The sequence below is a fragment of the Myodes glareolus genome, chromosome 17 (assembly GCF_982192425.1).
Source record: "Myodes glareolus chromosome 17, mMyoGla1.1, whole genome shotgun sequence".
NCBI classification, from domain to species: Eukaryota; Metazoa; Chordata; class Mammalia; order Rodentia; family Cricetidae; genus Myodes; species Myodes glareolus.
This window is the reverse complement of record NC_142042.1, coordinates 30,083,328-30,151,840: the sequence shown is the minus strand read 5'-3', so window position 1 is coordinate 30,151,840 and position 68,513 is coordinate 30,083,328. Positions and strand designations below refer to the sequence as shown.

At 42.3% G+C, this 68,513-nt stretch overlaps 1 protein-coding gene and 1 pseudogene across 1 annotated transcript; one reads left to right on the top strand and one right to left on the bottom strand.

The window, feature by feature from the left end:
• Nucleotides 1–7,884: 7,884 nt before the first annotated feature.
• Nucleotides 7,885–37,462, bottom strand: Fam241a (family with sequence similarity 241 member A). The gene is made up of 2 exons (XM_085677728.2): nucleotides 37,174–37,462; nucleotides 7,885–9,780 (listed from the first exon to the last, which is right to left on the bottom strand). Exons 1-2 carry the CDS (start codon nucleotides 37,315–37,317, stop codon nucleotides 9,535–9,537), a joined length of 390 nt encoding a protein of 129 aa, XP_085533854.2. The 5' UTR covers nucleotides 37,318–37,462; the 3' UTR covers nucleotides 7,885–9,534.
• On the top strand, nucleotides 15,656–16,651 carry LOC125414596 (mortality factor 4-like protein 2; annotated as a pseudogene).
• Nucleotides 37,463–68,513: the final 31,051 nt, after the last annotated feature.

Below are 68,513 nucleotides of genomic sequence, written 5' to 3'. Positions count from 1 at the left end.
GAGAGTGGTTTCAGCAGTTCTTTGTCTTACTTGATTGACAGAGACCATAGAGCACCACCCGGCGTCAGGAAAGGGTGGTAGGAAAGCCCCTGTAATCATAACCAAGACTTAAAGTCCAGGTCTTCGTTTCCTTCTAGGTATTTCTGTCATTTAAAAAATGCCCTCTGAAGGAGGAGGAGTTGATGGCAGGAGGGAACAGAGGGAGTGTGGAGGGGGGGGATTGGAAGTGGGGGGGAGGGAAACTGTGGCTGGGATGGAAAATAAATCTCTCCTGATACCCTAAAGACATCTGCAAACCAGGTTGGTGGGAGAAAGCCTATGTTACAGACCTGGATGTCAGCAATGTGGTGTGCAGGAAAAACACAGGGTTTCCACAGCAGAGGCGATTGTGATCAGCTGGTCCCGCACAGAGCGTCCAAGAAACGTCCCTTACGGCTGGCGAATGAAATGCCGGAGGAGTTCTCTCCCGGGCCAAGCCCACCTCTATCTGAACATCTCATAAATGTCCCTGCGAGCACAACCTGACAGTGCAGAAAATGTGGGAGAACCAGTTTTGGAGCTCTGTGAGATGGAAAGAAAGATTGGCCATGGGTGTTCATAAAAGTTCATATCCATGAACATCTACGGCAAGGAACCACTCACTGCTCAGGCCTGGAGAATTGTGTGTAGAGGAAGGAAGCGTGAAGGGTGAGCCAGATTGAAAATACTAGTGGGTGGGTCAAGATAGAACACTTCTAATGGCAGAGTTGGCTTGATCAAAACAAAGTCAAAGAAATATCACATTATATATGCAACATACTTCCACAGACCAGCAAAGATAAGATGTATGAAAATAATATTACCCATTTATCACATTGCTTTGGCTTCTATCTTATTGTGCACAGACTGCATCCATGGGTGTTGGCACGGGTTGGATTTTGTTTTTTGTGTGAGAATACTACTTTGGGTGGGGATTACACCTAGTGCAATCGTGTTTAATTGGTGAAGTATCTCAATCAGTGCATTAAAAATATAATATATACTAGTGCATTGGACTTTTTCAACCTTTCTTTCTTTCTTTCTTTCTTTCTTTCTTTCTTTCTTTCTTTCTTTTTTTCTTTTTAACAGGATTTCTCTGTAGCTTTGGAGTCTGTCCTGGAACTAGTTCTTGTAGACCAGGCTGACCTCAAACTCACAGAGATCCACCTGCCTCTGCCTTCCAAGTGCAGGAATTGAAGGTGTGCCACCACCGCACAGCTAGGTTTTTAACTTTTACCGTGGTGACAAAGTGTTAATATGTTCTCTCTGGTCCTGTAAACATACCATAATACTCTGGGCTTATGTCACACAGAAGTTAGAAGTGTTTTCAGGATTGTTTTTATGCTGTAAATGTTCAAATTCACAACAGAACTGCGGGTCTTCTGTTGAGTGTGGTTTCCCACGTGACTGCGAAGGAAAGGGGGCAGCAGAAACTGTGTGGGTCTGTGGTTAAGTGTTTCAGGCAAACAAAGTCAAAGGTGATGTGGTTACACAGGACCCTGTATCCTGCTCATCAACTCTGGGGTCCTCAAGAAGCAACAACAGTTCACAAGGACTTAAGTTAGGGAGACTTGAAAGCAAATTTTCTTTTCTAGAATTATATTTTCTTTTCTTGCACCAACAACGGAATAAGCTTTAATGACTCTCAATGCATGAAATTTACATTTATATTTAATAATGGTAAGATTGACTGAAAGTTTTCTATACGCAAATCACTTCATTTAGTTATATTAATTTCACCATTTCACAGGTAGGTAGTTGAACTTTAAAAGATGTAGAAAAGATTTTTTTACAAATCCTACAGTTAGTAAACAGCAGAGCCAACTCTCAAATTCAAATTTGACATAAAGAGATCTTTTGATCTGAAAGTTTGTTTGAACATAGTTCTAATGTTTTCCTATCAGCAAAAGGGAAAATTATGGCTAAGCACTGTTATAGTTTTGGTATATAACTAGCTTTGGGTCATTGTCTTACTTGGTCTTGGTATATGACTAAGATTCTAGGGATAAAAATAGAAGCTAGAAGGACTTGTAAGGGCTCTACAATATTCGGGACTAAGACTGGAGAAAGCTTTTTTTGTGTGTGCCCGCTGAACTACCAAATCTGGATGCAAAGATCGTTTGTGCTAAAAATAAGCAGGAAAATCATGATTAAAGCCAAGTCATAAATAGGTTGCAACTGCATGCTGGGGTGGGGGTGGGGGACACAGGACCTGGTTTCTGGATAAATGAGTTCTTCTCCGACATTGAATATCTTATTTCAAAGATGTTCTGAAAGTCTTTTTTTTTTCTTATTTATTCAAACTGCTTTGAGAACTGGAACAGAGCCAGAAAGTTGAAACCAGAGTTTTGGAAACACCTATATCTAGCCTTAAACCCTCCAGCTGAAAGACAAGTTTTGACAATGACTTGCCCCACCTGAGGGGTTGGGTGAGAGTAATCTAAGTAGTTTATGTGAACAAAATGGATGTCCTGCGACTTTCAATGGTGGCATTTAATGTACTTTTTCGCCACTTCCTAATACTCTCGGGAGGGCTTTGCTGGACACACTGTTAATAGTCCACAAGAACTTTACTGCGATCCATTATTTGCCTTGTGAGAAACGAGGCGACACAACTCAGCCTTCCTCTGACCACTGTGACAAACCCATTTACAGTGTAGTCATTTACATAGCACTCCAGAGAGCAGGTGGCCTCCAACTGGGAGATCTGCCTGCCTTTGCCCCCGAGTGCTGGGGCTGACAGGCACACACTGCTACACCCAGCTAAGAACAGGGCTTCTGGAAGGACTCAGGCACTATGGAAAGGGGAGGGAAGAAAAGAATGGAGTATGGAGTAGATGCTGTTACTGTAGATGTAGATATTGATCTTCCTCTGAGTCTGATCTCTGCTAGCTTGCCAACTCCATCCCGCAGACATATTTGAAGATTGTTTTTGGCCAAGGAGCACTGCCTTCTGCTAGTATGTGAGTGCAGAAGGGCACTCCACGGTGCCACCTAGGCGTGTTCTGACTATGCATTAGACCTTCTCAGCCAGTGTCTTTTCAGGTGCTGGTCCCAGAGCCTCCCTGATGTTCCCTGCCTGCTAATTTGTTCTGAGCCAGCTTCCCAGGGAACTTGACCTAGAGTCAGTATCACAGCAGCCTTGCTCTTCTGCTTTAGTTGCAAAGATTATCCTCCATGAACATGGCTTGATTGACTAGCTTTTAGCTTTATAACGGTGTGGAAACAACACCATTCAGTTTAGACTGTACTTCACAATTTGGTTTTGATCAGCTCCCAGGTTACAGATATGCAGGAAGGCAGTCTTGCGTGGTACAGCAATGAGCCATAGCTCTCAAATCATTCATAGGATCAGGGGTGTAAATAATTAACACTCTCCATGCCAATCTGCTAAACTATGATATTCTTTTGGGTTCAGGTTAAATGTGTTGCTGACCCATGAAAGATATTTTTAACTCATTTTGGAATTATCAGAACACAACCACAGTTTTATAAGCCTCTGTGTATGGAATACTCACGTAGGATTGACGTGAAAGCAAATCAAACTGATCTCACACTTAAATACTTTACCTAGTAAGGAAAATTATCATGGTTTTATATGCAAGACAAATTTATTGTAAATACTTTACCTAGTAAGGAAAATTATCATGGTTTTATATGTAAGACTAATTTATTGTTCACCTTTGTGGTGGTTTGAAAGACTATGACCCCCTAAAGGGAGCGGCACTATTAGGAGGTGAGGCCTCGTTGGAGAAGGTGTGGTTTTGTTGGAGGAAGTGTGTCACCATGGAGGCGGGCTTTGAAGTCTCATATATGTTCAAGCCACAGCCAGTGAGACAGACCACTTCTATTGCCCGTGAGTCAATATGTAAGAACTCTCATATCCTTCTCCAGAACCATATCTGCCTGCATGCCACCATGCTTCCTGCCATGATGATAACTGACTAAACCTCTGAGCTATGAGTGAGCCCCAGTTAAATGTTTTTCTTTATATGAGTTGCCATGGTCATAGTGTCTCTTCGGAACAATAGGAATCCTAACTAAAACAATCTTCCAAACTAACATCAAGGGAGAATGGTTCCTTTTTTCATCTTAGGCTTTGTTTTCATGTTGTACTTATACGTGCATGCTTATGCCTCAGAACAGAACAGAAAATGCATTAGCTAATGGAATGCATCATGATTATTTTTAATGCCACATACCTAGAACCAAGAAAGCTCAGTAACAAAGCGACTGCAACAAACCGGAGAACGGCTCAGTACATGACATATATTTTCAAGCCAGGGTAGTGTTTTTACATATTAAGCTAAAGAAGAATAATTAAATTTTTTTCTAAAGTCAACTTGTGGCATTAATAATACTTGTCTGTAGATTTTTAATTTCTTCATCAAAAAAGGTGTTTTAAATTGCATGATCATACCGTGGAGGTAAAGATTCATCCTCCTGATAATTCACTTTACTTTCTAATGTTCTGGGAAATTTAAATTAAGATGGAAATTGTTGCAAATTAGCTCACATTTTCTAAGCATATGAATGCCTGTTCTGAACTTCACCGGGCCTCTAAAATTCTTCCAGAATTCTAAGTTATACAACAGTCAAATCAACAGAAGGAATACACACAACATGGAGGTAGAAGGTGATCTTGACCTCAGTAGAAGTTTTCCTACTTCTCTACTAGGTTAAGGGACACACACACACACACACACACACACACACACTCACTCACATACACGGCGGGCTCTGCCTTTTTGCTCCAACTGAAGCAATGAGTAGGTACATTTTACTGTGCCTCAGGTGTGCTGTTACTCTGGCAATTTCCAAACCTGATGTGGCAGCAATTACCCGAGGAGTCAGTCGCACAGGGTGCAGGGAGACAGAGGAGATGCTGAGAACGCAGGCTTGGAAAAGAGCATTGTTTACCAGGCAGGTTTAGCAAAGTGCTTCAGACGCTTGCTTTTGAAATAGAACATTTGGGCTGCTGGGCGAAGTGGAATAGTGAACTTATTCTGGAGCCTAAAATATTTAGATCAGATATTTGAAAATTTTTGCTTGAATAAAATGTAAATTTAGCAGATAAAACTTGACTGAAAAATATTGATAGAATGAAATTTTAGTGCCATCAGTAGGCATATCTATTGGCATCAACCATGCATTTCCCCTAAAAGTGTGAATGTATGGTAGCAATGCTGTATGTACACAAACGGCTACAGGACTCAATGAGTAAATGTCATTATATATGCACGCCCAACCATTCTCTTTATGAACAATTACTACTTTTGGAGCCAAAGAATTCTGATATACAACCAACTCTAGGCCTTCTTCCTTCTCAACACTGGGAAAGGAATCCAGGGCTTTAAGCATGTAAGGCAAGCATACTACCATAGAGTCACAAGTCACTATCCCTGGGCTTCTCTATTAATAGACAACAGGGAGAATGTGAATAAATGAGGTGGATGTTCTCATTGAGAACCTGTTCCATGTAGGTGTCCTGGTAGGCACTGGCAGTGTAACTACAGACACAACAGACACGCTCTCTGCCCATGAGAAGTCCACTATCTAGTGGAAGGAACTGACAAATAGGCATGAGTGTGTTGATCAATTTCTACATAAAAAGGGACATATGAGGTGCCCAAACTGGACTTAAGGGGGAAGTTAAAGGATGCCTCAGTTGAGTACTCCGTGTAGTTGTTGGCCAGGTGAGGTAGGGGTTGGGGCTAAAGAGAGTCAAGCACATATGAAGTTCTGGAGGAAAGTGTGTCTCTTTCAGGGAACTGATAAAAGCATTTAGTGTGGTTGAGTCTTGGAGAGGGTAGTGGCGTGGAAAGATGAAGGGGGAAGAATAGTTCATGAAAGGTGACATAGCTATTAGAGAGTTTAGGCTTTGCCATAGCAGCAACAAGAAGCATTAACAACATTGAAATCAAGGAGATCAAAGTCATATTTTAGAAGTATTACTGAATTCCAGAGTGGGCAACGAAGGTGGAGATACTGATTAGGATTCTCAGAGGCGAGAATTCTCCCAGGTGAGAAGACGGGCTGGATGGGCTGTGAGTGATGCTCCGAGTGAAGAGAAGCACAAAGAGAAAAGAAGTTACTAGAAACAAAACAGGTAGGACTTAGTAACTGGTTATATGTGGGCGGTGAGGGAGAGACAGGAGCTGGAGATTGGATTTACAGTTCCTCCACAGTAGCTGGCGAGAGAATTGTGCCAATGCTGAAGGGGAGGGGCATGCAAAGAAAAGACTTTGGGGAAAAATGCTGAGGTCTTTATTATTATTATTATTATTATTATTATTATTATTATTATTGTGCTGAATTTGAGGAATTTTGTAAGCAAGCAAGCAAGCCCTTAAACTGGGGATCCTCTAGTCTGCCCAGTGCTCTGACCTGGAGCGGCAGACGGAGGAGCCCTTAGCAGACGAAGAGCAGCAAGCAGGAGCTGTGTGATGGAATGAGAGAGCAGGCGCTGGTCTGACCTCCAAGGACCTAACTTAAAGTCTCCGGCAGAGAAATAGTAGTTACAAAAGAGGAAATCCACCAACAACGCCAAAGCCTTGTCCTGTGTATTCTTCTTTAATTTGCACGCTTTCCCAGAGTTTTAACAGGTCTGCAAGTATGATCTGACTGTTTTCTTTGGTTCACTTCGTAAGGCGAAAGCAGTTTCAATAATTTATAACCAACAAACATCTGTAAAACGACTTAACTATATGCTATAAGCCAAAGATCTCTGGGCCTCTCACTGCCTGGATCGAACTGTTTCTAAGGTTTGAAATTACAGCTGGCCTTTACTTTAGCCCCTTAAGTCTTGTCTTTCTTCTCCTCATCTCCTGCCTCATTCTTTCTGGGTCTGCAGCTCACTGACAGCCCAGAGAGATTTTTCTCTCATCAAAATGCTCAATCAGACACATACTTCAAAGACAACTGTGGTCCGACCTCCAGGTGGAGAAGATGCCGCAGTGGCTCTGGGTATCTCAGTATGTGGGGACATACCACATGTGCTTTGCTTGTTTCATAACACATGCTGTCTTTCCTTTGAAGACCGTGGTGGCCACGGGAATGTGGCCTCCAGGGTGGCTGATTGGGAATATGCTGAGGTTTTTTTGTTTGTTTTTTTTTTTTTTTTTTTTTACAGCTGGCTCTCCAGCAAAAAAAAAAAAAATGTCCTTCTTTGTAGTTTTGCCAAATTTTATGATGTAAATATTTTCACCGTAGCCAGTTTAATCTGCTAAGTAGCTATCACCGCAGGCAGGAAAACATACAGTAGAGGCTCTTGTTAGCCGGTGCGAGCGGCTCCTGTGTACAGATGCACCTTGTTCTGACACAAGAAAGTGAGTCGTACAAAATACTGCTCAGTTCAAAGAGAAGGGGTCTGCTGATGTGTGGTCGGCTGGGGTTAGCTCCTGACTTTTCCTTTGAATACAGGCTAACAGTAAGGATGCCACGCACACCAGCAGTTCAATGACCTTAGCACTTAACTGTTATGTCTTGGTTTATAAGTAACTTCGATAATTTACATTTAAAACTGAGATAACTGTGAATCATTTTGAATCTACTTTTTTTTTTTTACACTGTGAACCAAAGAAATGATGTTTCACTGAAGGATAACAGTACAATCAATATTCTAACGTGTTGAAGGAGAGAAAATACTTTATGTAAAGGTTTTTTTCAATACTAAGCAAAAACTTTGATGGCATACTACATTAATCCATAATGTATGTGAAGGTGAGAGCAGCAAGTGCACCCTATTTTTCATAAAATACACCCGTTAACACAAGTGTGCACATGCATAGCATCAAGGGGTGTTATATGTAAACACTAGGGCTTCCTTTAAAGCATTCTTAAGAGAAGCACCGGTAGGACCAGAGCTGCTGTTGTGTCCACTGTGTCTTTTATTTTGCATTCTGAAAGGAAATCAGCCTTCCTGGTAGCGCCAGGGAAGAAAGCGCTCATTAGCATTTTGTGCACAGATGCAAAGTCTCCCGGCCTCTGTTAGAACCTTGCAATCCTACTGGATGCAAAGGGACCTTTTTCCAAACACCCTGCCCTGACACTCAACTCTGGAAAGGTGATTTACAAAAATATCACAAACACAATAAAGACACGAGACAGCACAAACTTTTTTTGTTTTCCAAAAGCCAAATTTTAGAGGCCCGTGTTTATATACAACACACAGATGCACAGTACATTTAAGTCCTCCTGTTTTCATAATTTTCTGTTTTGAAATTTCTTACAGAATAATGTTCAAAATGGCATAAGTAAGAGCTTTACAAAGTGGCCTAGTAAGCACCCTATTGCTTTAGTTAACGCCCTGCCAAGCAAAAACACTTCGTCGCCCCATTTTTGTATTTAAGTTTCATTGTTCAATTAGATGACTCTTTGATGAAAGTGTAAAAATTTTAGGTTCTTTAACAAAACCAAATATATCAGTCATTTTTAATTTTCAAAGTATATTTAAAGAAATGCTTATTTCAATATAAAACCACATAGTACACATTAAAAATATGGCTAGTCAATCGACTTTAATCCTAGAATATTATAAGTGGCTACTGAGTGAGTTCTCAATTTAAGCATGTAAATTTATTTTGTACTTTTGTATTCTTCAATACAGATATCAAAGAAAAATGATGTGATTTTTTTCTTTTATAAGATAGAAGTCATTCTTTTTTTGAAAAACTCCATACCATGACAGAAAAAGGCATTGTTTTAAACCTTTTTGAATAATTGTTACAAAAGAACTATAAAATTATAAACTTTGGAAACAAATGCACTGAGAATGTCTCTAGGAAAAACATGCAACTGGCTAGGTACAAATTACAGGCACTGCCAGGCATGCAGCCTTAAAAACTCACAGGAAGGAATGAGCACCAGAATCATCTCTAACGTTACAGCGTAATGAAGGCCCAGGTATAACACATTAAAAACTTACATTTAGTCCCCAAGCTTCACCACCAATAATAAATATGGCATTTTCAGTCTTAGGAAACAGCTGGCATTGTTCATTTTCATAGCTCCACGGTGGCGTGTGGCAGTTATCACTTACTTTGTTTTGGACTACGCAGAGAAGACAGAAAGACAAATCTCTCCCTCAAATGGGATTTTTCAGTGGAGGTGGGGGTGGAACAGTTTTCCAATTAAAACTTATTCTTATTTCCTCTTTCTTTCCAAATGTTTCACTGGAACTTTACAAGATCTGCATTGCTCCACTGCTTCTCCATGCCATGCTATTTGCCCCATCACTGGTGGGTGATGTTCAGATTTGGCATGGGGAAGCAGGTGTCGAAAGGTAGGTACAGATCACAGGAGTGAAAAAGAGTTTGCATAAGCTAATATATAGTCAAAAATATATATATTCATCCTTGTACTTACAAAAAGTTGCGTTTTAAAGAAATTCATTTATAACTTTAATTACAAAACAGTCAGTACACAATATGAAATATGTCAAACTCTTTTGGCTTTCAAAAAGCCCAAGTCTGTAGCTCTATCAATTACATACATGGCCACCAAATGTCCAGTGTTTTACTGCTGTACATAAATAATGACAAGGCAAAGAACAGCAACTAGTCCAAGGGCTTGTAGGCCAAGGAACCATAGCATGAGCCAAAAGAAAATGACCACTACTGGTTCTACAATTCGTTCTCCAAAATACATCCTTGTGAAGCCCATGTTGAGGAGGGTTTTGTTCAGTTCACCAAAAAGTGTTCCCATCTTTCTGTAGTCATCGCCAATGGGTTCGCCAGGGTGGTTTTGTGACTCTTCAACATCCTTAAAAAAGACAAACCAAGAGATGGACATAAGAAACATGTAAATACTTTTAATAATAATGCTCTCCTTACATCTTCTCCAAATAACTGGGCGTATACTTGTGGTAATCATTTCGTAAATACTTATTATGAAGATGCCCACAACTCATGAGTATGTAACTTCACACAGCAGAGGTAGTCTCCAGGTGCAAGCAAGACCCTGATGCTGAGAAGGAGGCCATCCTAAACTCCCCTGTAGACTGATCTAACCACAAGAACCTTCATAGTAGGGAGTCAGAACGAAGCATAATAAGATGCTGTGTTCCTTGTTGGTAGATGGAGGAGGAGCCATGTGTGGTGAATGTAGGCAGTCTGTGAGGCTGGAGGAGAAAAAGGACAGATCTTTGAGTACCTCTGAAAATTTCAGAGCACATTCTTGCTGATCTAGACTCCTTATCTCTAAGAATATAAGATAATAAATTTGTGTGGTAGAGTAAAATACTTGTTCAGACAATGAGACTGTTCCTTAGGATTGACATACTGTCTATCCTACCTTTCTAGAACCAAGAAAGCACTTAATGATTTTTGTAGACTTAGCACTGCTAAATTCCCAACTAGACCATTGATTTGTAAGATGAGGGTACAGGTCACTCGTCCCACTCACGCTCTAGTGGTTGGAATTGCACCAAGGTGCCTATGTAGATGAAGAATGATGCTTTTATTTCTCTTCTCTGAGAGCCTGTTTGCAGAGCCACCTTTCTGCACATCTCCTGTTTCATGAAGCAGGGCTCCTGGCCTTTTTCTCTTGGTGAAGACATTCCAGCAAACTGAGACTTTAACCGTTCAAGCTCAGCTGTCCGGAGGATGCCCACCTACTGCTGGAGTAGCCTCAGCCAGTGCTGTTGTGATCTTTCATTGCAAGGCTCAGCCAGCTACCCAGGCTTACATGGGGCCCTTGCACAGCTTCCTGTCAAAACACTACTGAGACTGTAAATGCTTCCTGTTAATCTCAACAGGGGAAACAAAGTTTTGAAATAGGATTACTTTTACACAAGGCAGAAAACCGACTGAGAAGTCAGTGCCCGGGAAATCTCCATGTACACCCACAATATCTTCAAAAAGTACGATTTTTTTGTTATTGCCCAATCTTACAACAATTCAGAACATCATGCTAGTTCTTAATGTTTCCAGCCCACTTCTGGGGTTCTGATATTTGTTTCCTCAAAGGTTTATGTGTTGAGGTCTTGGTCTTTAGTACGAGGATAGGAGGTGAAAGCTTCATTAAGTGCGGCTTCGTGGGCAGTTATGCCAAACGGGGGTTCTAAAAAACGATTATCAATTCTTTCAAGGGAATTGTGAGGAAAGGCTTAAATCTTATTTCAGCCAGTGTTTGGATTCCCGTCCTACCATGTAGTCATTGCTCTTGAGATTGCAGTCTACCCTGAGGTGAGGCAGCCAAGGTAGATTTTTAGAATCCCAAACCATTAGCTAAATAAAATAGGTTTTCTGTACAAATTCACCTCTCTTTGGTATTTCATGACAGAAACAAAAAAATGACCAATAAAAACAGTCCTTTAGAATTTTGCAAACATTTCTGGTTCCTGTTAGGCTCTGCCAACAGAAGGACTAAAAGGACACTACACAGGTGAAAAGAGGAAGTAATTTGCTTCAATTAATTTTAAATTTATTAGTTTCTCTTACTTTTTTGTTTTTTTAAGGTAGGGTTTCTCTGTAGCTTTGGAGCCTGTCCTGGCACTAGCGCCTGTAGACCAGGCTGGCTTTGAACTCACAGAGGTCCGCCTGCCTCTGCCTCCCGAGTGCCGCGATTAAAGGCGTGCGCCACCACCACCCAGCTAGTTTCTCATACTTTTATGTGCTACATGATAACTATACTGCGTTAATGCAGATTTGTCTTTGTCTGATATTAAGCTATTTCCCTCCACAGCAGCATTTGAAGAATCTTTGATTTAGTTTGCAATTGTTCTGGGTCCATATCTTGATTTCTCTAGTGTTTAATAATGTTGATAGCGGTTTTGGTTTCTTTTTAAAGTGCTTAAAAAACCCTTCTTTGTAATCAGTTGTTATCTATGTACTCATTGTACTTCCAGGTTTTGTACTTAGAAACTTGAAGGTTTCTAAGATTTTACTTTTAGTATTTTTGTGGTTTTAATATGAACAAAGTATCCAGACCAAACATAAAATGTGTTTACTATCTTTGTAAGATGAATTAAGTCTATGAATGTACCTGACTTTTTTCAGGATAAGAGGTAGGTGTTGTAATACTTAACTCCTGCAGGGAATTAGCTAACTCTGCAGGCCAGGTGCAGTAACAGCGAGGCTCCTTCAGGAGTTGGTGGACTGAGATGGCGAGGTAGGAATGCATGTAATACATCCTTCAAATATATATAAATTAGAGAAAATAAGTACAATTGACCACTACATACCTATCAGCCAAATTTAATGATTACTAAATTTTGCCCCCTCACTGCTCAATGTGGCCAACTAAGAAAGGTTACTAGGGAAATGCTCCCCAAATGTATTTTCATAAGCGCAGTTATGTGAAAACATCAGATTCCTACAGTGAACCGAATAGGGGTTCTAATAACCCAAAGATGATACCGCAAACACGGAGAGGAAATGGGCAGTGTTGGTAAGTTAGCAAGGTCTCGTGGACCTCAGTGCTGTGCTTTCTGTACCCACAGAGAACTTTTGGGGTCCTTATATGCTTCTCAGAGGTTTGTTACTTCCCGGGTAACTGTAATCTCAGTAGCGTTATTAACAATCTAGTAGGAGTGCCGACACTGAGCACCTATTGTGTTTACTGATTTCCCCAGCAATGTTTATCTATAGTTGACTTACACTCAGCAGTGGTCAGGTCTGTGAGCGTCCACACCCTCATCCCCATACACTGCTAGTGTCTAGGAAGTGGTGACTACCTCAGTTTTCAGAAACAGTTTGTACATTTCACCTCTGGAAAAAGATGGCCATGGTAACATTTTGTTTAACCCATTAGCAGAGCACACTGAGTGTCAGGGTGATTCTTGCTTTACATCCTTTTTAACAGTTTCAAAGTAAGTTTATCAAACAGGAAAACTGCTCGGACTTCTATTTTCATCTCGTGTAAGAATTTAAATGAGGTAATGCTATTTGTAGACTAGCACATTTTCATAGCTTATAAAGCAGTGACTGGAATTCACACTAAAGTGTCAAAAAAGGACGGCGAGAATGAAGAAATACACCTAGCATAGCTGCAGTAGGAAAATCTACTTCACACGCACAGTAAACCGAAGCAGAGACGCAGATGGAGCTTTCCCTGCTGTGACATTAATCATCTGTGTTTCTGCCAGACTTTCTTCTTTGTGTGAGGCTCCAGCGAAGAAAGTTTGTCAAAGGGACGACTCCTTTTAGGGTTACACAGGACGACCGGAGAGTGTTCTCAGCGAGGCCCTGACAGCCCTTGTTTGTCCATGATTGAAGACACACACACAAATACAAGAGTGACCCAACCTATTCAAAATTCCTTTAAAAGTTTTCTGTTATTTCTGACTATTGATGCATGCAAGTGTGTGTGTGTGTGTGTGTGTGTGTGTGTGTGTGTGCGCATGCACAAGCGTGTGATGTTTGGGTGGGTATACACGGCACACACGAGGTGACCAGAAGATGATTTTGTGTAGATGGTCCTCTCCTTCCACATTTTCATGGGTTCTGGGAACTGAACGCATGTTGCCGGGCTTGTGCAGCAAACAGGTTTACCAGCTGAGCCTTTTTTGCTAGCGCTCAAAATCCTTCTCAATCATAACAAATTAAAGGTAAGACTTTAAATAGAAGTTTTGAGAAGAATCTTTAAAATAATTACATCAGTCTCATATTTTAGAAACCAAGCATAAAGAGGTCAGGTTCCATAAGCCTACTAACAAAAAACAAGGTGGTTTAAAAATACTGCATGCAAATATATAGATAAACCATTACTGTAAATATTCAGAGGATACAAATAAATTCAATAAAAACTGAGATTGGATTTATTTTCAGTAATATGCACCCATGAAAGTTATAACAAGAAAGGTAAATTTATTCCAAGTACACATTCCGGGACACATCACAAACAAAAGAGAAATGCTTTTTTCGGACAGCATTTGTGAAGTTTGTGAACTGAGCTTTACTAACAGGAGTAAAGAAGTAGAAGGCAGCTCAAAGCTTGCTGGGCTTCCTCAGCTTTATTCAGTTGCTTCTCTGGACTGGTTTTCGGCTTCACTGGCTTTCTGGTCTACCGGCCTCTGCTCGCTCGCCACCAGTCTCTTTCCTCTACTTACCACAGTGACGGTTTCTGATAAGTTCTCTTGTATGTGATCAATTGTTTTCCTCCTGTTGCTTTTAGGGTTTTCTACCTTCCAACCTTTTAACCAGTACATGCCTGTGTATCTTCCCATGTTTATGCTACTTGGATTTGCCTGAGTTCTATGCATATCTTAAACTTTTTCATCAAGTTTGAGGAGTTTTATTTTAAATGCTCTATCCTTTCTTTCTGCTCAGTATCCCATTACTTCTATACTGGAGTTGCCCCGCAGATTTGGAGATTAAATAGCTCTATTGACCTACATTTGGATTACTGTGTTTTCAACTTCAGGATTCTCATAAGAGAATTCAGTCCTTTGGTTCCTCCATTTTTTAAGCAATATTTTTTTCCCTTTTGAGACAGGATTTTACTATGTAGACCAGGCTGTGGTATGCCAGCCTCTGCCTCCTGAGTGCTGGGGTTAAAGGTGTGTGTGAGCATGTCCAGTTGTAAAGCAATGGATCACAGCTGCTTGTTTCTTTTGTCTGCCCCCTTTATGAATTATAGTTCCTCTCTCAGGGGAGGCTGGCTGAAGAGGTCTGCTCCCACTGGTCATGCCTACATGGAAAAGAGTTCCATAAAGGGAGCTGAGAGTGAAGGGGAAGGGGTGAGAAACACGGGAAGCCACCTTTCAGGTGAAATTCTAGCTCTGGATCAGAGATGGACATAGAGAGTCTAATGCAGCACCACGAGGGGTGATGACTGCATGGGGTGTCGCTCAAATGCCACAAACACTGTTCTGATGAAGGAAGACACAGTAAATGTTTCTGCACTTGCCAGCTCCCTTTAAAACCACTCCAGACTTTAAACTATCGCTGTGGTTAGTATCTCACCAGTTAACTACTGCTCTGCAGGGAAGGGAACTCTGACGAGTTCTTTATCCAAAAGCTTGATACTGGTTATTTGCAGGTATTAATTACTTTTGATGGCAAACTGAAGGCCAGTTTCTATAAGGCTAAACCAGAGGATTTCAGGTGGTTAAAAATTACTGTTCTGAAATGAGTCTGGAATCTTGAGCAAACTTGAGTGTATTTTTTTTAAATTTTTATTATCATATGATTGTCAAATTCAGGGCATGGAAGTTTGACTTTTGGGAATCTATTAGTCAGACAGTTCTTAGTCCTCCAAAGCCCTCTTTGTTCCTTCTCATTATTTCTCACATATACTATTAAACAGCCAATTTCCCTCTATTGCTCCGTAGATCCTACCATGCTCTTCAGTTAGTAATTGATTAAGTTTTCATTAAGCCAAGGAAAGCTAGTGGGAATCTAATCTCCAAACAGTCCTACTTTTCCCTTAGTTGTGTTTAACAGATTAAACTTCGTATACAAAGTTGTGTGTGAAAACATTTTAGTATAGCTGGTGGTTGGAGGAGCAGCAGTGATCAACCGTCAACTGCTGGGAAGAGCTGCATTCTCGTTTCAAGTCATCATCAGAAAATCTAAGTTTGCTACACAGAAAGGACCACGAGATCTGACCCTGGGGGCAGAACCATTCCTGTTTACAGAATACCAGTTGTATTCCAACACATCCTTCCAGACCATCCTAGGAGGTCTGTAAGATTCCATCTGGGAAATTACTAGGAGTCCTTGGAAGGGAAAGAAGGAACACTGTCTGTTGGAATAAAACCAGGGTTGAATGAGTTCCAGAAAGCAGGCTTCTCAAACTCGTGGACACCAATCTGCTGAAGAAGAGAACTTTAAGAAGCCAACTCGAAGCAACACACAGAGAAGTAAGTTGAGGGGATCTGCCTCAGGAGAGAAGCTGGCTGGTTCACAGCCAAAGAATCTTGAATCCACTCTCCCAGGAAGATGGGAGGGTGGCTTGCTCTACTGAGAACCCATCTCTTCTGGTTCTGTGCGGAAGACAAGGAAGAACAAGCAGAAGACTCCAGGCAACAGAGATGGTGGTAGTATCAGCGAAGTGCCCAAGTCTCCCCCAGCCCCCTCAGAAGAAAAGGGCAGGGCAGACCCCTCTGTGGAGAGTGAGGAGGCATTTAAGAAAAAAATGGAAGTGATAGTGAAGAGTCCTGAAGAATTAAAACCACGGCTGTGGAGGACTGGGACTTGATTACTAGGCAGAAGCGGTTGTTCCAGCTCCCTGCTAAAAAGAATGTAGATGCCATTATTGAGGAGTATGCCAATTGTAAGAGAGCGCAGGGAAATGCTGATAATAAGGCATTTGCAGTTAATAAAGTTGTGGGAGGAAGAAGAACATTTCATTGTGATGCCGGGCACTCAGCTGCTCTACAAGTTTGAGAGGCCCCGATATGCTAAGATCCTTCTGGTTCACCCCATGCACCAATGCCGCAGATCTATGGGGCACTGTACCTACTGAGATTATTTGTGAGAACTGGGGCAATGTTGGCCTACACGCTCCTTGAGAAAAGCCTTGCATTACCGTTGGGCTATCTGCATGATTCCCTAAAGTTCTAGGCAAAGGATTCTGCCTGTTTACTGCCAGTAATTACAAAGTGGCTTCTGCTGAGTACCATGCAAAGCCCTGTGAAGGTCTACTGACCGCTCGCTATTGTCTGGTATCTGTAAACACTTCTGTTTAGTCCTTTCATTGTATAATTGATGTTCTTCAAAACTGTCAGTGTAAAACTGGGCTTATGTTTCAGTTTGTTTCCTGTTCTGTTGTAAACAGAAAACAAAAGGAGTGCCTGGCTCCTTTCCTAATTTCAAATTTGCTACCAGTCATGCAGTAATTAGACAAAGAAGAAATTCAGTAGAACATTTTATTGCCGAGTTGACAACACTGCTTGAATGCTGATGGTTCTATCCCTTAGCCACTACACGATTTTCTAATATGTTAGCCCTACGTGATAAGATGCCCTGGTTCCTAGTGCCAAAGGTTCAACTTAATGCATACAGCTGAAAACCATTTAATTTTTTTTTAAATAATGGTTCTTGATTGACGTAAACAACCCATTCTCTGCAAATCCATTTTTGTTGTTCCTTAGGCATTCATTCTATCTTTGCTCAAATTGTTGAAGGATGGTGGCTTGCTTCCTGGTTTTTGGGTCCAATGCACGTTCTAACATGATAGAGGCAATGCATTATTGTGCAGTCATAGTTTTTGGAAAAGTTGACATTTTAGGAATTGTATTCTAGATCTTAAATAAAACTTCTTGGTAAATTTCAAAGCAAAAAACCATTTTGTATAACTAAAATATCTTCTATCAATAACATATATATGAAAGAGTTCCATAGAAACTAAAAAATTTAGGTGTCAGAATTAAACAAAGAATGTTCTGTGTCAAGACAATCTCCTTTCCATTCTTATAGGACAAAAATATACACATTAAGACAAGTAAAAGCAAGGCACTAACATTCAGCAATTGTCATTTTATTGGTTTCAAAAATATGTTGATCCAATACAACAATTCAACAAATCCTCCGATGTCAATAATTTATTAAGTAAATGACTATACCTTAACTTCAAAGGCATAGCAACTTAGTATAAGATGTTAGTATTAAGTATATTTTAGGTTGAAATGTGATGTTTTAAAACTTATAAAATGCTTTTGCATTTTGGCTTAATTTGAATAAAAAATAATTTAGAAGGGAGCTGGTGAAATACAAATATTCAAATATTAACTTTGTTTTAAAAATGAGGTTAAGTGCCTTCTATTATATTCCATGGTTCAAAAAAGAAATCAAAATGAAAAGAATAAAAGGCTTAACTGAAAGGACTTTAAATTTCAGTTTGCCAGATGGTGTGGAATTGTACCGCAGGCTTCTCGGAGAGCCTACTGTCATGTCAAAGACAGCCTGTTACCCTATCCACTCTTCTGCAGGGCTGGTCAATTTATTTGTAGCATAGAAAACAACTTGATCGTCTCCAGCATGCAGTCTTGTTTGAGACAATCAAATCCTCTGTGGCCTTGCTCCTTTATTTAGTTGAAGAACACAGTTTTCGTCATCTACTGACAAACAAGAAAACACTTTACTTCAATATTTAATTACTTGCAAGGATTAATTTCGTTTTCTCTTTATTTCAAAAATGGAATATGTTGTTAATCTTGAAAAATAACAGATAATGTTGAAATGAAGTTTTAAACTGATTGTAAAACACAGTCATTAATAAAAGTAAAATTTGTTAAGTATCTAGTGCTCATGGGTCAAAGTTTAAATCATATTGATATTCAAAGTAGGAAGAAATTGAAGAGAAGGGTATGTGTAACTTCATCACTGCATTTGGCAGCATGGCTCTAATGACCATGTTCCTAAGACCCTGTGCTAATCGGCACATGCCTTCTTACCAATATAAAATCAACCATGTCAGCACTGATATTCTAATGGCCTTAATATATCAATTTCTGACAGTTTTGAGCTACACATATTTTCATCCATTTTATGTAGTAAAAATAATAATTTAAAATGGCCTTATATGAGGCTGGCTATCATATTGCACTCAACTATAATACTTACAATTTGGTCAGGATTTAAAATTTTCTTAAAAAACAAAACAAAATCCAAACCATTCTCTAACTTTAATTCTATTCTTGTCTGTCAGATGAAAACAAAAAAAAAGCAAGAGAAGTTGGTGCAAGGACCAAGCATGGAAACAGGGGGATTGCACAGGTCTGAAATCCCAGCTACTCAGGAGGATGAGTTAGGAGGATCTCAAGTTCTAAGGTCTTTTGGGGCAACTTGATGAGACCTGTCTCACAGACCAATTAGAGTTCACCAAAGTACCCTAAATTCAATCCTGGCTGCCCAAAAAAGATACAATCAACAGACTAGAAACATCAGAGATTGATAATTTTTCCAGTCTTCTAACTACATACAGTAAAGAAAGAAACGTATTTCAGACAACCAGAGCTAACTACCATCTCTTCCCCACCAAATGCTTCTTGACTTTGTAGCAATACACTTAAGAATATCTCAGAGCTAAGAACTGCAGAATGAGCTCCAATGATCACGGTGACGTTGCCTATAGACATCATAATTTTTTAAAAATCCATTATAGTTAAAGAGAGATAAAAATGTAAGAAAAATGAGAAAAATAAATTGGGAGTCACTCTCTAAGGCCTTTTACACCGAAGTCTCCTTCTTCCACTTAATCCAAATCTATTCCATATCCCACTCACCTCTCAGAAAAAAAAGGTTGATTTGAAAAATGCCTTGTTACCCTCTGGGAAGGAGACTTACATGCAAAGCAGCAATAGGACACAACATTATATATACGGGGAAGATGAGCATGGCAATCTCTACTAAGGAGTTACGAATGTTGAAAGTCTCTGAATTGCTTACCCATTTAGTTCTTTTGGCTTGTATTTTCTCCCTGCAACTTAGAACCTTAGTTTATCACAGCAATTATGAGTTTATAGACATTGCTCTTCCTCATTTCTCCTGAAGGACCTTCAGTCTCCCCACTCCTCATGCTAGGCTGCTATGTGTTGCTGGTAAACATTGTGTTCGGTTGCCTTGTTATAAGAGGAACATGTCTCATGGTTCCAAGTACTTTCCCCACATTCCCAAATTCTTTCAGTCACTTCTCAAGAACTGTCATCCAATTTCTCATGCGACTTGATCCAAATATTTTACTTATATTCCCCTTCCTAAACATACTGCTATGTCTGTTTAAAATCCAATTTATAATCTCACCTTCCTATTTACATGTGCGTGTTTTGTTGTATGTCTGTGTGTGTGTGTTTGTGTAAGAGTGCATGAGTGCATGGCATGAATACGGGAGGGCACCTCCAAGTCTCCACCCTTGATTGAGAAAGAGTGTCTCTTGGTGTTCGCTGTTGCACATACCAGGCTAACTGGTCCACAATATTCAGGCCGTTCCCCTGTCTCAGTTGCCCATCTTCTATTATGAAATGCTAAGCCAACAGGAGCATACACTTCTTATCAGTTTTTTAGAATGTGGGTTCTGAGGATCCAAATTCACTTGCATACCAAGTGCTTTGTCCACTGAACTATCTCTCCAGGCCCACTCATGTGTTGTAGAATATTATTTTAAGATGTGGTACACTTGTTTATGCTGTGGAACATTTGTTTAATGATGCAAAGATGTGTTGCATTCCTTTGTTTAACTCTGTGAAGTTGTGATGCTTTGTCTAAAACATCTGACTGATCTAATAAAGGGCTGAATGGTCAATAGCAAGGCAGGAGAAAGGATAGGCAGGTCAGACAGAGAGACTAAATAGAAGTAGAAACCTGGGAGGAGAGATCAAGGAGGAGGAAAAGGAAGGAGAGGAGGATGCAAGGGGCCAGTCACCCAGCCATCTAGTCAGCCACAGACTAAGAGTGAAAGTAAGATATACAGAAGTAGGAACAGAAAAAAGGTCAGAGACAAAAGATGGGACAATTTAAGAAAAGCTGACTAGAAATAAGTCAAGCTAAGGCCAGGCATTCATAAAAAAGAAGAAGCCTCTTACTAGGGAGCTGGGTGGTGGGAGCACAAAGGAAAAACACCCAACAACAATCATTGATTTTGTACTATAACATAGACTTTTTTTCTATAGATAAATTCTTTATATAAAGGATTAAAAAATCTTGAGTTGAACTAAAACAGATTCATATTAGGCAAGTTATGCTTCCCTTTAGAGAAAAACTAGGTAAGGATATTGCAGAGTTAGAAGCTATAGACAAAACATTGCCTAGACGAGGGCTAGCCCCTCAGAGCACAGTGCCGCTGTTTGGGCAGTCTGAACTTAATCTATTGAAAAGGATTTTTAAAACCTTATGGCTTGTAAATACTCTTCTGTTAGAGTTTGGAATAGAGTTTTCCAGTTTGTACCCAGGCCAAGGAAGTACAGCTTGACAGATGTTAGTAAGCTCTGTCGTTCTTGTTTTAGAATATGCTAGAGTGTTTATAAGAAATATTCAAAAATATGAATGGCCGTTGCTACAATTAAGTTTCTTTAAAATTCTTTTCCCATTAATTTCTAAGGCCTATAGTGGGATTTACTTCAACAAAGCCAATAGTACTTATGAGTCTGACAACTTTTCAAAAACTTATACAAATATTATTCATACAGCGAGGCTTGGGAGTTGCTCTTACATCCTGTGCAACAAGGCTTTCTGTCTTGTGCACCGCTCTTTCTGTTGCCTCTAGTGACTTGGTCGACCCTTTCTTGTGCAGTTCTTACTAAGAGAAGTGTCTAAGCTATCAGTCACTGGACTAGGTGAGGAAGATGGCTTTAATAGCGTTTCATTATTTACAGCACTAAAGAATCTGCAGGTGTCTACCCTGTAGATAAAGAAAAGTGTATGATGAATGAATGAAGGGCTTATGTGTGAGATAGCAGGTTGGAGCTGTCTCTCTGTGGGCTGGTGAAGTAGAGTCAGAGTATAGAAAGGCAGATCATGCCCCAAGGATAGAAGTAAAGGAAGAGCTTGTGAAACCCACAAGGGGAATGAAAAGGTACCAGTAAAGATAAGAAAGCCATGATGGTTAATGTAGTGAAAATGAACTCACTCTTTCATGCTGTTCCTTAGCCATGGGAGGGGAAATAAAAGACTCTAGAAGGTAAACCAGATACAGGTTGGGCAGCCCCACCCTCAGGACAAGGCCATAGCTTTCATGAGCTTCAGATCCACTCGTGGGGCTTGGTGAGCAGTAATTTCTCTGGCATATGGGTCAGTAGTGGAGAGAAATTTTGTCATGTTCTATGACTCACAGGGCCTGGAACCGTCTTGGGAGAGGAGCTACTGTTGAAAACGGACAACACAGGCCTCAGATCCTGTCAGAGGGACTTAAGTTGGCCTGGCACAACTCCTAGGTAAGAGAAGCCTCAGAGGAAATTGGAAGAGTCAGAGCCAATACTGACAAGCCGAAGGGTGAAGATGGGAGGCCACTGGCTCAGGCAGGGAAGCTCACTGTCAGAGGCTGGCAGCAGATCTCATCAGCGGACAAGAACCCTGGTGTCTGAGGCCCATGGACAGATCGCACTCCAGAGCCACCTTATCTGTCACTCACTGCTGTGCAGCTTGAGCACTCGGAAGTTCCCGGAGTGTCCTGTGACGCTCTAGTGGAGTGCTGCCCTCTTGGAAGAACGAAGAGAGGTCCTAGGCCTGTACCACCCTCACTGCTGTGTTGCTTCCCCCACTCCTCGTGCTCTTGGAAGACATCCGCCAGCTCAGACATTAGCCCCCCCAAGGGGTCTGCACAGAGGCTCCTGGTGGTGGACCTCCAACACTTGCCTAGCACAGACATAAATACAAGAAAGACTCTGCAGGTTCAACTGCCCTTCCCCTCCATGCTTTCAGCTGACTTCCCAGTATCTCCTGGGTATCTTTTTCTGCCTCGTGCCACTGCTGTCCCCTCTTTTTACTCAGGGTTCAACAGGATTTTAACATTCGTGCACTGCATTAAATTTTTTATCTCCCTGCATGCATTTATCTAACATTATTTACACAGTTTATCTCAGGCAGTATCTTTCCTCAGCCCCCTCACCTTTTTCAACCCCTGTGCTCCATGATCCCGCCTGTACCTTCTCAACAAGTGTAGTGTTTTAACTTTGCCTTTTTTAAGGAGAAAATACTCTTCTGCTTTAACCTTTGCTCCTTTTTACACATCTCATTTTGTTTCCAGACATTTTCATCACTGAGATGTCTTCTCTTTGCTTTTCTCCCTTTCTCCCCTAATCTCTTGCTTCTTTTTTTCACCCTGTCCATAACATTTTACTCTCCTTCCTTTTCTTCTTCAATTATTTAGCTTTGGTTCTCTGCTTCTTCCTTTTCTGTATCATCTTTCTTCCTCCCATTCATTTACTTCCAAATATCTCACAGTCACTGGTGATGTCTTAGTGATGGTGATGAGTTTTAAGTGTAATGTCTCCCTTTTGCGTGGACAGATGTTGCTGAGACAGCAGTTCGTTATCTCCTTGTGGGTAGCACTGGGGATTGAGACTGTCCAGTCATCTGTCCGGCAAGATCCCATGCCGAAATGCCTTAAGGGATAGCCAAACAAGGAAATGTTCAAACTGAAACTCAGGAATTCAAGAAATATAAAAAAAAGGCTCTCCCAGGTCATAAGTCCTAAACTACCAAATTCAGAGAGTCTGAAGTAAGTAAACTGCTTGATGAAAATTTCAATAGTTTTCTGGAAAAAAAAAAGATCAGTGGTCTCAAAGAGGATACAAAGAAGCAAACATATCTAGTGCAACACCTGGAGAGGAAAGTCAGCAACTGAGAGGGAAAAGTCAACAAAATGGATGAAAATGTTAGAGATATGAAAGGAAAATTCAGCAAGGATATTGAGATTTTTGAGAGAAAACAACAACAAACCTATTCTACCAGAAACCAAACAAACCAAAACCACCAAATAGAATGCTGGGGGAAAAAATGAATGAAATAAAATCACAGTGAACAGCATCACCCACACGTTTGGCCAAGCCAATGAGGAAAGAATCGGGGATGGAGGACAGGGTGAATTAACGGTGCATTCAAACATCAGCAGGGAAACTTACGCCTGCCTGAGGTAACTAAAAACTCTGGAAGGAGGTTAACTACAGATCTAGTGAATCTATCCAAGGATGTTATAGCAGGAAACCTCTCAAATTTAGAGGAAGGCACAGCATTCAAACATGAGAAACACGCATGACCAAGTTAGAATTTCTCCATACCATGATATGGTCATGATATCAAAAACAAAAATCTGGGGCTGGAAAGACGGCTCAGTGGTTAAAAGTGCTTGCAACTGCTTTTCCAGGGGGCTCCAGTTCAGTTCCCAGCACCTACATCATGGTGATTCCCAGCTGCTTGTTACCTAGCTCCAGAGTATCTGATGCCCTCTTCTGGCCGACACAGGAAATGCACCCCATTTACATTCACAAACATACACACATACATATAAATTAAAAACAGTGAGTCCTAAAAAATACAAGACATATCTTGGAAACTGAAAGAAAAAAACAAGTCACAAACAGAGGCAGAAACATCAGAATAGTATCAGATGTCTTGTCAGCAATTCCAAAAGCCAAAGAAGTTCGGAATTGTTACATTTCAAGCCCAGGAAGCAAATAACGGCCAACCAGACATTACTATTTCCAGCAAGGCTATTCTTTAAAATGGACAGACAAATAAGAACATACAAGACAAGCAGAGGAAAGGCAGTTCCCGACTATAAGGCAGCACTGCAGAAGACGCCTGAAGGGGTAGCACAGAGAGGGAAGAAAGTCTCTCTCCTAAGAACACAGTTCACAACAGGAGCCGAAGAACTAAGGACAGCTAGGCAGGAATCCGTCATGTCCGACGTGATAAAGCAGCTAACTCCTAACGCTGACACGGGAGAGAGGAAAGAACAGACAATCTAATAAGAAAAACATCCAGAAAATTACAGGAATTAGCAAATATCTCCTGAGGGGGAGGGGAAATAAATGTCAGTGGCATGCCTGAACTCACCAACAGAAGCAGACTAGCTGACTAATCTCAAAAAATAAAAAGATTCAACTATCTGCTGTCTCCAAGAAACACCCACAGACTGGGAGTTAAAGGATAAAAACAAACTGTGAAGTGAATGGAAACCCCGAACGTGCTGGCACAGTTATTCTGATACCTAGTAAAGTAGATATTTTGGGTACATTATTATCTACAAGTTTCTTAAGAAACACTAAAGGTGGCTACTGTTTATTAGTAAGGAGAACACTTCCTTGGGAATATTTAACAGCTGTGAACAAACACACCCAGTGTTGGAGTTTCCAGTTTCATAAAGCAAACAGCTAGGGGACATAATGGAGATAAAGGTCAAATGGATCTAGACACAAAAGCAGAGGGTGACTCCAATTTGCCACTCTCACCTCTAGTAAGGTCACTAACACTGAAAAACAACAAGGAAATATCAGTCGGATTACAGCAGATCAAACTAAACAAGTATTTTCAGAGTATTTCATCCAACAGATACAGGATAAACATTTTTCTCAGTAACCACAGACCGATTCTTCTTCAAAACAGACCACAGTCTAGGTCGAAAAGCAAGCTTTGACACATGTAAGATAGTTAAAATAATTTCTTGTATCTTATTAGATCACAATGGAACAAAGGTAGAGACCTTAGGAAGCAAGACCTCAGACAGGCTGGGAAGCTGGGCATTTGGTGAATAGAGACCTCAGACAGGCTGGGAAGCTGGGCATTTGGTGAATAGAGACCTCAGACAGGCTGGGAAGCTGGGCATTTGGTGAATAGAGACCTCAGACAGGCTGGGAAGCTGGGCATTTGGAAAATAGAGACCTCAGACAGGCTGGGAAGCTGGGCATTTGGTAAATAGAGATCTCAGACAGGCTGGGAAGCAGGGCACTTGGTAAAGTGTTTGCCGGGCAAGCACGAGGACTCAGGTTTGGCTCCCTGTACCCAAATAAAAAAGCCAGGTGTTGTTGGCATACTTGTAACTCCAGCATTGGAAAAATGGAGATAGTTGGTTCCCTGGGCACTTTCTGGCCAGCCAGCCTAGTCTAACTGGTGAGCTCCAGGTCTCAAAACACAAAGTGGATCACTGTCCAGAGGAGGAACACCCAACGTGGACCTCTAATATCCACACGTGTGAATGCATACCTTTACACACACACACACACACACACACACACACACACACACACACACACACACAGACGAACCACAGAAAGTGTACAAATCTTAGATACAAACAAAACACTCTTGAATGATCAAAGGGTCTCTGAAAAAATAAGGCAGGCAATTTAAAAATTCATAGAATCAATTGAAAATAAAAGCATAATTTACCAGAATTTTTAGAATGAAGTAAAAAACAATTCTAAGAGGTAAGTTTATGGCCAGCTGTTTCTGCTACTGTGACCCTAAATAAAATTTGATAAAGGGGGAAAATCTTGGTGGATTACACATTAGAAGGGATTAATAGCGAGGATATAAAAAGAACAGCAAAAATTAAATACCCAACCAAACTATCAGTCAATAAATGGGAAAATGGACTAGACAATAGTTTTTAAAAAATGAAAAAATGCATATAGCAAAAAACATGAAAAAGTATTTAATATATTTAGTCATTAGGAAAATGAAAACTAAAACTGACATTTATAGGAAATAGCTGGAGTTGGAAACCATTATGTTATAGGATGTAAGTCAGACCCAGATAGAGAAATACTGTTTTCTTTATATGGGGAAGCTAGATTTAAATCTGTGTATGTGTTCATGTGTAAGTCTCACAAATAGAAAATGCATCATGAGGAGGGAGGAAGAAATCTTGAGAGGCAGGAGAGAGGACAATGGGGAAAAGCAGAAGTGGAGACTAGCTGGGAGGAGGAGGAAACCGGCTGCAGGGGTAGAGACAGCGGGAGCGAGGAAGAAATGAGAACCAAGGAGGATGATATACACGTGTGATATTCATAGGCCATGGTGAAGCGCGTTACTTGGTATGTTAATGTGAATAATTAAGAGGATAATTAAAAAGAAAAGAACATGGATTTATTGCATTTCTTATGGAAAAATGTTTGAAAATAGCACACGTAAATAAAGTAAAGTCAGCTGGTTGTTCAGTCTATTCATTGTTTTAGGCGAATGATGATGCTGGGGACGTTGTGCTTAGACACACAGTTTACAGTTACATTCCAAAACTAAAACCATTTCTTCATGGCGAGTTTTGCCCTGGTATTTTATGCAGGACGTGTTATGCTCTGCTTGTGGCAGACAAGCCTGCATAGACGCCATGAATCTGATAGACTGACTGGCGGCTGCATTCTTCCAGGAAACCCCACCCTGGCTCTTGCTGTACCTGAGTACCACCTAACTTCGATTGCTAAACACTAACTCTGATGATTCACAATCCTTGACTCGTGTCAATTTGCTCCAGTTTAACAAACGATCGACCACACATCACAAGCAAGGCAGGCTCAGCGAGGTATGCAAAGCAACTCCCTGTCACCATGCTGCTTAGTGTGTAAAGAAAGGCAAGCATACACCTAGATCCTCATAGTTAAACATGGCTGCCCATGCCTTCCTAATCCCAAGAGGCAGCTCAGAGCACTGCTTCTGAGCCCATGCAGCTCTCCAGGGTTCCTGACTGATACGCTCAACTGCAGTTCAACACTTCCTAGCAGATCCTGGAACCCCAAATTCAACACTTCCTAGCAGATGTCCTGGAACCCCAAATTCAACAAGTTCAGTGCAAACTCAATCACTTGCTCTCAAATTGTTTTTCTCTCCAGGAAACCCTGCTTTAGCGAACTGCACTGTCTGAAGTGTAACTGAGAAGTCTGCTGCTCTTTCTCGACGTCTTCCTCTTTCATCCCTTGCTCTACTTTTGCCAAGTCATTTCCTTCGGAGACATATGTTAGAACTCATGTACTTGGAGGTGATCTTATTTACTTTGTACTTTCTCTCGGTAGAGATTTCATTGACTTTAATGATATTATTAATGCTGATATAGTTTATATCATGAAGGTGTATTTTTTGAGACAGGGTCTTATTTAGCCCAAGGTGGTGTTGAATTTGCTCCGTGGCTGAGTATGACCTTAAACTCCTCCTAATGCCTCTGTCTCCACCCCTTCACAGTTAAAATGATTTGTTTCTTAAGTCATATCATGGTCAAGAGAAAATTATTAAATTTCATATCTTCAGAAAAAAAGTTCTTGTAATTTAAATCTGATCCATGTCATTTAATTTCCACTACCTTTCTTAGCTTATCAGCTATTTGTTAAATAAAGTTATTTAGGACTTATATCTCAGACGCTTGCTATAAGCAAGATGTGTGCTATTAGACTCTTGAAGTCTAACACACACTGCAGGACTGCCCGAGCATCAGCCAGGACTGAACACAGGAACATTCTGACAACAAATTCTGAATTCAATCCAACAAAGAGTGCTACAATACTTTGAAAAATATTCTCTGGGTTTTTTTAAATGGGCTTTACTCAAAATAACATATCTTCTTTCTCATCCTCACCCCTTCTCTCAACAAGGAATCAAACCTATAAATCCCTTGCTGCTAAGTTATAACCAGGTGTTAAAAACAAAACAAAATTCTAACAAATGCATTATGAGTGAGTTATGGTTATAGTTCTCAAGAGATGATTTAAAGTAGATTTATTATGTGATTTATTTACACCTAAATGTGTGTGTACCACATTTGTGTAGGTTCCCACTGAGGTCAGAAAAGGGATCAGACCCAGGAAGTAAAGTTACAGGTAGTTGTGAGCCACCAATGTGACCAATGTGATATGCTGGTGTGACCGAACCAAACCAAACTCAGCAGCAAACTCTCTTAACTATTAAGCTATTTTTCCAGTCCCTTAAGAAACGCATACATACATACATACACCATACATATACATACATGCATACTACACACATATACATAAGGAGGGAGAGATAGAGAAAGACAGAGAGACAGAGAGAGAGAGAGAGACACTAAAACAAGCCCAGAGGCTGGGAAATGACTTAGAAGGTAAAGGTGCTTGCCACACAAGCCTTACAGTATGAACTCAACTCAGAACCCACACAAAGCTGGAAGGACAGAACTGACTCCACAGAGTTGTTCCCTGATCTTTACTGTGGTGCACATATATATACACACATGTACATGTATATGTATATATATATATATGATCATAATAATTAAAACATGTTCATATACTTATCCTTGGATTTTTTTTTCCAGAAGGATTTGAACTTGCTACAGTAGAAATGGTAAAACAGTAATAAAATATAGAGAAGCAAAAGGATGTCTGGGAAAAAAATTTGAGAACCTGGACTGGGGAGCTATGTTAGCACAATCGCTAAAAGGGAGCCTTGGCCTGATTCTGCCCTAGTAGGGAGTTGAAGCAAAGCACAGTGGAGCAGGTCTCTGAGCGCAGGTCTCTGAGCGCGTCCACCATCTGCTCAGGGGGCCTTTCTGGGATCGCCCATCCTCAACAGTGATCCCATCTATGTCCGTCATCCCTAGCCACCTTCTCCACTTTTATTTTTTCACAGTCCCTATAATCTACTGACTGACTAGTACCTTTATGTTTGGTCTCCCCTCACCCCATGTGCAGTGCTAGATTAATTAGAGGAAAAATTTAAGAATATTTTTATGTGTATACCTAGAGCAGGGCCAGAAAATAGTAGGTGACTCCACTCTGAATTTTTGACTGAATAGATGAAAAGCCACCAAGGGAAAATATGCAAGCAAAACCAAAAACAAACAACAGACAGAATGCGGAAATTTTCTGTAGTACAATCTTTTTCTAAAGCAATTAACGTTCAGTATAAGTGGATAGGAGAAGCCTACTTTTAGAATATGGCCAGGTTGTTAGAGTTTTAAAGCTTTAAGCAAATATAGAGCTCCCAAAGACAAAGTCAATGGGGACTGCAGAAACACCCACAACTGTCACAACTGTTACACTGTTTCCATTACATTGTTAAACGCACTTGTAACAACTGATCAATGCATTCAAAAGGGGACAGGTCATATCACTAAATATAAAATTTACTTATGATTTATAATATACCTTACAGACCTTGGCTAAGGATAGTGACTACATCTTTTCCTGTGCACTTGAGTTGTGACTGTAAAGTGTGCCTTCAGGTCAGGCCTGGAACTCACTCGTGGCATCTCAGCAGATTTGGAAGTTGGAGGACTTCAGGTCTTTAGTAAAGACACCCAGCCATGTTTTGTACACCCATGTTTTGTACGCCATGATTTTTTTCTGCAGCCTTCCCGTGAAGCACCAGTACAATACGCCGTCTGGACAACAACAATGACTGCTCACGGGGTAGGGTATGGGTTTCTCACCAAAAGACTTGTGCCTCTTTGAGAATGTTCTTATCTCGGACTTTATTGCTATAAACGCACACCCACACCACTCATCTGTTTTTATTCTTTGATAACTTGAGGTGAAAAGTCACTCTTTGGTGTTCTAATTTTTCTTTTTCTTTTTTTTTTACATTTTTATTTGCTCTTAGGGAATGTCAAATAATAGACTTTAATCATATTTCTCCCTCCCCAACTCCTCAGAGATCCTCTCCTAGATTCCTACCCACCCAACTTCTGAGTTCTATTGTTTATAACAGGACTGGATATGCTTCATGTTTACTGCACATGCTACATTTTTGTTTCCTACAAATGTAAAGATGATATAGATTTATGATCACTAACTTTATAAAGCTTGACCCAATCATAGCACTTCATGTTATACAACTGTCCAGTATTTATAGTTTGCTAGTCATTTATCACCATAAGCAAAGCTATAGTATTCTTTTATACTTACCTCCTTCTAAACTAGATAGAGCCAATAAAGGTACATGGACTTTTTGAGAGATAGATAAAAGTCACTGAAACTATTAGCTAGATCTTAAGTAGTCTTTGAAATTACTATATGCTGAAAAATACTAGAATTTTTATTTAGCTTTAATTTTATCTAATTGTAGTCAATGACTTTAAAGTCATAATTCATAGCTTCAAACTCAAAATAACACGATATTCAAAAACATGCTCAGCTTCACTGATAGTTATCAAAGAGAGCAACACAGTTGGAGTAGAAGAGGATGGTTTTCATTACTGAAATGCGACAGGACTTTGTAGGAAACAAGAGACGGTGGTGTACACAGAGGCTAGAAGTCACGATGAAGGCACTGGCTGAAGGCACACACTTTCCCTACACTGTAACTCTTCTAATTAGCAGTTTGCAGCCGTGTAAGAGTGCTTTCTGGTATATGAAAAATCACTCATGAAAACTATGGAATGAGAAATTCTGAGAAAGACTGAGGAAATTTGTAACACCCAAGATCTCAGATGTAAATTCTTTACCTGTAGACAGTCTACACATGTGTAGGTGAAAATATGATCAGAGGGATTAAAATAATTTTTACTAACTGGAAGAATGGAAAACTATCTCCCAAACTGGAATTACAGAGAAATACTTCAAAGAAAATATAACAAAACTTTAATTAAGATTATGTTTCAATAGTAGACGTTAATGATTTTGCTCTTCATTTTCCCAAAGTTCGGAGCACTTGCACTATGCTTTCTTTTTGATCAGAATTCTGATAAGCTGCAGCTGCTGCTGTGGGAAAACAGGCACAGGCAAGGCCATTTCCTCTTCCTAGGCCAAGATTAAGGACAGATGCTAATGATGTTAAATGAAAACAGAAAAGCCCTTTAGATGCAGGGAAAAATTAGATTGCTGAGTAGAAAATACATTTTATATCGAGTTTATTGAAAATCCAGTTCATCTGCTCAAATTAAGCTAATTTTCAAACGTCTTACCCATTCCCTTGCACAGGCACACGCACACACACACACACACACACACACACACACACACAGACATACACACACACCACAAGTAATATGCTTTTGCAGATAAATGGTTGCGATTGAAGATAAGACTGTGTGAGCCCAGAGAGACAAAACCTGAAGATAGCAGACGAAGGTGCAAGCGTACAGACAAAGCAAAGGCTTCTACGTATGCCCCCTGAGGCCCCCTGACAGCCGTGGTGTCTCCAACTGCCCCTTTCATCTTGCTTTATCATTCCTCTCAAGTAGGGAAGTGAGAACATGTTATCGGGGTTATTCTTTTTCCTGTCAAAGATTAGTGACATACAAAGAGGGAAAAAAATCAACTTAAGATCTTTATTTAAAAAAAAAATTAAGTTGGTGAGGTTTTCCTTAGAGAATTATGGAACAATTTATCTAACTTTTTTAGATCAGGAAATTGTAATACTTATTCAATAGGTAGCATTAATTCCATAAAGGAGAGAGTAACATTGACTAAAATGCAGTTGTATAATGTGATTAGTTGAGGCGGATAGAATAGAGCCGAGGGAAAGGTGAGAAAGAAGAAACATGGAGTAGAAATGAGTTAATATTTACTGAAGACCTACTGTGTGCTGGGCATTTCGTATAAAGAGCACCTCACTGAAGAGGTGGATGGTACTGAAGACCTACTGTGTGCTGGGCATTTTGTATAAAGAACACCTCACCAAAGAGGTGGATGGTACTGAAGACCTACGGTGTGCTGGGCATTTCGTATAAAGAGCATCTCACTGAAGAGGTGGACGGCACTGTATCTATTACACACGAGGAAACTGGTCATCAGGTTCAGGTTAATAATGCAGGAAAGCCAGGGTTCAGTCTTACAACTATCACAGTAAAAACCACAAGGCCAACCAAGAAGAGGAAGAGAAGTGGAAAAGGGGTGTGCAGTAGAGGTGAACGGAAAGGAACAGCCGGCCACGGGGGAGTGAGCCCAATAGGAAACACGCAGAAAAGAATGTGGAGGAGACAAGGCAGGTGTTAGATGTGCTAGCAGAGACACAGAAATAAGTGGTCAGTGGGGATTATCTACTGGAAATACAGACTTCAGGACAAGATATAAGCTATTTTTACTTCTCTTTTGGGGACAGAGACTATCAGGGTAATTACTTCCTACACAGCACTGAACCTCCCCACCACGAATTTTTGAGCAGGGTTTGGCATGGCTGGCATTCTAAGCCAGACAATCCCTTTGCGGTGGTATTGGTTCCTTTCCCTCACTCTGACCAAAGCTGCTGACCTAGATACCTTAAAGAAGCAAGGAATTATTTTGGCTCACGGATTCAGAGTTAGGATAGAGGGTATGGCAGAGAACAGTTCCCACCAGGCAGCCAGAGCAGAAAATGAGGTATACATACAGGAAAGGGTGTTCCCCACCTCCCAGTGTTACCATAGTATGAATCCATTGTAGGAGGAATACCTCACTAGGTAAGAGCCTTATTATCTAACTGTCTCTAACCTTATGGGACCTTGCAGACTACCAGAGGTGTGTTCCTCCTTCTCTAGACAGTCTCAGTCACTACCCAATTCAAGATGACTTTGAACTCACTGTGCATCCAGGCTAGGATTACAAGTGTGTACTTCAGCGCCTACTTTACTCTTTCTTAATCCAGTGATGTAGTCAGTCAGAACTAGTCATCTCAAGGGGTCTGTTCTCTACATCACAGATTGTTCAACAATATTCCTGGCCACTTCTATTGCATACCTTGTAGCACCTACTATACCATGTGTCAACAACCAAAAATGTCACCACATTGTCACATGGAACCTAAGGCTATATACACTGTCTTCAGTTGAGAACTATCGATCATCTAAACTCAGCATCAGCACAGTTTTGCTTGCAAACTGCTTCTAAGAGATGTGAAACAGTGTGTGTTTAAAATAAATAGTTTTGAGCTACATAAATAATCTAAGGGAAAGCAATAGAGCTATCAGAGACTGTCCTCCGTGACGGCGACTGTGTCTAAGATAAGAGAACTGGCTTTGGAGTTTAGAGACCCGGGGTTCTCCTCTGCTCTGGTACAGACTAATAGGATCAAGAGCAAATCCCTTCCTTGTCAGCCTGCCTTGCCTCTGAACGCTTGCTTTACCAAGAGTTCAAATATACACTTCAGGGAAAAGTGTTAAATTCCTTCCTTCCATACATCTGTTCTTGATACCATTGCTGAAGGGCAAGTACAGCGAATAGTGCTGGTTGGGGAGCTTATATTTCCCCCATTTCCTTACCAAAGTGTGGTCTGTGGTCACAGCACCAATGCCACCTGAGAAATCTGTTAGGAGAGATTAGCTGCATCAAAATCCTGGCTAGCAAACAATGATACCTACTGCTCACGTGCGAAGGTGCTGCTTGAGGGCATCTTCAGCCCAGGCTCCCTGTTAACCACAGGTGTGGAAAATCTTAAAAACTACTCTTGTCGGCTTGCTTTCCAGTTCTGGCTTACTTGACAATTAGGTCTCACGGCTAACACGTGTGTGCTTAGCTAGCTAACATCCTAAGGGCTGCTCTAGGAGTACTTTTCAGGCATTACTATTGTGTGGTCCTCCCAACTCTCCTACGAGGCCGACATCATTCTCATTCTCATTATACAAATGAAACTGAAGCCCACAGAGGAGGGTTAATTTACTCACCAAAAGCTTCAGTTCTAAGTACAGACCTATGTACTCTGGTCCCACAACCCATATCGACTCCTACCTCTAACGGTAAGATCAAAAAGGACACAAAGGCTCCCCCACTAAAATTTCCAGATCATCTGTGAAAAGCTTTGATAAATACTGTCATGGAAGTCCCTCTTATTTACTCAAACTTCTAAGCCAGTATCATTCTTTGTAAAAGTCTAGACACTGCAAAAGGCAAAAACCAGAAATGAAGCATCATTATTTTAAGGAAAGCAGGTGGATCTCTATAAATTCCAGAACAGCTAGAGCTGTACAGGGAAGCCCTGTCTCCAAAACCAAGAAACCAGACCAAACCAAGCAACAAAAAGGTACATTCTTTGGACTGCTTCAAGTCAATTCTAGGAGTCTGACTCTCCGACCTACTTTTTCCACTTTCTAGGAATCTATGTCAACACAGAAGTGTTATGATTAGTAGTAGATTTTTTTTTAACACAGCATTATTTAAGAAAGAAAGTTTGAAGCCACAAGTGTACAATGTTAGGAGAACAGACTACTAGGGAGCTCTGAAAAATCATTCTTTCCTGGGACATTTCTGACATGGGAAATAATGCCAACTTCCAAATACATGCAATCGGATAGAAACCTTAGTGAAAGCACATGATGCCTACCTGGATAGTCACACCAAAGCATAGAGCTACGGTAACACCAAGTGCTTGACTTCAGGGTATCGGACCAATTCCTTACCAGCATTTCTTTTCTTCATACGCATTTTTTAAATTTCTGAAGTACACATTACTTCTACAATAATTAAAATTAATAGGTTCCTGTAAACACGGCCATCTCACGGTATTGTGAATGGCAACCTACGCTGTAATAAAGTAAATGCCACTGACATTACGGACACAGAATAAAACCCAGAGAGCTTTATCCTTCCAGCTACCAAGTGGGGCACTTATCTTCCATAAAACCACCACGTGGTCACTGTCATCAGTATACTTGGATCATGTCTCATGAATGCAATTATCAACATATGTGGTAGAGCCATGCCCAGTCCCTTCCGTTGCCCGGAGAGCAGCACACATTGTGCCTCCCCCTTGCCTATCTCTCTGTGAGGCTTGGCTTGTACTTCTAACCAGGCACAGTTACTGTTTCTCAAGGCTTTCTTCTTAAGGGTACCTGATTTTAACCGGACTTCCCTTGTCAATCATCCTGCCTGCAAAGATTCCGGGCAGAACACTACTTAGCTTTTCTTCAGAGTATGAGCTAAGGACAAACTGTAAAGGATGGGAGAGATGCCTGTGGAGCCTAGAGGCTGGGAAGGAACCCAGGGGAGGGGTCTGTTTCTTATTAGAAAAGGAAACAGAAAACAGAATGAGATAAAAACACACAGGACTAGGAAGGGGCAAAAAGCTGAGAAGCACACGTGAGGTAATTCTGGAACAAACCACAGTGACCCCACCCAGGAGGGCTGTGGCCTTCAGTCCCCTCTTGACTTCTAGAAGGCTGAAACTCTGAACTTCACACCATCTGAACACTCTAAGCAGGAAGACAGCAGGAAAATGGCCCCTGCCTCATTTCAAGCTAGTTAGTTTGGCTTCCATTTTGTTTTCTATCATTGGTTTTATGGAAATTTTCAGTGTAAACTTTAAATAATGTAGGAAGCAATTTTCCAGAATTATCCCATTTATAATCTGGAGTCTGGGCACCCTTAAAACCAATCAACCAAAAAAAAAATGAACAAGGGACTATCACCATAATAAAAAATTAAAATGACTCATTGGAATATGTTTTATAGTTGTCAACTGTATTCTCCTTCAGATATTGTATGTCTAAAGATAGTTCTGTGACATTACATAGACTTCTAAATTTCATTTCAGATTGTGAAAAAAACATAGAAAACAGGCTTAGGGATACTGTTACCAAAATATGATGGCTCACAAGAGTTTGCTTTCTGCATCAGTGGGCTGTACCAATTCTGACTTCCTGATAAGAGGTTCCCAGGTACAGATATGGCAAGATTTCAGGTGTGTTTTCTCCATGATTGTGAGTGAGTATACAGGTAAATAATGTAGCCAAAATAAAGTGACACAAGTAATACGTCTAAGGAGAGGAGAAAAAGGAAATTTCACGACAGACAGAAGCAAGCAGGTATGAGATAGGGTATCTCTTTCCTAGAATGTATATTTAATCTTTTGTTTCACCATTTTCTTAGTTCTAGCGACAGTTCCAGTAAGACTAGAGTTCCCGATGCTGTCCATGCCATCGTGTTGGTAAAGTCCGGAGAAGTAGTCCCCAGATGTCATGACAACCATCCGTACATTTCCTTTTGGAAAAGGAGTTTTAGTGGCCAGTCTTTTCCAGCTGAGCAACTAAAGTAAGAGGAAATCAAGACCCCATCTACTGAGTCAAGCATGGGACAATTGGATAGGAATGCCACCAGAAAGGCAACCAGCAAGATCTCCTAGCTACCAATTATTTGCTTCTGTCACCAGCTCCTATACTGTCACACAGATGAACAATTACTCTGTGCGAGGCTACCAAGCTCAAGGCCACACTGCATTGTATCTGTTTCTTAAGTAATGGGTTGAGATGTTTTTATTTTACTAATGTATTTAGTTGATGATTTATTTAGTGATACTAGAGTTTTCGAAATGTGAAAAAAAAAGACAAATGGAGAGTGATGGCAATAGACATGGATTAACTGATTATCCCAGTAGTATGGTCTTACTTATGTGATTTCTAAAGGGCTGCTTATTGGGGAAGATTTTTGAGTAGCTAATTACTGTAACTGCCTATAAAAAAAAATCGTCCCACGTAGAATTCAATTTTTACGTTCAAGATGAGATCAAATTCAGGGAACTTAAAAAGTACCCAGTTTCTCTCTCTATTATGTCTGGCCTTTTAGTAAAGCTTCCTTCGCGTTGGTACTCACGGAAAGCAATTTTCTTTTTTCACTTCTAAAATGAAGTTGAGCTCTGCTCGGTGCTGCTGTGAAACTTGCTCCGGGGAGAGTCCCAGTGTCACCCGGGCAGGCACCGACACACGCTTCCCCACCCGCTGTGCCGGCCGGCCGCCCACACCGTCCAGGGCGCGTGCAGGGCTCTGGATCCAAGCGGAGGGCCCACGGAGCGCAAGTTGCCCGGGGTTTTCAGGTGCGGCACCGGAGGGCACGTCCACGGAGCCCGGCCCCGCCCGTCAACCGCTCGCCGCGTGCCCAGCCGCCTGCCCGCGGCCCGCGCTCACCTGCTCGCCCTCGTCCTGCCGCCGCCTGCGCCGCGGGCTCGTCCGGGGCTCCCGCTCCTCCGCCGGCTCTGCCGGCGCCGCCCCGTCCTCGTCGCGCTCCCCGCCGCCGGCGCCGCCCCGCAGCAGCTCCCCGGCCGAACACATCCCGCCGCTGACACCGCCCGCCCGCACGGCCGCCGCTGGCCACACCGGGATCCTGCTCGAGAGCCTGGCGCGGACGCGAACCCCAGAAGCGCACCCACCGGCCTGGGCGCCAGAAGTGCTGGAGCCGCCCGCCCCTCCTGTCAGCCACTCGCCCCGCCCCCTGCTCGGGGGGAGGAGCCCTCCAGGGGCGGGGCTATGGTGGGAGGGGCGGGGCCGAGGCGAACCGCTGCCCAATAGAGGCGGGACTTGGTAGGGTGGGCAGGACTCTGGGAGGGGCGGAACCAAGGGATAATATTATCACTGCCGGACAGAGAATATGAAAGAAGCCATAGGTGCTTAAGGGAGATTGGGTGTGTCTGACAGGCTACTATTATATATGAGAGCTTTTGTGTAATTGTGTGTCTGTAACTATCAGTACACAACGGACAGATATTCTGTGATGTGTGTGTGTGTGTGTGTGTGTGAGAGAGAGAGAGAGAGAGAGAGAGAGACAGACAGAAAAGAGGAGGTTTGTTGTGGGAAAGTGTGTGTGAGACACATTGTAACAGACTGTAACAAACTGCGTGAAGATGATGTGAACGAAGCCATTAGATGCCTGAGATCGTATCTGTATTATGAAAGCCTGTGTATAATCGTGAGCCTGTGAGAGACTCTTATCTCCACACAATAGACTGTGGAAGACTACATACCCAAGTCTACTGTGACAAGATACTGTGGGAGACCCTAGGTGTTGAAAGTCTGTGTGAGAATATAGGTAGAAGAGAAAGGACAACTAAGAGTGAGACAATCCATGTGAGAGGGGAGCTGTGTGTGTGAAGATGTGAGAATGAGTGAGAGGCTGTGTGAGTGTGAAAGACAGAACAAGAAACATGCACACATACATGCACACACTCGGCTGCAGCCGCTGGGGTGTGCCTGGGTGTGTTGATGGCTGCTTGTCCTTTGAAAGGAATGCAGGCTTCTCGGCCACTTCCTTCTCTTCTTTTGCTTCCTCTCCCTAAGTGTGTCTTCTAGTGGCTGTGCCTAGAAGACTTCTCTGTGCTTTCTGCTGTGCCTTGCTTGTTGCAGTCCTGGCCTCATTTAGGGAACTGCCTGCCATTGTGCATGTGCTAGAAATGAGTACAAAACTCCCGGTGACGAGGGAAGCAATCCAGTTTCTTTGTCTTGCTAGGTCACCCATATAAGTGTAAACTGAGGAAATGAAACAAAAAGATCAAGCTCTTGTGCTTGCCTTTTACCTGTGCACTGAGAAAAAGATTATGGGGTAGAAGACATATCAGACTGTCAGTGGAAATTATTTCCATATTTAACGCGTAGATCTGGAGACAAGTAAGTCATTTGGGAATTCTTTTTTAAAATGTCTTCAGGCCTAGCCAAGGAGTTAAATAAGCAGGAATTCACTGACGCATTTTAAATATTTGCTTTGTCTGGGGTGATCAGAAGATTCTCTTATCCTTTCGCTCCCTCCTAACTCCCGTCATCTCTCTCGGGTACACATTATCTCACATAAACATGGTTTCTTACCCGCAGTCTACTTGTCAGTGTGTAATGGAACCCAGTTTCTCGCTCACACAGACTCTCTCAAATCGTCTTTAATAGTTTCTCTCAAACAAACACTCTTCCTGGAGACTAGAAAATATGCTTTTAGACATCACAGATTAGAAAGAAAATGAATCTGTTTTAACGTCTCTCTTATAGGACTTTAACATCTTAGATGACAGTAATTTAATGGTATATGTACATAATCAGAAGCTAATGTCACCCTGTGTGGAAAGAGGAAGGTGCCTAGTGGGAGGATAGAAGAGAGTAATGTGTGTGTGTGTGTGTGTGTGTGTGCGTATGTATGTGAATATGATCAAAATACATTATATGCATGTATAAAAATGTCACAATGAATCCCACTATCTTGTATAATTAACAAAAGTGGAGAGAAATGTCACCTTCGAAAACGCAAGCATCTGGGATGAGCCTCCTTCCTTTCCTCTAATGGCAACGTTTCAGTTCATTTTTGAAATTTTATTTTGGCTTTTGTTTCTTACAAAGAAACAATATTTTATTTAACAACTAGATCCTCTTAAAGAATAAAACAACTCTAGAATTATATGTGGTGGCACAGAGAACACCAGCCTTTACTGCCAACCCTGTGAACTGAGGCCAGCGTGTCTCTCCTTGGCCTGCATCCATTGGTGCGGTGAGTTCAGCAGCTGTGCACTGGTCAGTAAGGTGCAGAATGAGCAGAAAGCGCCCGTACATGTGAGAACAGAATGCGTACAGATGGGTTCATGGAAACACGCAGAGCTAAGCTTGTTCAGTGGCTGAGTCCTTTGGAACACACCGTCTGGTTTTCTATTAAGGTTGGTTTCTCCACTTCCTCTCCGTTTTTTCAAGACAAGGTCTTGCTTGTGAGACAGGAGCTGGCCTTCAACTCAAGTCTCTCCTGCCTCTACCTTCAGTGGGGCAAAACTGCAGGTGAATGCTAACACACCTCACTCGGGCTTCTTGATTCTTTGAGATGGGCCATCGTTTAGTGTTTCAGTGCATTGTTATTGAAGGCTAGGAGGCACTGAGCTCAGAAAACTTCTCTCTTACTCTCAGGAAACTTCCGTTTTAAGCCCCTCATTTTAGTATGCTTCTCTTGGCCAAAGTAAAAATAAATAAATAAATAAAACAACAGCAATAACAAACTCTTTTACCAAGGCATGGGCAGAGTTCTACATCAGTAGTCTTTTAGTATGGTATTCTTTTGTTTTGTTTTACTTTGAAATGATATACTTTTGTTCCCAAGAACCTGTTTTCTTAGAGACGCAGAGAATTACATCTTTCTACAAATGTAATAACAGTATCTACACAAGGCACTATTTAGATTACACGTTAGACCATACACTTTCAAGGGCATTTCATGGAAAGAGTGGGCTATTTTTACTCTCTGAGCCATATGAGTAACATCTAAAGAAAGCTATCAGGCACTTGCCCATGGGAAATATAAGGTTGTTATTACCTAGGCAACTGCAACATGGCAGATTGCGATTTTATTAGCATATTTACCTGTTCCCCCAGGAATTACGTGTGCTTGTGTAAGGCGTGTCCTGTGTAGCACTACATGGCCTTTGCAGTTCCTCTAAGAATGATTTTAATATCATACCATCACCCCTTTTATACTTCATTTTTAATCCCTCTTGATTCATTTCATTTGGTCATCTTTCCAGAGGGAACAATGAACAGCGGCCAGGATCTCACCTATTTGACTATGGGAAGAAATGTGGTGATCCCAGACTTCATTCTTCTGTTGGATTGTTGGCACACTATGGTGTTATTTCTTACAGTTTTTCAATATTGCCAATATTTGCTCCTCATCTAATTTGCATCTGCTCATTTCTTCTTTGTCAGAATCTTCAGAATGAGGGGTCATTTTTGAAATGTTTGAAATTGTAGGTAAATGCTCAGGAACCCCTAGCTTTTCACCGGTATGTGTGAATTTCAAGGGAAAGGGACCCATTGGTGAATTCTTGCATTGTTCTGGGTTCCTGCAGATAAAGGCAAGTGGGTGACAGAGTTAGCTGCTGTCAACCTGGCACAACCTACACATTCCTGGGAAGAGGGAATTGCAATTGAGTTGCTTACATCAGAACGGCCTTTGGGCATGACAAATCTATATGGCATTTTCTTAATTTCTAACTGATGAAGGAGGATCCAGGCCACTGTGTGTGGTGCATTCACAGACAAATGGGTTTGGAATGTGTAAGAAAGGTAGCAGCCAGGCAGGGTATGAGTGCCAGAAAAGGACATTCCCCGGATCTCTGCTTTAGTTCCTGCGTTGGATTCCTGCCCTGATTTCCCTCAGTGATGGACTGTGTTCTGTAAGGTCACCTAAACCCTTTCCTCCACAAGTTGCTCTTAATCAGAGCACAGGAAAGCAAACTAGAGATTGGATCAGGGATACAGATTAGCCACCCCAGGGAGTCAGGTGTCCGGGGAAACATTTGCCCTTCCTCTTGGAATTAATTCACATTCTCTGTTCTCTTTCTTCTCTCTGGTGTGTTCCTTCTGTCTTCACACCCTGTTGATTTCTTTCCATGCAAGAAGAATGTTGTCATCATGGGGGTTGGGGGAGATAAGCATGAGAAAACTATTAAACTTATTAGTAGGGAGAGACAGAGAAAAGAGAACAAGGAAAAGGAACCAGATACAAACGACTATCCAGCATTTGTCTGCTGTCTTCAAAATATAGATAATGCTTTAAGGAGACTGTTGTGTAAGCCGATGACATGCGTAGGACAGTACACACTCATCTGTAAAGATATCTGTGCCCTGTTGCACACTAAGCTCAGATAGGAGCTAATTCAAAAGGCTGCGTCCTGGACTCAGGGAAGGCTATTCAAAGGGAACAAAGTTGCCCTTAGATAGGAGTGAGCTTTCCACTTGTACAGTGTGCTGACCATAGTTAATAACACTCAATTATGTACTTCAAAGTTGCTGAACGCAGACTTAAAAGGTTCTAGCTATAAAAAATGGTATGCAATTGAAGCTCTGGATACATCGATTGTTAGCTTGACATAATAATTCTATAATAGCATATGTCAAGATGTCATATTACCTCGTGAATGCATATAAAAAAGTAAAAATAAACCTTAAAAGCTTTAAAGGTGTTTGTATAAAGATGTTCAAGTAGAACTAGAGTCTAAGATGAAGTTTTACGGTGAGCAATTGAAAAGTATAAGGTAAGTGGAAGACTGTAGTGGAATACTGCTGGGTTTGGGGGGATACACCTGTAATCCTAGCACTCAGGAGATGGAGGCAGGAAGATGGAGGGTTCAAGGCCAGCTTGGATTATACAGTGAGTCTGAGACCAGTCTTGGCTACCATACATATTGACAACGTTTCTCAACAACAACAAAGAGAAACCAAACCAAATGAACAAGAACAATCACTTCTTTTATGTTATCTTGTATCCCAGTAGCAAGGCAGAAAACGGCAGTCACGGACTTAGCTCTTTTCAGGTTAGGTGTTACAAATGTTCAGATGCGGAATTCTATGGACGAATAGATCAAATAGAATCTTAAACTGTGTGTGTGTGTGTGTGTGTGTAGCTTTTTCCATTCAGAGAATGTGACTATGGATGATGCTTTCTTATAAAATTAATTGTAATGTTTTGATTTAAAAACACGTTATCCAAGATCTACATCTATCCCCCTTGTAAAGCAGGACTGTTATCACCCAAAGCCTAGTGGACTCAGCTTCATAGCCGAAAGTTCTATTACTGTTTGTTGAATAATTTAGTTGGTGAACGGGCTTGGATCTTTTATTCATGCTAGTCTCAATAATTTAGAATCAGAGCTGGAAAGGAACTTAAGAGGCAGCTCTGAGCACATCTCCGCCCAGTGCGGAAGTCCTCCTCTGACACTCCTGACAGCTGGTCACCCTCACCCTTCAGGAAGGCTTCTGGGATTGTTAGATTTTTGTCACCTTGAGATAAAACTAGAATCGCCTGGGAAGAAGGAACTGCAACTGAAAAACTGTCACCATCAGATTGGCCTGTGAGCATTTCTTTTACTTAGTAATTAATGTGGGCAGGCCAAGCCCATCATGGGCAGTGCCACCTCTGGGCTGGTCGTCCTGACCTTTTTAAGAAAGCAAGCTGAGCACACCATGGAGGGTAAGCCAATAAGCAATGTTCCTCCATGGCCTCTGCTTCAGTTCCTGCCTCCAGGTTCCTGTCTTGAACTCCTGCCCTGGATGCCCTTAGTGATGGATTGTGCTCTAGGTACTGTAACACGTAATAAACCCTTTTCTCGCCATGTTGGTTTTGGTCACTGTTTTATCACAGGCACAGAAAGCGAAGGACAGCTGCCAACTGCGGCAAACTCACTCCTTCCCATACCATCTGCTCCGTTCCTGGATAACTCCCTAACTGCTAGCAGGTTGTTTCCATCAATTGACTTTACTTTTTTTTTTTTTTTTAAACTCATGTTTCTTTGTTTGTTTCTGCGGGGAGGTTCCTGGGGGAGGTTCCTAAGTGCAGTCCTGGAGGTCAGAGGACAACCTGCAGGAGTCGCTTCTTGCCTTCCACCATGCGGATTCTTAGGATTAAACTCAGATCTTCGGGCTTGACAGCGAGCTCCTTTCCTTGCTGAGACATCTTGCTGGCATCCACCACCAACTAACTTGAATTTGTATCTTTATCTCCTCTTTTTGACCCAAGTTAATTCCTTAAGTACAAGCAAACAGATAAATCTTTTCTCCCCTCAAGACAATAGTTCGAAAACTTAAAAAAGCACAGTTATTATTTTTTTATGTATATGTGAACATGCATTCGATAGCGTGCGTATTCAGATCTAAGGACAATTTGCAGAGCTGGCTCTTCTCTTCAGAGAGGTTCCAAGGATTGGTTCCAGGTTATCAGGCTTGCTGAGCCATCTCGCTGCCCCTTTATGGAGTTCTTTTTAAAGTAGTTTTATCTTAATCTTTATTCTTTCAGTTGTTATTCATAGGGTGATACTGGATTTTGCTGTTGCTATCTGTACCCCCTTTTGTTTTCTTTTAAGGGAACACAGATATGTCGCTACCAGGAAGCAGGGTGCACCTACTTTTTTTATTAAGAATACTCCAACTGTTAAAAATTATTCTATCTAGCCAGGCAGTGCTGACACATGCCCTTAATCCTAGCACTAGGTAAGCAGAGGCAGGAGGGTCTTTGAGTTCAAGGCCAGCCTGGTCTACAGAGTGAGTTCCAGGACAGTCCAGTGTACACAAAGAAATCCTGTCACCAAACAAAACAAAATCTACATTTTGCCAGTGCTGCCTATGATTTCAATGTCAGTGTATCTACTTCTGGCCCAGTGTATAGTCTCCTGACTATATCAACTAAAAATTCAAATGAATTTCACCCTTCCTCACCTCCAGTGGCCACTGGGATTGGTTTGAAGATTGGCACATCACCCAACTCAGGGCAATCAAGACCAATGAGATTCATCTCTGGGATTTTGATTTGTGCTGCAGAAAAACCAGCATCTTGTCCAGAGGACGGATGTGCTAGGACATGCGTAGGTCTGCAGGGAAACCATCTCACAGCACTCGAGATTGAGACAGCCCAACAAAACCTACAACCGACTCGTGAACCTCGCAAGTCAGTTGCTGGCGTTTCATTAAGTGCGAGAAGGGTCAGAAGGACAGACTCCGGGATGCAGGAGAAAGAACAATCCTTTTAGGATCGGACTGCGGAAGCCAGGCTGCAGTGCTTTTAGGATGTCTGCTTCTGCTTTCATCATCAGAAAAAACGAGCAGGTCAAAGTAGACGTTTTAAAAAGCATCTTCCCAGTTCTATACTCCCTTGACTTCTGTATGGCTTTACTCCTAGATCTAAGCTGAGTGTCTTCCACTGTTCACCGCATTTATTGCAATTAGGGTTAAACTGTTCTTATTGGAGAGGTTAATTCATAGAAATCAAAGAGCCGAAGCAATTTTCTCATGGTACATCTTCTTTTATCACTAGTAATTAAGCCACGTAAAGTTGCTTTCTTTATCCTCCTCCACCGTTAAGGTATCTTTTGAAATATCTCGATGTATATATAACTTGTCCTGTGATAAGACACCCATAATTTTCAGACTGTAATTTTTGTTCAGCCAATAGTAGGTCTATAGCTCCAGGAAAGTTGCAGGCATAACACAATGAATAGCTATAGAGCTAAACTCACATGGTCCTAGTTGGTGTTTTTCTGTGTTTGCTTTCCTGGGTATGAGTTTTCTGAGCAAATCTGCTGCTCTCAGTGTATACACATGAAGAAAACTACAGTCTTCCAAGAAGAGTGCTACCTTTTCCAGGGAGCATTTAGAAGAATCTGGAAGAGTGGAAATGGTATAGTATAAGAGGTTAGAAATTTTAGGTCTTGGCTGTGTCTGAATTTCTGGCTCTTTGGGTTTCTATTTTCATACTCAAACCATAGTAGTCAGCATTAATATTATAACAGAGGAACTGATGACATGAGATGAGACTTGGTTTATTATTGTTTTGTTTGGTTAACAGTAAAAGGAAAATCTTAAGTTATATCTGTTCTGCAAATGGAGCTGGACTTGTGTTTCCTTACATAGGTAATATATTTGTGGTTGGATTGTAAAGAAATTTGAAACACTGAAAAGGGACGTATAGGGTTTGTATTTTAACTGGGCTGGAAAGGAGATTGTAAACAGGACATGCTGATGGGGTCGCAGTGGTTGGACGCCTAGATCCCGGGAGGCAACTGGATTTCACATAGTGTACTGAGTATTAGTAGTGGCAACCTGGCATGCTGTATAAGAAGGCTGTGAGCATTTACCGGGGAAGAAAGACTGGTGGTCCCAATGTCGCTGTGGTCTCGGGTGTTCCCTACAACTGACATGTTGAAACTTGATGGGCAGTAAGACACTATCATGAGATGAGGTCTGGAAGAGATCAAGAGCAGAGCTCTCATGGACAGGATTGAGATGTGTGGACAAGATGTAGCCCTCAAACACTCATAGCTAAACAAGGTCAAAAATCATCCAGGACGTGCAAGATGGCACACTATGTCATCTATAACATGCTATTTACCTTTAAGTTGCTTCTCTGTGTGATTTAAATATCAGGGAAGACAATACAATTGAAGAGTAGACATATAGCTCGACAGTATTCCTATAAGGGGCTGGGGATATGGTTTCATAATTAAGAGCACTTGCTGCTCTTGAAGAGGACCTGGGTTACGATCTCAGCATCTCCAAGGCGGCTCCCAAACACATGTAACTCCAGTTCCAGAGGATCTGGCGCCCCTTTCTGACCTCTCTGGGCACCAAGCACGGCACACACATGGTGCACATACACACAGGCATGTAAAACACGTGTCCAAAATTAAATCTAAAAAACAACACAAACATTATTCCTCTAGGACTAGCCACAGACTTTTGCAGGTTTTTTTCCCTCTGAGAAGGGACACATTTGACTGATGCTTACAGAAAGGTACACAAATACATGAAAGAGAACAGAAAAGGCAGCTGCTCTCTTGTATAGCTTATTCTCTGGACAGCTGCCCCTCTTAGCAAATTAGATGAGGTAGCTACAGTTTTTCCTCCTTGTCTTATCCTTCCATCTCTCCAGATCTGAATAACCTAGAACACGGTGAAGAATCAGGAAGTACGCAAAGGCCTTCTAAATGACTCTAGAACCTCCTGAGTATTAATTAGTTCAACCATTTAGAAATAAGTGCTTCTTCGGGCCCCAGAGGAAGCCTGCTTATTCATAAACCACAACTGCAATAGGCAGGGTGCCCAAAGGGGCCAGGTGCTATTTGTACTGTGTGTGCATGGCAACAAAGGGGGCACAAGGACTATTAAGGAGCCTTTCTTCTTCTCAGTTTTTAAACTCTGATGGGGATTATAGAGCATTTGGGCACTGAAGAGTAAAGCCCAACTCATGTCTCATGGGTTCTTGCAAATGGAACGCTATGCAGTTCCAAAGCAGGGTGATTCCTCACACCTAGGGCACACAGTTGAAGTGGCAACACTAGGAGACAGGGGAGTGCTTTCGGCAGGACATTGCCTTGTCAGCAGCCGCAATTAGGTTTCTTGAGTTAGCATAAAGTGGAAACTTAAAGGTACTTTATGATAGCACCTGAGCCGAAGTCCAGGAGCCGCTTAGGGTAGGGACGAACTTTGAGGTCCTCACTGAATAATGCAATAGCCAGTACTCTAATGTTTCATAACCTTTGCAATTAGAAGTTCCCTTGGAGGCCATCTGGGCTCCAAATTGCATGAAAAACACTTACAAAGGGTAAGTGTCTTATCAGTTAAGAGGGCTGTGCCATCCCTGGCACACCTTTTTCCTTACCTTTCCTACCTTTCCTTTCCTTTCCTTTTCTTTTCTTTTTTCTTCTTTCCTTTTCTAATATAGCTATCAATATATCTTTCTCTATCTATCTATCTATCTATCTATCTATCTATCTATCTATCTATCATATATCTGTTTTATCTATCATCTGTCTATCTGTCTATCATCTATTTACCTATTTATCTATCATCCACCTATCTATCATCTATCTATCTATCTATCTATCTATCTATCTATCTTCTGTCTATGTATCTATCTATCTATCTATCATATATCTGTTTTATCTATCATCTGTCTATCATCTATTTATCTATCATCCACCTATCTATCATCTATCTATCTATCTATCATCTATCTATCTATCTATCTATCTATCTATCTATCTTCTGTCTATCTATCTATCTATCTATCTATCTATCTATCTATCTATCTATCATCTATCATCTATCTATCTATCATCCACCTATCTATCATCTATCTATCTATCTATCTATCTATCTATCTATCTTCTGTCTATCTATCTATCTAATCTATCTATCTATCTATCATCTATCTATCTATCTATCATCTGTCTATCTATCTATCTATCTATCATCTATCTATCTATCTATCTATCTATCTATCTATCTATCTATCAGCTAGCCATCTATCTATCTATCTGGCTTCTTTGAGACAAAGGAAATCAGGACTGGGGATGCCATAAGGCTTTCGGCATTGCTGTGTCAGGAAGCTGAGTTCTTTCCCACCCTTCTTACCCACATTCTCTTCTAGTCAGTCATTCTCCCTGCCCCACCTTTGTATCAGGTCTGCTTGTCTCAGGTCCTTCCATGACTCATACTTTTCCTTCCATTTCCTTACTCTCCTTTCCAAGATGAGTGTGGTCACGTACACCTGCAATCCCAGCACTGGGAGAGTATGGTATAGATTTCAAATTCAGGCAAGCTTGGGATCCATAGTGAGAGCCTATCTTAAAAGCAAACAAACAAATCTACCATGACCACTATGACCACCACCACAACCATCACCACCACCACCCCAAACACATCTCACTTATCTGATAATCATCTTGTAAATCTGGACAGTGGTCCACAATTTTTTCACTGACTTTAAGAAAAACCTTGGGCTGGAGAGATGGCTCAGTAGTTAAGAGCATTGCCTGCTCTTCCAAAGGTCCTGAGTTCAATTCCCAGCAACCACATGGTGGCTCACAACCATCTGTAATGAGGTTTGGTGCCCTCTTCTGGCCTGAAGACATACACACAGACAGAATATTGTCATAATAAATAAATAAATATTAAAAAAAAAGAAAAACCTTGAAGTATGGCTATCTTTTCCTCACTGCCTCCTCTCTTACTGAATAAAAATTCTTCAATAACTCTGTTTTCTTCATCTTTGCTTGTCAGAGAACATATTAGGAGCTTGCTTCAGACTGAATGTTTGTGTCCACATCCCCAAATTCCCATGTCGAAATGCAATCTATATAATATGATGGTCTTTAGGGGCAGAGAGATCAAAACTTATCATTATAAGAGAGACAGTGGAGAATTCCTTTGCTCTTTCTGCAATATGATGAGACAGAAAGATGACTGTCTATGAATCAAAATGTGGAATTTCATCAGGTAATGAATTTGATGATTTTTTCCTTTTCATTTTGACTTTGTATGTATGGGTTTGCCTGCACATCTGTCTGTCAACTACATGTATGCTGGGTCCACAGAGCCCAGAACTGCAACTGCAGCTGGAGTCACAGATGGCTGTGAGCCATCATGCGGGTGCTAGGAACTGGACCCAGGTCCTCTAGAAGAGCAGTCAGTGCTCCTAACCACGGTAACCCTCCAGACCCAGATTCCTATTATCTATTTTCCATCTAGTATATGACACTTGATTAAGACAGCCCGAATGGAATAAGACCATGCCCAATATTAGGACACATTAGAGTCTCAGTGAGTAAGTGTGGAAGGCATGTACAGCACCTGAAATCACGGAGCCTGAGCACAGACGGCCAGGCTAGTATTCTACTGTCTACTGCACACTTGCTCTGTGCAGTGAACTACGGATCGAAATCATCTGAGAAGGTTTTCAGTTTGTTTGTTTTTGTTTTTTATAAAGCCCAAAATTCTAGCACTCACCCTCTCCCACAAATATCAGATTTCTTCTCTGCATTTATATATATATATATATATAATGATTTATTTATCTTTTTATTTTTTTTATGTGCATTGGTGTGAAGGTGTCAGATCCCCTGGAACTGGATTTTCAGACAGTTGTGAGCTGCCATGTGGGTGCTGGGAATTGAACCCGAATCCTCTGGAAGAGTAGTCAGTGCTCTTCACCTCTGAGCCATTTCTCCAGCCCCTCTGCATTTATATTCTATCACTTGATTTTAATGAGTGAACTGTGCATACGCCCTCAGGTTGCCATTAATGTCAAATCAGTGTTCAGTATTTCCTTCCTCTCTTTCTCCCCATTCCTTCCCCCCTCCCTCTTCCCTTTCTTTCCTTCTTTTCTTGTTGCTTGTTGGTTTTTCAAGGCAGGGTTTCTCGGTGTAGCTCTGGCTTACCTGGGAATTGTTCTGGAGACCAGGCTGGCTTCGAACTCACAGAGATCAGCCTGACTCTGCCTTCTGAGTCCTGGCCTTGAAAGCGTGCACCACGGCTTCCCCGCTAGTGTTTTCTTTCACTTGCTTTTAAGAACAATCATGTTGAAGAAGTCAAAGCAATGTGCAATAGACTTTAGAAAGATCTGCATTCAAGATGGTTAAATTTGTTTAAGTGTGTGTTAAAGGATTAGCGCCCTCTAGAAAATAGCGTATCTTAATAGCAGTCACTAATGATTATGGGCAGATAAGGCTCAGTTTCACTTCCTACTGCTCAATTATTTAGTTTTCACTTTTCTACCTCTTGTAAAATAGGTTTCATTTCTCACATTAATTTGAAATTTTCCCCTAACATCTTATGCTCATTTTCCCATTTATACTCAAAGAACTCCTTTTTTTTTTTTTTTTTTTTGCCCCAAACCTCCTTTTCTGATGAAACACATCTTTCCAGCTCTTGCTCTCGATACTCTCGGTTCTCTCAGACTGTCTGTCCACATCCCTGCAAAGCTGCCACAGGGTCCCGTGACAAGCGGTTTCTTCTGCCGTCACATTGAGCCCGTTGGCTCCTGGGGATCGTCAGGGCTCTGAGGACAGATGCTGCTGTGGGCGGGAGCTTGGCGAGTTTCACTGTTTTCCATGGACATCACGTGGGCTCAGGCAGGAAGCCTGTTTCCACCGGCCATCCTGGAGCAGGAAGACAGGCCCCGTGTAGGTGGTTTTGAAGAAACCTCCTTCTGGCTTTCCTGTTCCCAGCTGGCTTTTGGTTGCCAGGTCCTTGTGCTGAGACAGCCTGACGGAGCAGGATCACGCTTCATGCATTTGCCAGACAATGCAAGCGCAGCTTTGGTTTGAAGTAGATGCTCGTTAGGTGGCTGCTGTCTTTTAGTGTTGAGTTTGCTTTTGATTCTGCTCTAATGATGTCCTAGTGGATGTTTATGCTATTTTCACCCTACTTGGAGAGAGAAAATGACCATATAATTCTTATTGCCCTCAAACTCAAGAGATGCACCTGCCTCTGCCTCCCAAGTGCTGAGATTAAGGATGTGTACCACCACTACCTGGCAACCATTTCTTAATGCTGAAAACATTAGTTAAAAATTTCATATTCTGTTTTTTTTTGGAGAGAGGGTTTCTCTGTAGCTTTGGAGCCTGTCCTGGAACTAGCACTTGTAGACCAGGCTGGCCTTGAACTCACAGAGATCCGCCTACCTCTGCCTCCTGAGTGCTAGGATTAAAGGCATGTGCCACCACCACCCAGCTCATATTCCATTTTTATCTACATACATAGATTGCATTTTAAGTGGGTTAGAGAGATGGCTCAGTTAGTCGTGTGCCTGACTTAGAAACATGAGAATCTAAGTTTAATCCAGCACACATCCTAAAGTCAGGCAGGGAAGCAAACTCCAGTGGTCCCAGTGCTGAGGAGGTGGAGATGGGGAGATCCCTGAGGCTTCCTGGCTGGCCAAGACAAATTGTCAAGTTCCAAGATCCGTGAGAGACCATGTCCCAAAAGATAGGGTAGAGAGCAATTGAGGAAGACCCTTGACATCGACCTCTGACCCGTATGTGCATATGACTACATATGCACACATACCTCTACACACATACACACCAATAACTTGACATAGACCTCTGACCCGAATGTGCATATGACTACACATGCACACATACCTATACACACATGCACACCAATACCTTAACATCGACCTCTGACCTGTATGTGCTTATGACTGAGCATGTACACTTACCTCTATACACATGCACCCCAATACATAGGTGCCCACACAAATTATTGCTTAAGGTTTTATTTTTAAAAATCTTGATAACAGGTGGTTTAGAGAACGCCCAGGGTGGTTTTTAGATTATTTAATGAATTCTTTGCTGCCTTTCTGCCCTCACATTTACAGCTCTTTCACATTCAAAGACGTGGCCCTTTGTGAACGATTTCTTTAAAAAAATTGACCTCAGAAGACTTGAGGTTTTTAAGGTTGCTAATAAGCACGGAGAATACTGTGCGCTCGTCTAAACCATGATGGTTATTATCACTCAGTGTGTTAATAAGCACCTAATTGATTTGCCGGAGATATTTGCTATGCTGTCTAGGGAATATGGTGCTTGGGGCTATGCCAGAGCTACAGGTAGAGTGACAGGCAAGTTCAAAGGAGAAAGAGCACTTGGTAACTACACGGACCTTGACAGGGAGGAGCCCAGTAGCTGTCATCAGAGTGGATTCCAACCCTGGCCTGTCACTCACTTTCACTGAAACCTCTGTCAAACTCCAGTTCCTCATCTGGAGAATGGGACTCAGGTAGCTGCTTCACGGTGGTAATTAAACGAGAGAATATGTGATGAACTTATTACAGCTCAACGCACAGCTTAAAACCACAGACTGATGATTTATAAAACTGGCCATAAGTCTGACAAAAGTGATGAGAAAGTTTGCTCAATTAAATTTATTTACTTTTACAAAAATATTACAATTATTAGTCTTCCCACCCCTCCATATCAGAGACCTAGAAACTATTTTACTAGAGACATATAAGATGAAACAGAAAAACCAACAAAACTTTGGTTTTCAGATTAGTTTTATAGGATTCTAGAGTACAAAATAAACCTTAAGAAAGCATCTATTCCCTGGTAGGATGCTGAGTCCTGCAGAATTTGTCTTACTAGAAAGTGAAGTCTCTACAGAAGAAAAATATTCAAATGTGAATCACATCTACAGTGGCAGACATCAGCCCTGCTTGGAAAGCTGGGAAATGGGACAGTTATTTGGATTGTAATGATCTGACACCTTTTAAAAATGAACTGAGAGGGCTGGGGAGACAGCTCAGTGGGTAAAGGAGCTTGCACCAAGCCTGCCCTTTCACCTACACACACACACACACACACACACACACACACACACACACATACACACACACATCGGGTGGGGGCTTGACACATGCCTGTAAGCACAAATGCACAAAACATATGTCAAAAATTAATGAACTATCAAAATAGCTGATGGTATTTTCTTTCTATGGACTATAAGGCTGTTGTCCTGGTGCATTTGTTACTGCTCCTTTCCCCTTTAAAAGTATCCTGATTGAGATAAAATATTCTGTGCTTCTCTTGTTTAATTGTCTCACACGGAGAAGCAAGCGGTAGTAAACTTGCGGATAGCAAGACTTGCTGGGTGCTTATGTTCTGGGTGTGATGTGCTAGAAGTGGGAAGACCTGTTAGCCTGCTGAAATGACTGGCATGTTTTTTGGGAAATACACACACACACACACACACACACATATATGTGTGTGTATATATATATCTTCTTTTTTGTTTTTCTGGGTGATTTTTGCTTGTTGTTTTGAGAGAGGGTCCTTTTTTTAAAAAAAATTTCTGGTGCTAGCAATTGAACCCAGAGTCTTGTGCATGCTAGGCAAGCACTCTACCACTGAGCTACACCCCAGCTCCAGATATCCAGGTTTCCTTACAGATTCTCCCAGTCCCTATGTCATCCTTAAAGACAACGAGCAATTGCTTGCTCCTAGCCCCTGTTGCCCTGTTATTTCCAGTAAATGACTTCATTGAATGATATGAAAAATTTACAAACTTTCTTGAAGTTAAGGGGCATAATTAAGGAGAACCTGGGGTCAGGCTTAATTAGAAATCTTGCCAATGGTGCCGCGTGGTGGTGGCCAGGGCTTCACTGAGAAGCCCTGTCATGAAAAGATCATTTAAAAACAAAAGAAAGAAAGAAAAAGAAAGCAGAAATCTTGCCAGTGTTTGACCCAAGGAGACAACCCCTTTAATCTGTTATGAAATCACTGTCCAGAGGACTGTTCACCATTGCTGTCCATTTTAGAATTTAGAGGGCAGGAGACAGACATTTAAGTAACCAATCAGTACACAGCAGGTTCTAGAGTTCAGTGGGAGTGTGGATGCTCAGAGCAAAAGCAGGGTGTGCTAGGAGCAGGGGGCAGCCACAGGCTCTGCCCTTGTGGAGGGCCCTGGGGAAATACACACACACACACACACACACACACACACACACACACACACACACACTTGGCTCAATTTGAGGTTTTCTTACGGTATTTCCTTCCTGCTTTTAATCAACAGCTTATTTCTTTTCAGTGATTCCTCATGGCTTCCCCTCACCACCAAAATGACAAAGTGGGAAAAGATTTCTTAAAATGACTAACAGAAGAGCACACGCTCTGCCTACAACCCTCGGACTCCCTGGGATAGTCTAAATATAGATGACAATCTAAATACAGACTGCAGAGTTCCGACTGCGTCTAAAGGCGGCACACTGACCAGCCGAGGGAAGCATTTGCTTTATTCTGAGCTGTCTCTTTAAAGAGAAACGGCGTGAGGCTTTGGAAATGATAACCACCAGGAGAAAAGACACTGCAATTGCTCAATTTAAGTAATTGCCTAACGAGGGAGCAGAGTCCCAGGAGAGGGCTGACAGAAATAGCGCGTGCTTTTTTTTTTTTTAGCTGCCAGTATTTTAACTATATACAGAGAAAAATGGAATCTATGTAATTAAACTACAAGTATGAGCAGCATTAGAAGTTCGAAGTGGCTAACTAGGTAAAGAAGTCATTCAAACCATGTCAAACACTCAATTATAAGGATAATTTATACTCACGTAGCTAGGATCATGCACTTTAATCCAGCGAAAAGGAGGTACAAGCTTTCTCAGAAGGGAGAGAAATGAACACACACAGTACAATTTCACCCGCATTTCAAAGAGATATTTTCCCCAGGGAGTCATTCAAATTATTTATTTATTTAGTCATGATAGATCTTTGAGAATTTTGTTTGAAAGCTAATTTTGTGGCAGGCAATAATCAAAACACGATGATGCTGGCCTTATGTCCCAGCGTCCCTGTCTCGCACACTGGAAGCCCTGGGAGAATTGGCTTAAGCCTCCTCTGCCCTGTTGGCATTCCACCCTCTAGCTTCCCCATTATTCCACTGTTTTCACGGTCTATCAAAGTTGTAATCAGGAATTTTAATAAGAATATGTCAGACCTGAGGTCAGAGGTTAACTTCCATTTTTCTGATTTTTTTGTTTGTTTGTTTTTGTTTTGTTTTGTTTTTGAGACAGGGGTTCCTAGTGGCTATGGAGCTAGTCCTGGAATGGTGTAGGAGGGTCTTCTTTCTATGTGTTGCTTTCATTGGTTGAATAAAGAAAACTACCTTGGCCTTTTGATAGGGCAGAACTTAGATAGACGGAGTAGACAGAACAGAATGCTGGGAGAAAGGAGGCAGAGACAGAGAGTCACCTGCCATAAAGCTGCCAGGTCAGACATGCTGAATCTTTCCCGGTAAGCCATGAGCTCGTGGTGACATACTGATTATTAGAAATGGGTTGAATCAAGATGTGAGAGTTAGCCAACAAGAGGCTATAACTAATGGGCCAGGCAGTGTTTAGATGAATACAATTTGTGTGTTGTTATTTCGGGGTATAAGCTAGCCAGGTGGCCGGGAGCCGGTGGCAGGAAGCGGCCCACTGCTCCATTTTACAACAGAGTGGCAGAAGCAGGCGGATTTCTGTGAGTTAGGCCAGCCTGATGTATATAGAGAGTTCCAGAATAGCTAAGGCTACAAAGAGAAATCCTGTCTGAGAAAACAAAAACAAAATAATAATATGTAAAAGAAAATAGATCTAGAGTTCTCAGTAGTCACTGAGGAATAGTTTATCACAATAACTAAGAATCACAGAGACTTAAAAAGAAATTCCAGGGAATTAGAGAGGTGGCTCAGAGGTTAAGAGCACTGACTGTTCTTCCAGAGGTCCTGAGTTCAATTCCCAGCAACCACATGGTGGCTCACAACCCTCTGTAATGAGATCTTATGTCCTCTACTGGCCTATAGGATATATGTAGGCAGTATACCATATACATAATAAATAAATAAATCTTAAAAAAAAAGAAATTCCATCCTCTTTTTGAGATAGGGTTTTTTACTAGGTAGCCCTGGCTTGTCCAGGTACTCACTATGTAGGCCATGTAGGCCTCTAACTCACTGAGATCCCCCACTTCTGTCTCCCAAGCCCTGGGGTTAAAGACACATGAAACTACATGAAGTCCCACCATTCTTACTCTTGCAAGACTAAATAATCTACAAATATGTCAGTTATCCATTTATTTCCTCTCAATTCCAGACCCCCTGTTCCACATGCTCTTGGGTGACTGACAATGGTTTCAGCCTTCTCCCTTGGCCACACCTTCAATGCCTTGCTTTTTCAGCAGCATCCATGTTCGAATGATGTCTACTGCTCTTCCTGACAGCTGCTGCCTGGTGAGTCAAGTGTGGGTCGGAGGACATCCTGGGAAACTCGGCTTTGGCAACATACCTAGAATGTGTAGCCATCGGGTGATCTTCCAGGACAAAGCCAGCCTAGCCGAAAGCTTTATATAGACTCCCTATCACAGAAATTGGAGCTTCTTGCTTATATCAATTCTTGTTTGCATGAGGCTTGCCAGTCCAGGGCTCTATTGAAACATCAATCTCTCTCCAGGCTCTGTGGCTTGCCTGTTCCTGGGCTCCCACACTCAGTGCCTGTCTGCACTGCTGGTAGTTGATCAGCTGGCACTGTACCAAGGCCCCAGACCTTAGTACAACTGACTCTATGATGGAAGTACCACTCACGCTATAAAACTCAGTATGTAGACAGCACCACCTGCCGTGATGAAAACAAAGACCTAATCCATCAAAGTCCAGAGCTCCGGGAAAGCCTCTAAAATGTGCTAACTTTTCTCTTCGGCTTCTGTAGGTCATTTTTGGCTAACTGTCCTTCTTAACTAAAATATGTCAACTCAAGAAATTTTTTTGTTTGCTGAAAAGCTCACCTGGAATAAGGCTTGGTGCTTCACTGGGATCCTGAGCACCCAGTCCAGTTCCTGACTGGCTAATAAATATTTTCTATTGGCTTAAGCCCATGCCCTCAGTCTTCTCTGGTGACTCCTCCACAGCAATGTCACCTGGCCTCTCTTGAGAAGCCTCTTGCTTTCCCAGTGACCCCAGATAAATCCTGGCCAGAACGGACACTTCTGTTTCCATAATGAACCCAAACTATACCTTCTCGGTTGAAGCCTGAGGGACTGACGCCTCTGCCCTTCCAGCCTTGGCCCTCTCTCTCGGGTCTAGTTTTCTTACTCTTGTTTATGTTCACTTTCGATGAGAGTTTACTAATTCTTTCTTACATTTTTCTTGTTTCACCTACTATAATCCAAGAAAGCTATTTAGTATGGGAGGTAGTGTGTTAAGAAAACCAAGTAGAAGAGGAAGATTTGGGACTCACAAGCTATTGATGGGGTATAAAATGATTTAATGAACAATACAACATGAACCTGGGAGAATTGAAAAGGACTGCCTTTGCACGTGCTTTCATTTTCAAACTGACTGCCTCTGCTTCACTTTGAGGGTAAAGACAATTATTTACAAACCAATTTTCTCTGTTTGTCCCTAACAGGTGTCCTTTAGTTCAAACTGAAAAGTCTCGACTTGAGTTTTGTTACTAGGTTGGTAGGTTGATGAAGAAGGCATTGGAGATAGTAGACGAGATAGTCCATATGTACCACTTAGTTTCCCCTCCCAATAGTTTCATACTGTTGAGTAGAAGTGGCCTGCTCCGGAAGGGTTGCTTCCCTTTGAAGCTGCCATCATACTGTTTAATTTCATTTCCCAGACGAATGCCAAGTGCACATTATTTAGTCTTTTCCTTTTTGCTTGCCAAAGTCGTTAATTTTCCATCATCTCTTCACAGATAGCTGATAAATAATTCTGATTTATGGAGCTATTCAAAGCTTGGCCTTTGGACGAGAAGAATTGGCCTCACTTGGGACCTTATTAGAGAAGCAAATTCTTGGCCCTTTGCCTTGAATCTGCATCCAAATCCCTGGAGGGTGCCACTCTGGTCATGTGCAGCTGATCTCTTCTCCAGGAGATTCCCATGCAAGTCAAACTTTAGGGGAGCATCAGTTAAGATTGTACTGTCCAGGTGGAACCTCCAATTTTCTCCTGCACAGTGTGGAAAACCCCATTCTGGTCTCTCTCTCTCTCTCTCTCTCTCTCTCTCTCTCTCTCTCTCTTTCTCTTTCTCCTCAAACCCCACACTCTCAGAGAATCCCCAACAAAGATAATGCACCTAAAAGCCCAATTCAGCATTTCTGGTGACTACTACAACTTCCTCCCCTGTTGCCACCAGCAGCCCAAGTTGCCACCTAAACATTCCGGCTTTTGACCGTACCTGGTCCCTGGGCACAAACTCAGCCTGTGGCTGGCATGTCATTACCCCTCGCCTACAGGCTATACTCTGCTTTGTAGTTCATTGCGTGACTTCTCCAGCCTTGATATCTGGGACTGGAGTGTCTATCCGGGAGTTGCTTTGCTTAAATAAACCGGTTCTTCTACTTCTTCAATTCAAATTTATCTGAGAAACCTATTATTGGGGTGCAGAAAGGCTGTTATTTACTGACTACATTTCATTTGAGGCACACTCCAGAATTTAAAGAAGACCTGAGCTTGTGAGAGCTGTCTGACAATTCTGCTTAGGAGCATGTGTCTCTAACTCCCCGGCATCTAACTGCTGACTGAGTTTAGCCATGGGAGCTTACGGTCTTACATGTCAGCCTGGCTTATTTGGAACAATTCTAATTTGAGGGAACATGTTTTCCTGTGCATTTAACCCAAACTGGCTTCATTGTTCTTTCTACCCATTATTCCCAATCCTCATCAGGAAGAGCATAAAAGAAAGCTGGTTCGTATTGTCCAGACTGTTAGATATTTAAAGCCGGTGTTGTTTCTAAGAGTTTTCTTCTTGACAAAATTCTTTGTCTTCACCTGAAAACGCCTCTTGGATCCACTGCTCTTAGGATGTTATTTTTTTCAGCAGGCTTCTGTTTAAAATGTGGTCTCCAAAGTCCACAGTGGGGCACTCCAGGGGTGGTCCCACGGGTGCTGTCCTAGGACTGCTCGGCTTGGTCCTTGAAACAACCAAACACACTTAGACTTTATAAGATCTGGTTCCAGGCATGGTTTTGCCACTGTGGACTTGGGCAGAACACTCACTTTCTCTGCATTGAACAATGGGGTTCCTGTGTGGTTCTTAGCCTGAGGAAACACTAGTTTTTGTGGAGCAAGCACAGCCAGGGGCACTTCTGACAGAAAAGGGGGGGAGGGCCATGGAACTGTCAGGAAACCACGACAAAACAGAAAAGCAGGAGAAAGCACTTGCATTGTTATCTGATTCCTCTCTTGGCAGGTGACTCCTCAGGCAGAGTAGCTAGCTCACAGTAGCCTGGGCAGGACTCCAAGGCAGGTGTCTCTAACCCCAGGTGTCAGAGCTTCCCCCAGGGAGCAGGTGTGGTGATCTGTCAGCAGGCAAGGTCAGAGTGAGAACAAGCAGACCAAATCTGGGTCTGCTTGTTCTGCGGGGACAGCTTGCTAGTGAAAAGGGAGAGGAGAACCCAGATTCACAGTGACTAGCTCCTGTGACCCGGGCATGTGGGGTGGCTTTAAAGAGCAGAAGGAAAACAGACGGGTAAGGCCCAGGAACGCAACATTTGGAAAGTGTCAAATAACCAAGAGAAGTGAAAATGGGGCTGGAGAGACAGCTCAGCAGTTGAGAGCCCTTACCACTTTTGCAGAGGGCTTGGCTTTGGTTCCCAACACCCAGATCTGGCTACTCACAACTGCCTGTCACATCAGTGCCAGGGGAATCCGTGTCCTCTGCTGGCCTCTCTGGGTACTTGCACACCTGCGGTGCACTTAAACTCACTCTCGGGGACATGTACATATGCTATAAATAAATAAAAACAAAGAAGCACAGAAATCTTTTTTTTTTAAAAAAAGAGGAAAATGAAAACAAAGCCATACCCCCCAAAGTGCAACTTTTAAGTTAAACCCAATAAAATGCCCTTGTTACGGTAAAAAGCGAAATTTCAATTGGTTCAAGGCATTTGCTTACCTGTTTAAAGAGTGAAGAAGTAGGACCTTTTCCGAGAGTCAGCCTTCAGAGTTGTGGGCCTCTCTCCAGACGCTCAGGCTTTGCCAGACTGATGTGACTGAGTTTTCTCATGACCCCCAGGAATTAGTCGGTCACCTCATCGGGAAGTGAGTGTGCTGCTCGGGCAGTCTTGAGCTTTGCCTTGACTGGAATTCTCCCAACAATCACTGTAGCTCCTGAGAGCATCTTAACCTGTACCAGCAGATGGGGTGCTTAGGATTCTTGACTCCTTTTCTGTTTGTTTGTTTTGTTTTTTCGAGACAGGGATTCTCAGTGTAGCTCTGACTGTCCTGAAACTCACTCTGTAGACCAGGCTGGCCTCAAACCCGGAGATTTACCTGCCTCTGCCTCTCTAGTGCTGGGTTAAAGGCATGCGTCACCACTGCCTCGCTGACACTTGATATTTAAATCCTTCTCAAATGCCATAGCTGTGAAGTAGTGAGAGAAAAGCGATTTGTCACCTATGGTTTCCACCTCCACCTCATCTTCCTGTCTGAGGTATGCTTGCGTATTGCTCCTGCCAGCATGTGACTCAGAGAAGTTTCTGGAAAGAGGCAGACTCATTTCCTCTTTCCAAACTGAGAGGAATAGAGAAGTAAGGTTTACAATTCACAGACTGTGGAGACCACAGGGCTGTTGCTTCTAGAAGGGAATGGGACGCTCCAGGCCGTTTGGTGGCCTCGTCATCACCACAGCTGGCTTGTCTGGCTTGCTGGGTTGGGTAAGGCTTTCTGCTGTTATCTGATAGTGTCTTATCTTCTGCTCTGAGAATGATGGTGTTCTTTTACCTTTCATCCTTTGCTTCTTATATATGTAGTTTTACAATCCATCAAGTTAGGTTTTTAGAATTGTATCTTTCTTTTACTTTTATGGGGAAAATCAGCAACTTCTTTATTATTCATCTGCAAATTAATTCCTCCAATGTAGTTTCTAATTTTTTTAATTTTAAGATATACTTTTTGTTCACTCATAGGCATCCAGGACATTCATGAAAGTGTGATCAAACTGACTCTTTAGGCGTTCTCGAGTTTGTGGAAAAGATTCAGCTGGTTTTGAAGCCATCAGCTCATTAAATTTGTCTCGGGGAAGAATATTTTTACACCGTAACTAGAAACAGCATGGAAGAACTGGAGCTTTATTCCCTAGCTGCCAGCAAGTCACCTGTCAATCACTAGCATATTTATTTATTTATTTATTTGTCAGTTTGTTAGTTTGTTTATTTATTTATTTTCTTCTCAAAAGAATGAAGTTGGACTTTTACTTTAAATTAAGTGCAAAAGCAAACTCAAAATAGGTAAAAGATCTAAACAAAACTGCTGAAAATATAAAAGTTTGAGAAGGTTGCACAAAGATGTGTATTCAGAAGCAGGGCCTGTAGGAGATAACCGCAGTAGATCTTGATGCCCAGTGGCTTCAGGAATGGCATTAACATCTTCCCAAAGATGCCGGAAACCTCTGTCACCTCTTTTCCACACGAGGATCTCGTGAGCCAGGAGCAGCTGGTGCAACAGGAAGCAGTCCCTTGCAGGCCACTGCATCTGTCAGCGTCTTCATCACAAACTTCCCCAGGACTGTGAGACAACCATCCGCGGTCTCAGAGTTACCCTGCGTTTGGTATTGTTATAGTAACCTAAATACACAGCGACAGAGGCTGGGGCTTTTAGAAGATGTGTAAAGTCAGGTCACATTGATCTCTAACCAGTGTGTTACTACCCAGGGCTCTCTACAGGGTAGAAGCAAACAAATGCATATGTATGGCCAAGGAAATTTACTAATTAGCTGACACCATACGGTCTGAGTAGTCCAGCTGTGGCTGTCTGTACATTAGAGGGGTTGAGAGCCTGAAATCTGCTTCGTCCAGGCAGGTACCATGGCTTAGGAATCCCCGTCTGATGCTGTCAGCCTGAAGATTCCTGAAGTCACACCGGTCTTTAGTTGGTGTTGAAAGATTTGATTCCTCTGCCTGTGAAGGATGGTAGGTGCGGTACCCCCAACACACCACACACACGCACCACACACACACACACACACACACACACCACATACACACACCACACACACACCACAACACACACCATACACTCACACCACACACACACACACACCACACACCCTAAACACCACTCCCAACCCCACACCATACACACACACACCACACACATGCACCACATATACACACCACACAGACTCATACCACACACACACACACACACACCACACACTACACCCCCACACCATTCCCCACCCCCCACACCACCACACACACCATACACACACCTCACACACACAGCACACACACACACAGCACACCACATACACATACCACACACATACACACCTCACACACACAGCACACACATACACATCACACACACATCTCTCACACACACCACATACACACATCACACACACCACACCACACATACATACCACACACCACACATACACACCACACACACCATATATACACATCACACACACACACCACATGCTTGCACATGCACATGTGCTCACATGCACACACATGCACATGCTCTCTCTCTCTCACACACACACACAGTGAGGATTTTATTTTCAGGACAGTTTGGAGTTTCTTTGCCTAATCTTACATATGCACTCTATCCAGGTGCTTGGCTAGTTTTCTTTTCATAATATTTTCAAACGTGGCACATTTCCTCTTGGCAGTGCCTTCAAATTTTCCACTGTACTCATAACCGGGAAGTCATTCTTCATGCAGTCTGAGTTAGGAACGCTCTCCTTACAGCTTACCTTGGGTCACTTGCTGCCATGACTGAATATCTGAGAAGAAGGTGGGGGCGGAAGGGCTCACCGAGCTTCCCAGTTTGAGGAGACAGCGTCTTCCTCAGAGGGGAGGTGTGATGACAGGGGTCTTGAAGTCGCCAGGCAGTGCAGCCACACTGTTCACCTGCTCAAGCCCTGGCCCGGCAGAAAGCAGAGAGCAGATAGAAGTAGAGTTGGGCTGTAAGATCCACAAAGTGCACCCCCATGGACCCACTACCACTCCCCCCATAGAGGCACTCACTCCTAATGCCACCAGTTTGAGCCTGAGAGATCAAGCCCATACTCAAACGACGGTTCTGTCCTGAAAATGTGCTGTTGCTGTCACGGCCGAGTGCTCATATCAAAGTCTCCGCTGGCTCTCTGTGTGCAGGAGTAGGGAGTTTGGAGTGGCCTCGATGCTTCTCTCTAAGAAAACATGATTTGTACCTTTCTTCTCTTCCAAAACATTGTAACTGGAATCTGGTCCCTGATACCTGTTCCTTTAGGAGGTGATGAACAGAGGTGGGAATTAAATGCTAAAGATGCCTCATTCAGAGAGTCAGAAATCTGAGAAGGCAGTGAATTAACATCCTAAAACCCACAGAACCAGCCAGCAGGTCCCACAGGTAGGAGTGGGCGGGGCAGGGGAAGGTAGTCGGGGCTCAGCCTTGCTCTTCTGGTCAGGTGGTGGTCAGCTGTGCCTTCGGGATCTGTGATGTCTGTGCTTTCATTTCCTTTCTCCCCCCCCCACCACATGCGTATGTGTGTTCATGCGTGTGAGTGAGGGTGTACATATGCCATAGCAGATGTGTGTAGGCCAGAGAACAACCTGCGGCTTCAGGCCTTGCCTTCCTTCCTCATCTGAGACCATGCCTCTTTGCTGTCCTCTGGTGTGCACAGCAGGCTAGCTGCCTCACTAGCTTCTGAGGTTCCCCCTGTTCCCCACCCCCCTTTTTTTGCTGTAGAATACTGGGATTACAAATGCATGCTACTGCATCCAGCTTTACAAGGGGTGTGGGGATCTGAACTCAGGTCCCTTGGCTTGCAGGATAAGTGCATTACCCATGGGAAAATCTCCCCAGTTCTGTCTGTGCCTCTCTCATTGGCATCATATTCCTTAGTTTTGAGTCAAGTGAGTGTCTGCTGGTATCAAGGTCCTCTGGGCTGGAGGAGGAGGAGTTGACTCAGAACAGACAAACCATTAGCCGTGGGTACATGCTAAGCTGTTCCAACACGTCTGTATGGATTCTCTTCTTTGTAATGGACTGTAAGCGTGTCTTTGTAATATGAAAGTGCTCCTATCTGTCCTTTCTGTGCCCCCCCGCCCCCATGAGAGGGATGATCTAGAGGTCTCAGCAGCGTGATAAGAGGCCAGCTGTAAGAAAGATTCCAGGCCTTGTTAAGAGCAAGGATTTAGAAAGAGACTTTTTCGATGATTCTATCACTTCAAAGTCAATCCCCTCGACCTCCTCAAAACTTCAGTGACAGCAGCGTCTATAAAAGCTTGCGTGGAGAAGATGTGCATTAGTGTTTTGGGGGTGACACATGGAGAACGGGGATGAGAAAGGGAGGACAAGACACTAAACTCCTGGTGGGAATCTCTCAGACTGACAGCCGCAGATGAAAGCTCATGTTGTAGAAGAACCAAAAGTGACCACAGAGATACAGTGTCCTGAAAATGGCGGGAAATGCATGGGTATGCGTGGGCAAGCGTGAAAACACCCTGTCCGTGTTAACACTTTCCGGTATTTATATTGTTTTTAGAGCTCAATGACAGGACTATCAGCATGACACCAGAAACCTTTTAGAGAAGAGAATCAGTGCATATGCCTATGGGGAAAGCAACCCTGTGTGGTATATTATCACTAATCTTAAAACCGTATTATGTGAATGAAGTCAGATCCATAGTACGCTTTGGGGCTGCCTAAGGTTTGGTAGCCACCCTCACTGGCACTCCTTCCTAAGCCTGCCCTGTAAGACTGACGGCTCGCTGCTAGCTCATCTCCCTGGCCATTCTGGATTTAGAAATAATGGCTCATTCTTCTATTTTTCAGTATCAGTTGAGAATCAGCTTTCTGTTTCTGTTAGTCTGTGTTCAGTCCACGGGATTATATCCGTTCTGGACTAAGCACAGGGAAGTGGGTGATGAGCCAATGGTTGGGGTAGGGCAGGAGGGGAACAGTTGAACAAACACAAAGGCACTTTGGAACTGTTGGGTTCGGTGGCACCCCAGCAGCGTGGCACCGAGGTCAAGGTGTTGCTCTCAGCTCTGCAAAGCCCAGGGCCGGCCCAGAAGTGGTAGATGCTGGAATGTGCAAGGCCACTCCCTGCAAACATTGTTATCAACTCAACACCTCGATGGCCAGCAGCCACGGCCACAAACGCTTTCCTCTCTTTCAGCTTCCAAATCCCCCGTGCGCGTTGGGACAGAACTGAAATTCCCTCCAGAGCTGTAGGAGCAAGAGTCTGGGGGAAATGCCATCTGGGTTAGTTTCCTATCGACATTAAAGAGGTGAGGACTTAGAGCAAAGGCCAATGATTGGATTGATGGCGCATGGAATACGCTCGTGTCCTAGGACTTTCTGGCTCCTCACTTGGGAACCCAGCCAGGTTCCTTTCTGGCTAAGTCAACAGTCAGGATTTGCATTACTACGGCCATGAAGAGACCTTTGGCTCTGTGAAGGTGCACCGTGCCCACACCACCTCTCATGAGTAGAGGAGCATTTTTTCTGGACTTGCTAACATGTGCCAGGTTTGCCGAGCACTTTGTGTCGATGTTTCTAGTTAGAAACATCACCGTCAGGTTAGAAACAACACCGTTTCTGTTCTGAGTTCAGAGTTTGGGTTTTCAGCACACGCAGACTTCCTTTGAGCCCCATCCACTCCCTCACCCTATCCCCATCATCTGATGATTCTATGAGTCCATCTGGTCTTTGATGGGCGAGGGGAGGGGAGAAGAGGACTTCTGACACAGTCCTAGTCCTGATTTCACCTCATCTTCCTGTGGGAACTCCTCTGTATATGACCCGGCCTGGGTCCTCTAGACAGCGATCTGGTCTTTACATCCATGGACACCGATGCTATGACACTAGCTTACACAGCCTACCTCACTTTCTTTTTTTTAAGGCAGATTTATCAGCTCTTGTCATTTTTTTCCTTATTTCTCAAAACTTAGATTTCTAAATAAACATATAAGGTGATAGACTTCAGCCCTGGCAAGTACATACATATGCATCATTATATTTTTCAAATTTATTCTCTCCCCCCTCATCATATTCACACCCATTTCTCCTTCTAGCAGATTCCTTCCCTTCCCCTAGACATCCTACTTCTGCTTCATGCCACACACACACACACACACACACACACACACACACACACACACACTGTTGTCTTCTCTTTGCATTCTTCTCTCTTAAAATCTCCTCGTTCCCTCTCCTGACTCCCTTTCCAATCTCATGGTCTACCGCTCACACATAACACACATGCAATTTTAAGTCTGGGTTCCACATATACGAGGAAAAAGCCTGTGATATTTTTGCTTAACATAATGGTTTCCAGATCCATCAACTTTCCTGCAAACATGTTTTCATTTTTTTTTAGTTTTTTTATACTGCTGAAGAATATCTCATTGTATAAATTTAAACGTAGGTACATTCACCCAGTCAAATTTTATCTGCTCTTCTTCTATACCATTTCTTTTTAATTCTTTTATTCCCCCCACCCCATATTGCTGTGGGTTTTGAGAAGACAGGAGTAGAAGCTTGTCAACTGTGACGTCTGATGTGACTCTATGCCCTTCCCCTCTCCACTTGTATTTTCTCAGTAAAGCTTAGCTGAGTTTTCCTGGAAAATTCCGAAAAGTTTAGCAATGTTTTAATATGCTTTCACATGTAAAACAGATGAGGTTCAGAAGGATTAATGTGTTCATGGCCAGGCCCATGCCTATAATCCTAGTATTCAGGAGGCAGAGGCAAGAGGATTGCAACGTAGCTTGAGCCAGAGTGCTGGTTGTAGGCCAGTCTAATAAATTAAGCATTCAAGATCAAATAGTAAGTGTCAGAATCAGGGGTGCAGGTGACTCATGGGTTTCCAGTGTGGCCTCACCGCCAATAAGAATGACAGCTGCAGCCGGGTGGTGGTGGTGCATGCCTTTAATCTCAGCGCTTGGGAGGCAGAGGCAGGTGGACCTCTGTGAGGCCAGCCCAGTCTACAGAGAGAGTTCCAGAACGGCCAAAGATACACAGAGAAAGCCTGTCTTAAAAAAACAAAACAAAACAAAACAAAACAAAACAAACAAACAAGCAAACAAAGACAACTGCTCTGGTCTTGGAAATATATTGAAATATCAAATCAGGAAGAAAAGATTCCAACAGGATCTAATCCAGATTTCAAGCGAACTTCCCCATGAGGTACTCTGGCGCTGTTCTTCAGATGATCTGGGCTCTCATTTCACAAATATGTTCGGTTACTGAAAATTCTGTTTTGAAACGCCACGGATGAAGAGGCGGGTCTTGGAAAAGGCCTGGGAAAGACACTGAGTGGGCGACTCTTCTGGAAGCTTTCCAGGGAAATCGAGTCTGCAATCAGATCATGTATCCAGAAGGCTCTGTGGAAGACATGGCAGAGCACAGGCCGGCACTGGGGATTGCATTTAAGAGACTGAGGATGGAGCCGTCAGGCAGATGGCGTGCAGGACAGGAGGATACAAACCTGTAACTGAAGCAGCCAGAGAGCAGGGTTGAGATCGCTTGTAGATATTAGCGACTGCCATCGAAAAGGAAGTTAGGAGATGCGACAGCCTTGCCAGGTGTCCGAAAGGAAGCAGGTGGCTCACTTCACGCATCTCCAATAACTGTACACGAGTCTGCTGATAAAACCAGCTTGATAAAACCCACCACTGATATTCGAGCTGGTGCTCTCCGGTTTACGGAAGTGAGATGGAGTGTGAGCATCAGTCTGACGCAGTCAACTGAAAGACTGTGAGGAGGAAACACTGTGCTTGTTTATTTGTTTTCGTTTTGTCGAATGTTGTCATTTAAGGGTTTTAATTTTTAAAATATGAATTTCTCATGATTCTTATACCATTTGAAGAGAAACACTAATTTCATGACATAAGCAAAGGAAGGAACTGACGATGCCCATCCGGACTGTACACGTTAGTCCAGTTTTGAGCTACCCAGTGTTCTTCGACTGGAGAGTTATCAGCTTGTCAGGGGCTACACTCTTAGCCTCTGACAGCTGTCAACAGCTGCACGGCTTGGGTGCGACTGTGTGCCTAACCCCTTTTCCCCTGCTGGGATTTGGTCTGTCTTGGGCTTGCACAGTTTTGTACGCGCTGTTACAACTGCAGTGAGTCCATGTGTGTGGATGCCCTCCTGTGTCCACAGGCGGTGAGGGCGACAAGGATTATTTTCCCTCGCTCTGCGACTGTCCTTAGATGAAGAGCCAGTATGACCTTTGACTCAGATCACACTCTAAAGAGCTTCGATTGTTGTTGTCTTTTTTTTTTGAGTCTTACTTAAAAATATTTTTTGCCCTATTTTAATTTACAAAGATATCCTTTCATTTTTTTTAAAACTTCCTTTCACATTAAACTGAAATACCTCTAGAATTTGTTTTGATTCTGGCATAAAATAGTAGTCTTAATATAATTAAAAAATATAAAACAATGTTACATTAACTGAACAAAAAGGCCCATTTTTCTTAGCTCTTATTAACCTGGGGCTCTATCACATTTTTCTTCTTTTTTTTATTTTATTAAAAAACAGCAAAAAACCCTATGTTTTTTCATTTTACATACCAATCCCAGTTCCCACTCCCTCCCCTTCTCCTATTCCCTATACCTACTCCCCCAACCACACCCACTCCTCAGAGAGGGTAAGGCACTTTGCTTTGGGGAAGGTCCTAGGCCCTCCCTACTATATCTAGGCTGAGCAAGGTATCCATCCAAAGAGAATGTGTTCTCAAAAGACCAGTACAA

What these genes read in the sequence shown, in the direction of transcription:
- Fam241a (XM_085677728.2), bottom strand. Translation starts at nt 37,317, where the DNA reads ATGTGTTCGGCCGGGGAGCTGCTGCGGGGCGGCGCCGGCGGCGGGGAG. An exon ending in GGCAGGACGAGGGCGAGCAG is followed by an intron (nt 9,781 to 37,173) that starts GTGAGCGCGGGC and finishes GTCTTTTTTAAG; the next exon opens with GATGTTGAAGAGTCACAAAA.